We start from the raw sequence: 72,089 nt of genomic DNA, 5'->3' as shown, positions 1-72,089 counted from the left end.
ATGTGTCCTGAATATGACTATGGGAGATTTGTATTGCACTTTGACATAGCTTCCGTATATACTTTTTGGACTAGAGAATGAAACTCATGGAGAAAGATGTGGTTAATTTTTTTCAAATTTGTTTTTAGGTTGTGAGGTAATTAAAAAAATGAAAACTGCTTTGAGGATGTGAGGTAACAGAATGATAGTTGTTGTAAATTGATACTTGCTGTTAAACATACTTTCACCATGCGACCAACTTTTATCCGTCTAAGTGAGATATCTTGATTTCCTTCATCAGATTCTTGCCTCTTGAATCTTTATTTGAAGATGAAAATTAATTTTTTTTCTTAATAATGAGCTAAAATATATGTTTTCTGTTGCTTTAGGAAGATGGCGGGCTGAATCTGGATCACAAATGGTTTATTGCAAAATCTATTATATGCTTCAAACATGGTAAGAATTTGGTTCTTGATTTGCTTATATTTAATTTTAAGGTTGTGATTATTTGTTTTTTTGAACTCATGATATTTTGCTATATTTTAGTGCAATTTGGAACCTGGTGAATCCGCAAAATGAGTCTAGACAAAATTTATGCATTTGAAGATAGCAATATGTAAGGGTATGGTTTCCATTGTGATTAACACACAAAAGGGTAGTCAACTTTACGTGTTTTTTTGGCAATTAATATCATATAGTTTAACATACACTAAATTAAAATGGATATAATATTTTCTACTTTATAAAATATATTTTATTTGCGAAACAAACATAGAGTCAAGTTATATCTTGACTTTTATTTTAGATCTCGGGGTTGAAACCTGAGTGGTAGTTATTACATTCTTTTTCTTGCTCCTGTAAAGTTTATGGTGCATCGAAGCTGTCACTCAGAGTAGAGTGTTTCGACACCAAGTTGTAGTAAAGTATTTTGAATAATATGCTTTACTTATAGGGTCAAATATTGCATTTCTTCCGTTATGAATTGTGACTAAATTCTCGTGGAGGATACATGTTAACATCCTTCATACACGTCTTTCGATACATGTTAACATCCTTCATACACGTCTTTCCATTAACAGTTGTGTTTCAATATTTTGCATTAACAACATTATGATACTGACAAACTATTTAACAAGTTTTTGGTTAAACATACACATTTATTTTAAGAATTTCTTAAACATTGCCTAATTTGGAGTCATTGGTACTTTGATATCCTCATTTACGGTATATTAAGATGCTTAATCATTGGCTCATTGCTCTCAAAACGATTATTTGCTTATGACGACATAGTTATATCCATTTTTTATTACTATAGTTTTGTATGTGTCATTAGTTGCTCATCTCTTATCTATGTATGTTGGTACTTTGACAGTGAATTAGGCAAAAGCGGATTAGATTTGTATTTGCAACATACCGGATCTGGGCAAGGGTTTTTCAATTGGTTATTTGTCAGTGAATTTTGTATAATAATTGTTTATATATATATATATATATATATATATATATATATATATATATATATATATATATATATATATATATATATATACTTTTTCTTCTTTTGTTAACAAAATTTATTTGCTTTTGTAGTTTTAAACAATTATTTTTTTATGTGGCGAAAGTACATATTTCTCCAAAACAAAACATTGTATTACTCTCCTAAAAGAAAACACAGTATGTAAATGAATTGATTTAAGTTACTAAAAAGTTATCCACGGTTCCAAAAAATGACGTTTATAGAAATAAATTTGAATATTATAATTGATAAATAATTTTTAGAATTTTCTAAACATTTATTATAAAATATATTTTCAATCTTTTACCCGTGGTTTCCACGGGTTGTAACCTAATATATATATATATATATATATATATATATATATATATATATATATATATATATATATATATATATATATATATATATATATATATATATAAAGAACCATTATTAATCAAGGAACCAAGGAAACAATCCAAAACGTCGAAATTTAAAGCGATCAACGGTAAAAATGATGAGTTCTAGACTTTTACAATGGACGCACATGCACCGGATTATAACAAAACTCACTTCCTTTTTTTTGTTTAAAATTTTTTTTAGCCCATGTTTTTTATCGAAAAAAAAACCGAGTATACTGTTGTTCACGATTTTTCGTCCTCTTTCCAAAGAGATCCATGATGATATATAAAAAACGAACTTTTTTTTTTTTCGAAAAAAACTCACTTCATTTTCTTTGTTGAAAAATTAAAGTCTATTTTTTATAGAAAAAAAATTAATAAATATATCAAAATTCATGTTTTTTTGTACTTTTTAAACATAGATTCATATTCGTGTATTAAAAAAAACGATATTTCAGTTCAGATTCACATTGTGAACCTGTTCATATTCATATTTTGAACCTGTTTAGATTCACATTATGAACCTTCTCAGATTCATAGCGTGCATAATAGTAAGTCAGATCGAGCTTTTTCACATTGTGAATGTTAAAAATTGAAATATTTACAGTTTAAATTCACAGTGTGAATCTACACTAATCGATGTTTTTTTTTTTTTGTGAACTTTTTCATATTCATAGTGTGCATACTAGCAAGTCAGATTCACAATGTGAATCTGAACTGATCGAGCTTTTTCACATTGTGAATGTTAAAAATTGAAATATTTACAATTTAGATTCACAGTGTGAATCTACACTGATCGAGATTTTTTTTAGTCGGTGTTGATTTTTATTAATAGAGTACAAAAAATTAATATTTTTTGGTATAATTAGTTTTTTTTTTGATAAAAATAAACTTAAATATTGAAAAAACTAACAAAATGAAGTGGGTTTTTTTCGAAAAAAAAAGTTTGTTTTTTATATATATCATCATGGATCTGTATGGAAAGAGGACGAAAAATCGAGAGCAACGGTATATTCGGTTTTTTTTTCGATAAAAAATGTGGCCTAAAAAAATTTTAAACGAAAAAAAGAGGTGAGTTTTTTGGTAAGGAGGTGAATTTTTTTGTATAATTCGGTGTGTGTGCGTCCAATGTACAAGTGTACATCTATTTTCTTGGCCGTTGATCATTATGATTTCCGACGCTCACGATTGGTTCATTGGTTCCTTGTTAATTATGGTTATCTATTGAACCGCACCATATATATATATATATATATATATATATATATATATATATATATATATATATATATATATATATATATATATAACAGTATATAATAAATTATTAATTTCATTCGTTACAATATATATAGAGTATTTTGGTCATTGAATAAAGTAAATTACAAATAATGGTATGCTAGATGACATGTTTTGTATTAGATATGAAGGAAATTAATATACTAAATGTGTAGTTGTCTCATAAATTAGATATGAAAGATCTAGGAGCAATTAGATAGATATTTGGCATGAGTTAGTAAGAGATAGAGCCAAATGCACTTTAAAACTTCCACATGATAATACATTAGGAAAGCATATGTAAAAGGTAAAAGTTCACATTTGAGAAGTTAGCATAAGTTCTCAAAGAAACAATCACACAAATCGAAAAAGACAACAAAAAATGGCTAGAGTTACTTATAATTAAATAGACAAGAGGAAGCTTGATGCATGTTATAGTATGTACGAGGCTAAACATTGCTCATGTAGTGAGAGTTGTTAGCAATTTTTTGTCGAATGCAAGAAAGAGCTTTGGAAAGTAGTCAAGTGGTTGTTATGCTGCTTGAAACATAATTATGATGTTGCTTCGTGTTAAAGAAAATGGATTATCTTGGAAGGATTCACAAATGCAAATTTGGGTGGATGTTCATATTTAAGGAAGATCACTACATGTTACGTTTTCACTATTATGGGGACAATAATTAGTTGGATGTCCACATTTCAGAAGAATGTTACTCTTTCAACCATAGCTGCAGAATACATGGCCATTACAAAAGCCAACACTGAGCATATATGGTTGATGAAAAGGCGATAGACTAGAGAGAATGGGAGATTTTGCAGTGTTGGATTTTTGTAAGGTACATTCCTTGGATGGAAGTTCATTTGTTGATAAACTCCAAGCGAGAGATTGTTGAGTTATGCTGGCTGGTTGTTTTTGGTAGGGGCCAAGCGTCTCCGACATTGAAAATGGTTTTGATGAATGATACAAATAATAAACTATGGGAGATACTATGTTTTCTCCCACATTGTTAAGATATAGTTTTATATGTCTCTGTCTAACTCTAAATATAAAGTCTCAATGTAATTGTAAACATCTTCATGATACCCAAGCACTACTAATGATTTTTTGTGTTTCGCTCGATACAAATGAGTTAAAGCACTAAAAATAAACGAAAAAGAAACGTGAAAAACAAAGTACAACTAATAAATTTTGTAAGTTCTTGCTAAAAGGATTCTTGGGACTTAGATTGTGCTATTGTAACAACTAACAAAACCAATAGTATGTCAAAAAAAAAACTTAAGCTAAAGGTGTTATATGTTAGTCCAAAAAATGATATGTGGTCATTTTTGGAGTGTACATAAGCTAAAAGTATTTTATGTTGGCGAGAATTGGTTCAAGCATGCAAGACAACTAGCATGGTCATGTCTTCGAGGTTGATTAAAGAAGGTGTAGGGTGTGGAGAATTTCAAGGAAGAATATTAAGGATAAAGAAAAAGAAAACTGTTTTAAAAGCTATATGAGGAGATAATGAAGCATCCATATGCTCAATAATCATTTTAGAATGATATTACCATTAACATGTGATCATATAAGGTAACACCAATAACAAGTAGGCACACAATGAATATATATAAGAATATGATTCTTGATAAATATTAATAATTCTTGTAATTAATTGAAAAATAATATTTGTAACACCCTGTTTTGAGTCGTTTCTTAACTCGGGGTCGTGACCAGAAGATCAATTATCATAAGGCTTCGGGCTTTGAGGAAAGAGAGGTTTAGACCCATTTGGATGTGGGTAATGTAGATTATGTAACCTAAGAGTTTGGTTTGTGCTTTGGAGCCCAAGGGTATAATGGCAAAAGTGATGGTTCAGACCTTTTATTGAATTTAGGATTTAAGTTCGGATGATTTTAAGTTGAAGGAGATTATATGGGATTGTAGGGATTCTCATTACCTTTCAGAATGTATAAAGAACGCCGAAAACGGATTAGGGATGCAGAAGTTGTAACTGTTAGAAGTTACAAAAATTTTGGGTTAAGCCGAGTACGTTGGGTGTACAGGGCATATGTCGGGCGTACTTGGCAGGATTGATCGCGGAGGACAACCTGGTACGTTGGTCATACCAGGAGTACGCTAGGCGTACGCGACCCAGACTTAAACGCTAATTTTGGGTCTTGGACCCTATTTAAAGGCCTTAACTCATTTCCAGCCCTCCTTACCTTCAACCTCCATCCTCTTAAGTTGTTTCCTCAAAACCCTAGCCTCATTTGAATGATTATTGAGCCTTTGAGTGATTTTGGTGCATTTGGAAGAAGAAGAACTCATTGGAGAAGTGTTGGTTGTCTTGGAGCTTGTAGATCCAGGCCTTGTTCACCTTGATTTATCTTTTGGAGGTATAAAGTTTCAAACTTGATGGTTATTTGATGTAGATCTAGCCTTAGGTCATGATATGAGCATGTTTTGGCCCCATGGTTTGGATCTTATGAGTAGAAGTTACTCCAAAACCTTTGAGCCTATTTTTAGTTATTTTTTTGATGTCATTAAGCTATAAAGATCGGATCTTGATGAGTATAATCCTTCCATGCATGAGTTGGTGGTGTTTTGATGAAGTTAAAGATTTAGGGCTTTGGTTTGGACACCATTAAGCCATGAAAAGTCATAAAGTTAAGAGCTTTATGACTTAGGACGTCCCATATGAATCAGATTTGGAAGTTATGCATGTTGTCTTAAGGAATTAAGAGGTTTGGAGTTGATTTTGGGCTTCAGCGTCGTATGTTAGGTGTACCAGGTTGGTACGCGGGGCGCACCTGAATGGCTCTTGGGTCATTTTTGGGCCTTGAGTCATTTTAAGGTTTGGGCCTTGCTTTGTTGGGCCAAGTATAGGAATGGTAAAATAGTCTTTTACCCATTGGTATGATAGAATATGAATCGGACCTTGGACTATGGGAAATTGCCTTAATTATTTATTAAGGATAATTTGGATGTATTCAGTGTGAGGAACCCAATAGCAACAATGTGTGTGTGATTTGGTTATCTTTAGATTGAGGTGAGTTTCCTCACTATACTGTAGGATACTAGGGTTGTATGTGCTCGTTGTCTTTGTGACTCTTGTTGTATGCATGTTTGCTAGATGTATGTGGGGTGAAATAGACTCGGGGGTGCAGTAGACCCGTAGGGTTGAAAAATACCAATTGAGTTGAAATAGACCCAGGGGTGAAATAGACCTGGTATAGCCTTGAGCTAACACGCGAGTTAAAATAGACTCAGGGGTGAAATAGATCCGGTACAGCCTTGAGCTGACGTATATGTATGATATGCGGTATTTTGGGGAACTCACTAATATTTGTGCTTACGGTTTATGTTTATGGTTTCAGGTACTTCTGTTTTCAAATGAAGGCCCGACTTGATCACACTGCATCCCCTGGAGATTTATTTCGCATTGACTATTTATGATTTGACTCTGATGTTTTGAGAATACTTTATTTATGACCGACATATACGATAATGAATGAAAGGTTTTGAATTATTGAAAAATGAAATTTTTACTTGGTATTTTTGGGGAGTTATAAGTTGGTATCAGAGCCTTGATTTGAGGGATTCAGGAACATTCTTGGGTGTGTCTGAACTTAAATTGATGATTTCTAAAATCTTTTAAAAGAAAATGATTTTCTAAGAAGATTTTCCAAGAAAAAGGGGTGCGATACATGCAATCAGCCAAGCTCAAGTAATTTTTCCCAAAATACCCATACTTATGATATGCTTATTGTTTTGTTATGAGTATGTGAGAATTACATGCTAGATTAGGGCTAAGGATCTGCTCAGAATATCCATGATAGAATGTTAGGAGAGATGTCTTTATATGCCTGTTGATTGAGCTTTTGGAACTGCATGCTAGTATGGATTTTAGATTGTTTGATAGACTCGGTTGACTTAAGTGAGGCACTAATTTAGATTACTCGATGCTTGAATGTTGCTTGCTTTGTGCTTTTCGAGACATCCAATAATATCGGATAACTATTAAGTGAGTATGTTAGGTTACATCTTGTGGGGATTAGATAATTTTAGAGGGTTAGGTTTAACTCTATTGCGTAGCTCTTGTTTGAGTCCAACCTTTTTAGTATGAGACCTTGCAGTCGAAGAATTATCTAGTGCATGTGGCATGTAATTGTATATGTGAAGTAGTTAGAAGGTATTAGAGGGAGTCTCTTCTACAACTGATGGCGGTTTTAAGGGAATCCTAGGAAGGCCTGGGGAGAATGTTAGAATGTGCTTGTAAGAGCATTTTCGGAAGAGAGAGATCCAAGAATGAGAATCTAGGAAGATTAGAAATGTTGGTAGAAGTTCCTAACATCGAAGAAGCAAGTTAGAAATGTTGCTTGCTTTGTGCTTCGTGGGACCCATATTGATGGGGACTAACTATTAAGTGAATATGTTAAGTTACATGATGCAAAGGTAAAATAATTTTAGAATGATTGATTTGGCCCTATTGCGCATCTCTCGTTTGAGTCTAACCGTTGTAGGTTTGGGTCTTTTTTTCGAAATTTTATTTAAGTTTTGATGCATGTAATTGTATTCATGAAGTAGTTAGATTATATTAGTAGGCATTCTTCAGCAGCTAATGCTAGAGTGAGGTGGGAATCCTAAGAGAGCCTAGGAAGTGTCTTAGAGGAATTGGTGCGTTGTCTAGTTGTGTATATTCATTTGAGAGCGGGTATATGCGATTGAATCGGATGGTAATGGACATGAGTAGTTACTTAGAGTATTTGGAACGATTCTTGAGGAAAGTACGGATATGTGTGGAAGGTAATATTGGGCCCGTACTACTAAAAGTACAAGATTCATACTCGAATCGAGGAAACTTTCAGGGATTCTAGGGAGTTGATTGGGGGTAGATTGTATGGTTTGGCACCATGAATCATTGTAGTGTGTTTCCGTCCTTATTAGGTTATCAGCTATAGTCGTTCAGGTCGAGGATGGGTTATAGTCGTTCAGGTCGAGGATGGGTTAGTTGATTATGAGGTCTTGAGGGCCTTGCTCGAGGAAGTGTCATTTGATTCATGGGACTCAAGAAGGAAACGATTGTGATGACCAGTTTGAGTATTACAGCCAGAGGCTGAGTGATTGGCAGATGGATTGGGATGTCACTATCGTCGACATGGGTTATGTACTTCCAACTTTCCGCATTCAGAGGAAAGAAAGAGTAGACATGTGATTTTCAGAGTTGAGATGTAGACCCAAAATGAGTCTAGATGATTGTGGTTTTCTTTGTCGACAACTATGGCAGTGTAGGAATGCACAAGAGGATACTTGTGGTATGGTTGTCTTAAGATGAGGTCAAGGGACTGCTTTCTTCTAATATAGTTAGGTCAGGAACTAGTTCGTTGTTTCAGGTGAGCAGAGAAATGAATTGAGAACGACAATCTTTATTGTCTCTGATGTGTCCCAACTATAAGAATGATGCCTCTTGTATTATGGATGATCCTCACGATGAATCGATGGATGGGTAATTGTAGAAGAGGGTGTCATGGCTAACTTGTTTCTAGATAGAGAATCAGTGTTATGTATGGGTTATCAGAATTATTGTTTGTGCATCTGCATGGAATTCTTGAGGCTAGAGGTGGTTATGATTGGGAAGTTTCTGAGGTCTCCACCTAATATTTGGAATCTCTTCGAGTTTGCTTGGTCTTTATTTGGAAGATCATCTTGCATGGTGTTACACATTCCAAGAGTCAAGGATGGTATGTAACTGGTTGAGCTGATTCGAGATATGGTTTGTTTGCAATGTCAGTTGGTAGAAGTTTGAACCCTAAGTGGGGGGAGAATTGGGCATTCTGTTTGGAGGGTCAACAATCTATTAGGGTATATGGTTTCAAAATAATGGGTTACAAGGATTTATGGTTTGGATAGGAGAGACTTTGTCCCAAGATTTGGTCAAGACGAGGTGCAAGAAAGTTGTCATTAGATGTATGTGCTCAGAATGCATGAGTTTTCCTTGCAGAAGGAAGTTTTTAGACAAGGAGCTATTTGTAGTCAGTGGTTCCTTTCGGGATGCTGGTGAATAGATCAAGTGGTGTTGGGTCACTCAGGTTAAGTATCGGTTGTTAAGGGAAGTTGTCAACACGTTGTATAGATTGCTATCTATAGTCTAGGATGGGCAGTTGTTGATCAATCATTCAGCTTCAGAGTTTGATATGTTTAGTCCTCATGGGATTTGTTCAATATTGTATTTGATTATTGGATTACTTGTCAATGCATTCTCAATCATTGGTTATCTTGTTCATCATCAAGTTCTGTATGTTGTATATTTCGGATTCTAGAAACGTTTACCCTAAATCGCTGGTTGTAGAATTATTATTCATAGCAGGATCGAGTTTGGTAGATGTCCTTGGTTATTGGAAGTTCTGATGTCAGGGCAACGTTGTTTAGTTTTTCAGTTGTGGCTTTGGGTCTACGTAGAATCAAATTTTGGCATGTCGTTTCAACAGGGTTGGTATTTGGATTGATCCGACCATGGTTTTAACAATATTTCTGGCACTTAACGATTTGTCAATTTTACATTCATGTGAAATGCACTTGAAGTCATGAATGGCACTTAACGATTCATTTTGATGACCGTTAGAGTTGGGGATGAAGCTTTCAATGAAATCAAAAGTTAGAGACATGTCTATATAATAAGTGGAACAATTCTACTAAATTCATAAACTTTTACATTTTTTCAAAACATTTAATATACCATAGAGACCTTCTTTTACTTTACTCTGATAAATAATGGAAATAAGGACCATATATGTACATTACTTTAGTCTAATAAATACCCGAACAAATGCAAATGAATTCCTTCTATCCACCCATAGGAATGATAAGATTTATCTTGGAATCAAAAGAGTTTTCATAAAAATGAATCCTCTGCATTTGACAACGAAACAATGTTGGAAAATAACTCCTTAATATGACTTTAAGACTGTTTTGATAATGATATTATGTGGTGGGTAAATGATAAATTAACCACACATATATAAAGAGACATGTTTTAAAGAGACAACTCTTATTTTCATAGTCTCGAAACCCTATCTACAAACACCTGTATTACATGTATGTAATTTTGTAACACCGTAAATTTTCAGACAAGTACCTAAAACACATATATAACACGGTAAGCACGAAGCTTAGTGAGTTCCCCAAAATACCACACATAACTCATTAGCCTCTCATGGCTATACTCAGATAAGACCCTCCGGTCAATGTGTCTCAGTGGAACCCTTCGGTCTCACAACTCGGATGGACCCTCCGGTCCTAACCTAGTAAGCTCAGAATAATACACATCATAAATCACAAAGACATAATGCAGGATATCAAAACACTCAATATAAGCACATAAGACCCTCCGGTCACACAAAGGTTACCACTCTAGGTAAGTATAGTGAGAAGACTCACCTCGTAAGCAAGCAAGTAAATAATCTTGTACATGAATCTCGAACTACCTCCGCCTAATCACATAAGATAATTATCTCTAATTAACATTTTAGTCATGACTCTAAATAAACTAAGTTATTCACTCTCTCTCAAACTCTTGGAATGGGTAAAAGACCGTTTTACCCCTCCATGGTCCCCATAACCTCTGCCTCGACCAAAACCTAAAGTCAACAAAAGTCAACACTCGAGTCAACTGTTCATGTTGACCTGACTCGCCGAGTGCATCTATGTGACTCGCTGAGTCCCACTTGTTCCTTCAGAACATCGCGAAAACCCAACTTAACTCGTTGAGTTGTCTCATCAACTCGTCGAGTTACCCATGTCCAGACTCATCAGGGAAAACCCTAGCCGACTCGTCGAGTCAGCTCATTGACTCTTTGAGTCCCTTAATTCAAATTCTCATTCAGACGTTTTAAGGCAGAACCCTAGCCCCATACTCCAGATCTGACTTCCTAAGGCTCAATTATGATGTAAAGCTTCGATCTTTATGTTCATGCATGACATATTTGCTCCATAATGCCAATTCAAGCTCCAACAAGGGTTAGATGCATAAGATCTTATCTCTAGCTCAATAAAGTTCGGGTCTTTGGACTCACAAGACCTCCTAGACTCCAGATCTGAGGTTTCAACCTCAAATCATGCTCAAAGGACTCAAATGACACAAAAGGGATGGGAGAAAACCCTAGAAACTCCCTAAAACAATATCTCATAAGGAAATGATCAAGTTAGCATCTTTTTACCTCCAACTGAAGCAAAAATCTGATGAACCTCTAGATCCAAAGCCTCTTCTTGATCCAAGCTTTGATACTCTCCTCTTCTCCATCAAAAGTGCACTAATAACCACATGATTAGCTTCTCTCTCACTCTCTAGCTCAAGTGGAAGATTATGGGTTCTCTCGAGGGTATAATGTGACTGGTGAGGCGGAAATGAGGGCTTAAGGCCCCTTAAATAGGTCACAAAACCAGAGATTTAGGGTTTCCACACACAGCGTCAACTCGGCGAGTCGGCTCTTTGACTCGTCGAGTCGGTCATTAAACCCACGTGACCAATCCATCTCTACTCGACGATTCGGACACATAACTCGTCGAGTCACTCATTAAATCTCAAAATAAATATATAAATATAATACCTGAGAGTCGGGATGTTACAATTCTTCCCCACTAGAATCAGACTTCGCACTCGAAGTCAGCCTCTGAAAACAACTTGGGGTATTGCTCTCACATCGCGGACTCCGGCTACCAAGTCTACTCGGATCCTCTGCGGTGCTCCTACTGCACCTTAACTAGACGTACCTTCTTGTTCCTCAGGGTCTTTACTTTTCTATCCAAAATCGCTACCGGCCTCTTAATATAGTTCAGGCGGTCATCAACCTGAATATTCTCCAATGTCACCACTGCCGTCTCATGTCATACAACAATCTCTTTCCCAAGACACCCAACCCATACATGAACTCCCTTTCCCGCAACAGGACGGATTTGTCTGCCATTGCGGTTCCAGTTTTAACTCTTCAGACTTGGAAACTCTAGTAGTCTGACTCCCTGCACGACCGCACATGCAAGTTATCATCATGTCACTCGCTCATCGAATGACCGATCTCAAAATCATACCTCCAGCTCTAATTATCTTGATGCGACTGATGAAATCGGATCATTGACCATAACATCTTCCGAAGGCTCATACCTGACATATCAGTCGATCCAAATCGTTCTCCAAAGGAACGAAAAGGGTCACACCTCACCAGAGACCCATCAACTGCACTACTATCAGAACCCATCTTAATAAAACGAACCCCAATACTTTGTTCTCAACACAAGAAAATGATCGTGCCCGCTCAGAAGTATCCTCGGACCTCTATGAATATATAAGCCCCAACTTCCTCTCACATATCCCTTCCAACACTGAGCACCAGGTCGGCTCCCGACCTAGCAGTCTAACCTCCAAGGGTTACCCATTGCACTCCCAATAAAACGACTTTACAAGCTTCCTTCTCACAATAACTATCTCATCCCATCGTGACACACAAGTCACGAAGTTCTCTTTACCTCAAGCGAATACTACAACCCCATCTGACGTCGCCTCACCTCCGACCTCTGTCGTCTACTACTCCCTAGTTCAATGCGTCTCGCGGTTCTTCCCATACCAACGAACTAACCCACTCAGATCTAAGACATCAAATGGAAATCAATACCCCTCAAAATGAATCCCATCTATGAATCCGGAATCTCATCCTGTCTACTCAATACACAAATTGATCCAAACTCAAACTCGAGAGTCTGATTCAATAGCAAAATTGGAACCACTCATTTCCAATCTGATACTCAACCCATAACCCGAGATTCACGAATTCATGCACTCACCATCTTTCCAATTCCTTCCGATTGCGATAACCCCTACTCAACTCGGGATATAACGATTCTCGACCGTCACAGAGACCCCAGTCACACCCCTGGTCTGGCTACCCGGTTCCCGAAGACTCAATTGGTAAGGCTACCCAAGCCTAAGAACTCCTCTGCGTCATGCTCTGACTAGTGAATACTACAGCTCCCCGTAGTTACAATATTCTCTCTTATTGACTACTGAGTGCTACGGTTTCCCCGTAGTCTTAAGAAACTCCTTCATTGACTCATGAATGCTACGGCTCCCCGCAGACTTACGACACCCTCTCACTGACTTGTGAATGCTATGGCTCCCCGTAGTATCACAACACTCTCTCGCTAACCAGTGGATACTATGACTCCCCGCAATACCACGACGCTCTCTCGCCGACTAGTGAGTACTAGGGCTCCCCGTAGTATCACGACACTCTCTCGCTGGCTAGTGAGTACTATGACTCCCTGCAGTATCACGACACTCTCTTGCTGACTAGTGAGTACTACGGCTCCCCGCAGTATCACGACACTCTCTCGCTAAAAAGTGAATACTACGGCTCCCCGCAGTATCACGACACTCTCTCTTATCACTCCACCATCTCATCCTCAGGTCATTACTACACTGTGCTCACTAACTCATACCCCGCGACCAATATAGATAGGTGCACACACCTCCCCAGATTATGCACCACCACTCTTGATGTAAATTCTCGTAGACAAGGCACTTTTCTCAGCATAGTCACACCCTTGGACAATCCCCGTCCGACGACAATTAACAAGCGACCTCTTACTCAGAAATATAGTCACTAGATGTTCCACTTGCCGTCTGACAAACCCAAATCTCATAATGATCCAACAATCTAGGGCATAATACTCGGATACCCCGATACAACATTTCAGAATCTCATGATGTCTTGCCTCACCTATTGATCTTCCACTCACGACATCACACTCGGATACCGCGATACACCATCTCAGAATCTCACAACATCTTGATACGACCACTGATCTCCCTCTCGCACAACTCGTAACCTTGAAATACTCTAACCCACGATTTGAAACACGGAGGAGTCGCCAATGACTAAGAACACGTTGACGACAATCCAAAACTCATCCTCTACTACTGAAAACTCATGCGAGAATACTCATACTGACTCTGAAGTTGGTTGCCAAATCAATTGTTTCCCTTCCCGGAGTGCATATAACAATCCATGCATCAAATTAGAAATTCTCTACAGTCGAAACTGGACCTCACGAGCCAACCGCCTCGAACTCAACCACAACAAACTCGAAGAATTCCTAACCACAAAAAGGTCCCTAACCAACGGTTACACGCCGCGGTTGGACTTATCATTTCCTGAACACGTACAACATGCATCACCTCGCTATGCACCTTGCCTCATCCACCAATAACCCAAATCTCATGTGTCTGTACCGCAGACCTCCATAACCAGTTCTCTAACCGCACTTGAACAGACCGCAGATCTTTCTCAATTGAATACCCAGTTCTCCCCCACTCAGGGCTCTAATCATCACCAATTGGCATACCAACAGTCTACTCCAAAGACTGTTTCACTAGGTACATCACACTTGACTCTTGGAACGTACACCGTAACGCTCGATGTTCTTCCCGATAGAGACTAAACAACTCCAAATATTCCGATCCTCAGATGAAATTCTCGGAATCCTCCCCACGTGACTGTCTCTAGTCATCTCGGAATCTCATACCGACACATCGTCGGATATCCCAACTGTCCCGAATTAGTCACGACTCCCGATCTGGAAATAATGCACTATCACACACCTCGTCTCCGATCTCTCAACCAACATTCCATCGTGTGGATCATCATAGAAGCAAGAGGCCTCACTCTCTCGGTCGATACACAACACGACAATGAGGGCCACCGACCCGGTATAATCCTCATGATCACCTGGAACTGCTGCTAAAAAGTATGCCTTACTCATCTAAGGCATCTCCTTGTCATCATCCATCTTGGTTCTCACGGATGACTCTCTCACGAAATGGGAAATACCTTGCAGCGAACATACCACCATTAATCTAGTGAAAATATAGCAATTATGTGCTACCCCTCGGGGTTACATCCAAACTCAGGAACCAGAAACTCGTTATCTCGTTCGCTTCACACGAGAAGAGAAATAGTGTAATTTCTCGTCACAAAATGTGGCATCTCAACCATCGGTCCATCACTCAACTCAGTCTGCAATCCTCCTTAGCGTATCACCCCTACTTTTCCTCAAGTCCTGCGCCTCCAGCTGGTAGCCCACCAGTCAACTCCCCGGGATCTAAACTCAATCTCCTCACAAGGTACACTCTATCGAAGCTCAATCGACATGGCCCTCTGGCCCCATAGTTTACCATATCCATTCTCAGTCTGAACACCTATTGTCGAATAACTGGTAAAAATGGCAACACACTCTGCTACGAATCATGGTACTCGAACCATGTTATCTCCCTACTACCCGCTATATAGAACCTCTGTAATCCTCCCAGTTTCGAGTATGGGTCCTCTGCTTTCAATAGTACGAGCCCATAATACCTGCCACATCTACTCATACTTTCCACACGGATCGTCCCAGATTTCCTAAGTAGCTGCTCAACCTTATCGATCACCAATCCCATCACACATGATCGATCTCCAGCGAATACTCTCCTCTATCAGCGTACTCATCTGACTAAGGTATCTCCCTATGCTCTTCCTAGGTTCTCACACTTCTCTGCCATCAGCTGCTGAAGAACTCCTCATGATGCCAACCATCTACCTCCTGAATATCGTCATATTCACTTGGTAGTTGTCTCCCATCATCAAGAGTTCCACAAAGCACAAAGCAAGCAGCATTCGGGCATCAGATCACCTCCACTAACACATAAAACCCCTCTAGCACACGACTCCACTGGCTCTATCCGCGACTCAAAAAGGCATTACCGAACTCAGGCAACCCTACCTATCGTGGGTATCTCACTACTCTCTCAGTAGATTCCTCAAATGAACATCTAGGTATCTCTTCTGGATTACTCTTCTACTCAAGCTCTCTCTAAAAGATTCTTGCTAGGTACTCTTACTCAGCACATACACAGAGCATATAACAGATAATATCAATCAATAGCATTCCCTAGGCTAAGGCATCACAAATCAGGCAACTCTAGCCCTAAGATATGAAATACCTAGCCTATCCTCTAGCATGCATCCCTAATATCCCATGAATATCTCATAACACAAATAAGTAAGGGTATTTTGGGAAATCACCGTTCGGGCTCTGGTTGATTGTACACACTGCTCCAACTCATTTTTCTTTTAAAAGTCTTTCTCATTTTGAAAAAATCATTTCTTTTGAAATTTTTTCTCAAATCCTCAGTTTGAGTCCAGACACACCCGAAGGTACATCCGAATCCCTCAAACCAAGGCTCTGATACCAACTTGTAACACCGTAAATTTTCAGACAAAATTTTCATTTTAGAAATCACTTAATTCTCATAAACACATTTCACCAAATCCCAAGTGTCAAATCATCAAAACACAACTCCATAATTGTTTGATTAAAATCCAGGATCCTCATAACATAACACTTTCTCTCGTGTGTACAATCGAGCCGACGCCTTCCCGATATCCTGAAAAGTACCTGAAACACATATATAACACGGTAAGCACGAATCTTAGTGAGTTCCCCAAAATACCACACATATCTCATTAGCCTCTCATGGCTTACTCAGATAAGACCCTCCGGTCAATGTGTCTCAGTGGAACCCTTCGGTCTCACAACTCGGATGGACCCTCCGGTCCTAACTCAGTAAGCTCAGAATAATACACAGCATAAATCACAAAGACATAATGCAGGATATCACAATACTCGATATAAGCACATAAGACCCTCCGGTCACACAAATGTTACCACTCTAGGTAAGTATAGTGAGAAGACTCACCTCGTAAGCAAGCAAGTAAACAATCTCGTACACGAATCTCGAACTAGCCTCCGCCTAATCACATAAGATAATTATCTCTAATTAACATTTAAGTCACGACTCTAAATAAACTAAGTTATTCTCTCTCTCAAACTCTTGTAATGGGTAAAAGACCATTTTACCCCTCCATGCTCCCCATAACCCTTGCCTTGACCAAACCCTAAAGTCGACATAAGTCAACACTCGAGTCAACTGTTCATGTTGACCTGACTCGCCGAGTGCATCTATGTGACTCGTCGAGTCCCTCTTGTTTCTTCAGAACATCGCAAAAACCCAACTTAACTCGTCAAGTTGTCTCATCAACTCGCCAAGTTACCCATGTCTAGACTCATCGGGGAAAACCCTAGCCGACTCGTCGAGTCAGCTCATTGACTCGTCGAGTCCCTTAAGTCAAATTCTCATTCAGACGTTTTAAGGTAGAACACATGCCCCATACTCCAGATCTGACTTCCTAAGGCTCGATTATGACGTAAAGCTTCGATCTTTACGTTCATGCATGGCATATTTGCTCCATAATGCCAATTCAAGCTCCAACAAGGGTTAGATGCACAAGATCTTATCTCTAGCTCAATAAAGTTCGGGTCTTTGGACTCACAAGACCTCCTACACTCTAGATCTGAGGTTTCAACGTCAAATCATGCTCAAAGGACTCAAATGACACAAAAGGGATTAGAGAAAACCCTAGAAACTCCCTCCAACTGAAGCAAAACTCTGATGAACCTCTAGATCCAAAGCCTCCTCTTGATCCAAGCTTTGATACTCTCCTCTTCTCCTTCAAAAGTGCACTAATAACCACAAGATTAGCCCCTCTCTCACTCTCTAGCTCAAGTGGACGTTTAGGGTTTCTCTCAAGAGTGTAAGGTGATTGGTGATGTGTAGCACCTGGTTCTTGGTACGTATCCTTTCATTTAATCTTTTAATAATTTGCATTTTTTGGCCTTGAACTCGGCGAGTCGAAGGATTAACTCGCCGAGTAGAAGCGAGAAAGATCGCGGGTCTTAAGTGATGGACTCGCCGAGTCGGTTCCTGGACTCGGCGAGTAGACCCTGTTTGAACAAAAACCCTAATCCAGGGGTGTGCACCCTATTTAAACAACTTAACTCGGCCTCCTTCGTCCCATTTACTCCCAAAATACCCCCATAGCAAACCCTAGCCGTTATTGAGGAATTTTAAGGCATTTAGAGTGATCATGGTGATTTTGTGGTTCAAGGAAGAAGGAAAAGCTTGAAGGATCAAGAGGAGGCTAGAGGGATTCAGTGATGAGCATCATTTGCAGTCTTCAGAAGGTATAAAGTCTATACCTTGCTCTTTCATTTGTTAGATCCCTCTTTGGGAAGATCTAGGGCTTTTATGAGCCATTTTGGTAGCCAACCATGTTTGCAAACGTGGTGGGGGGTTTAAGCTTCTGAATCACATCATGAAAGGAGTCACTAGGCAGATTTGGGTTGCTTTTGCACCCATGAAAGGTTCCATGTGCCATATGAGCTTGTTTTATGTCCTTTTGAGCTCAAAGTCCCATGCAAGCACGTAAAGGTTGTAACTTTACGTGCTAGATCGATTGTAGAAGCTTGGATCTATCTTTTGATCAAAGGATGTACATCAGAAAGCAAAGATTTAGGGTATGGACGTGACCAAATCGGCGAGTCCATTATTGGACTCGGCGAGTCTAAGGGTTTTGCCCTTTCTGTTGAGGGTCAAAAGAACCCAGTTGAGTGTGGAAAGGTTTTAAGGGGGTCCCAGGGAGTGACCCAACGTTCTGGACTAAGCCATTGTGCTGGAAGTTCATGGGACTCGGCGAGTGCATGAACGGACTCGGCGAGTCTAAGGCAATCTCCTTAGAACTCGGCGAGTTGTTCATCAACTCGGCGAGTTGATGACAGATCTGGTTCATCAGATAAAGGACAACTCGACGAGTTGTTCATCAACTCGGCGAGTCGGATGAGTTTTCATGGGGCGTTCGAATGAGAGAAGAACTCGTCGAGTTGACGGCCCAACTCGACGAGTAGGGTCACGGATGAGGACGAGTAGAGAGTGAGGGACTCGGCGAGTTGACGGCCCAACTCGGCGAGTCGGGTCAACTGGAAGTTGACTTTGACTTTGACTTTGACTTGACTTGGTTGGGGGTAAATGGTCATTTTACCCTAAGTATAGAGATCAGTTTCTAACTGAGTGTTTATGGGGTTTGTAGCCGGAGGATTTCCGGAGCAGCAGCGGACGGAGGTTTCCCGCGCAGATTATCAGCAGCCACTTGTGCGAGGTGAGTTACCTTCCAGTAGCGGTGGGTCTACGGCCACAATGCCGGCCCACCAGTAGGGATCGTATGATAGATGTTTGTCTTTGTGATATTCATCTGTGTTACTACTACCTGTTATGTTATATGCTAGCGTGATATGATATGTGATAGTGATAGAGTTCGGTTGATAGGACCGAAGGGTAGGTTAGGCACCCCAGATATGCCTAACAGTATGTTATGATATGTTTAGCTGCTAGCATGATATGTTGTATGAGATAGAGGTAGTAGGAGGGGGAATAGTCCCCGAGATTCGGTTGTTAGGACAGAAGGGTAGGTCAGACGCCCCATATATGTCTGACAGTAGATTATGCTATGATATATGTGACAGTAGTAGTAGGGGGTGAAATAGTCCCCGAGGTTCGGTTGTTAGGACCGAAGGGTAGTCAGCACCCCAGAATGGCTCGACATGGGTAGGTCAGCACCCCAGAATGGCTTGACATGGGTAGGTTGGCACCCCAGAATGGCCGTACGGGTAGGTCGGCACCCAAGAATGGCCGTACCGGGTAGGTCGGGCACCCCAGAAATGCCTGGCAGTACGTATGTTATATGATTGTATGGTATGTGGACGATGGGGGAACTCACTAAGCTTTGTGCTTACGGTTTACAGTTTTGTTTTCAGGTACCTCTTCAGCGAAGGGGAAAGAGCTAGCGCGGTAGCGGCACATCATACACACACGCATTGGTTTTCCGCATTATGAGATGTTCTGGGATTGTACTCTGACGTTACTATTATTTTTATGATTTGGTTTTCAGACACGAGAAATGTTTTTATGAAATGATATGATCGGATGATGTTTATTCACAAATGTTTTCCAAAGTATTGATTTAAAAATGAAATTTTTGGCCTGTATTTTTGGGACGTTACATGATGCGGAAATGAGGGATTAAGACCCCTTAAATAGGTCACAAACCCGGGGATTTAGGGTTTCCCCACACAACGTCAACTCGGCGAGTCGGTCATTAAACCCACGTGACCAATCCATCTCTACTCGACGAGTCGGACACATAACTCGTCGAGTCACTCATTAAATCTCAAAATAAATATATAAATATAATACCTGAGAGTCGAGATGTTACAAATTTCATCCATAAGAATTGATAACTATGACACCATCACATAAAGGAAATGAAAGAATCATATAACATGAGATGTCATCTTCAACATTATTAAAGTTATCATTTTTCCCATGTAAGTGTTTTCTTTAGGGTTCTTCATATGTTTATGCATAAATCTATCTTGGATTATGCATTCAACAAATAAACTACAAAACACATTCTCAAATTCCATTTCGGTTAGACTTTCGGGTTGTTTCCTAACGCATCACCTTGGGTGCAAAAACATGTTGGACAACTATGCGGAGCTAGCTAAAGTTTCAAGTCAAAGTTTACAATTTTATGTACTAGTAAACTAAGTTTTAGATATTTAAAGGGATAATGACTTAAAAGGGTAACATATTATTCGATTTGTACACATTTGGTCACTGAGTTTTTTTTCGTCCACATTTACCCCTTAAATTTGTTAAACTGTACACATTCAGTCCTTATGACCTGTTACTCCAGGTTAGCCGGCAAAAATGACTTGATAGGGTAATATATTTTTCATTTTGTACACATTTAGTCCTTAATATTTTTGTACATATTTAGTCCTTAACATTTTTTTTGTTTCAAAATAAGTCCTTTTTTTGTACTCATTCAGTACTTATGAATGATTTCTTTAGGTTTTTTTCACGACATCTTACGTGAGACAATCATTGATGAGGTGTTTGGGGTTGTTGATGCTTATGTCCAATGCGATCTCGACTGCTTGGCTGCGTAAGTCTTGTGGTTTGGCTTAGGTCTTGTATTTTGAATATCGTAACTTCTTCATACGATATCAGATTTTAAGGATCTTTATCCATGTGTTCATTTTTTGAGTCTACTACAACTTTCTTTAAGATTACTCCCGTTAAAATGTAATATATTTTTACTAACGATTTTATAAAAAAAACATACATACATGCATTCATAAAAAACGTATGGACAAGGGAAGACGCAATAATACATAGTAGGTGTTGCCGATACATGAAAATAGGTATAAACGTAAAAAAAAAAGCAAAAATTTTTCCACTGCTAATAGAAAAAACAGGTGTTGTCGGTGCAACACCGAGACCATACTAAATCCGCCACCGCGTATGGATATAAAAATCGTAAGTAAAAATATATTATTTTTTAATGGGAGTAATCTAAATGAAAGTTGTAGTAGACTAAAATACGAACGCATGAATATAAAGATCGTTAAAATCCGAGATCATATGAAGAAGTTATGACGTTCAGAACACATGACCTACGCAACGAAGTAGTCGAGATCGCGATGGATATAAGCATCAAAAGCCCCATACACCTCATTAATGAATATCCCACGTAAAATTTCGTGAGAAAAAACTAAAAAATCATTCATAAGGGAGGAGGGAGTCGTTCCCTTCCAACCCACCGAACCCACTGCCGTATCAATTTTTCTCTTTTATTTTTCTTCATCTTTTCGAACCCACAACATACGGAATCCTATCTTTTTGAACCCACTCAACCCACTCAATTAAAAAAAATACAAAACAACTAAGGTACAAGTTTTAAAACACATGGTACAAGAGAAAATAAGAAAGATAAAGTAGAGAGAGATGATGAAGTGGGTTAGTGAAACCAATCAACCCACTCGTTGAAGCGGGAGTGGTACCACCGATAACTCTATTGCTTATTAAGATTTTACATTTGATTGTTTTGTATTTTTTTTAATTGAGTGGGTTGAGTGGGTTCAAAAAGATAGGATTTTCCTGTGTTGTGGGTTTGGAAAGATGAAGAAAAATAAAAGAGAAAAAATGATGTGGCAGTGGGTTCAGTGGGTTGGGAGGGAATGACTCCCTCCTCCCTAAGTATTGAATGAGTAAAAAAAAATGACTTATTTTGCAAAAAAAAAGGACTAAATGTACAAAAATATTAAGGACTAAATGTGTACAAAGTAAGAAATATATTACCCTATTAAGTCATTTTTACTGGGTAACCTGGAGTAGCCGGTCATAAGGACTGAATGTATACAGTTTAACAAGTTGAAGGGGTAAATGTGGACGAAAAAAAAACTCAGTGACCAAATATGTACAAATCAAAAAATATATTACCCTTTTAAGTCATTATCCCATATTTAAATGTTAAAAATCATTACAACGTAGCTTGTGTAGGACTATAACTTTATTAAACTTATCATAATTTTTCTACCAAATATTTGTTAGACTATAAATTTACTAGAACTAAAATGAGATAAATTGGGGTTGTAGAAGACGCGGTCAAACAAGTCAGATACTTGGGTATCTGTGTTGGTAAAGAAGGGAGGTGGATGATGAACAGTGGGAGCTTGACTGGTGGACGATCATGGCCATCACGGACATCTTTAACATCGTCGGGGAAGAGAATACAGAAGGAAATGGCAGAACTCAACACGGACCCACCTGCCGATTGTTCCGCTGGCCCCAAAGGCGATAACCTCTATCACTGGGTCGCTACTCTCTTCGGTCCCCAAGGTCAACCCTCCTCAACTCAACTCTTACCGTGTGTTTGAGTGTTTTTGTTAAATCTCTTACCTTTTTGTTCTAATTTCTTGATTCGGGCGTTCAATTGATTTGATTGAACCCAGTTAATAGCTTCTACGGTAGATGCATCCTTATGAATAAGGGATTTATGAACTCTGTAATGGTGTTTACCTAATTTCTAAAGCCTTAAAGAAACCTACCAACGATTTTGTGTGGAATTAGGAAAAGATGTTCGATCAAACGCTTTAGAGAAGAAATTCGTATGTTCATTAGCTTTTGCTTCATTTGATTTTAACCCAGTAATTAGCCTATATGGTAGACGAATCCCTCTGAATAAGGGAGTCATGAACCCTATAATTGTGTTCAGCCATGGTCTAAAGCCTTAAAGAAACCTGCTAACGATTTAACATGTGATGAGGGAAAGGTGTTCGATCAAATGCATAAGAGAACAACTTCAAATGTCTTGGAACTTTATCTTGATTTTGTTTGTTTGTTGTTCTTTTTTAATTTCTTGTAGGAACGCCTTATGATGGAGGCATATACTTTCTTGACATAACATTTCCTGCTAATTATCCTTTTAAGCCTCCAAAGGTATGTCCATATCTATGCTGAATATACTTTCTTGACCTAGGAACTTTCATACAAAAGATTCTGTTATAAATGCCAATCTACTTGCATATCACCTATCAAAAATCCCAATATCATTCTTTTTTAATCTTTTTTTGGCACTTTATTGATTTGTGGTATTAGGGTGCAGGTTGTTTTCAAAACACGAATATATCATTGCAATGTAGATTCAACAGGCAATGTTAGCTTGGATATCTTGGAAGAAAACAGTTGGAGTCCAGCTTTAACAATTTCAAAAGTTCTACTTGCTTTGAGATCAATCTTCAACAACCCTAACCCTTGTATGTATTTCATTCCTTTTGTTATAGTTTAATCCTAAAATTCCCTATCTGAATTTTTATATTATAATCTTTTAGCATCTTTAAAAATCTGAAATTTGGATAAAGTTGATAATTTTGTTTTTCAATTGTTGCAGATAAACCTCAAGTTCCAGGAATTGCTCATTTGTACTTGGTAGACAGAAGTAAACATGATGCATTAGCTGCAGAATGGACTCAACGATTTGCAAAGTAAAAATTGAGCATTTAGGAAACCAAATAGTCATGTGTGTTTTTAGTTCATATATTATGTAGGAATTATATATATTTCATGTATAAGTATCGGTTTTTCTTGTATATTACATTATAAAATGGCTTAGGAAGTGCATGCTTTTTAAATTCGGAAGATTTTCAAAATTTTAGACACTTTTTGGATATATGTGTGTGAAGTAACAAATATGCACATAACAATATGAATCTTGAGATGTTGAGTGCTACTATTACACTATTAGGTTCAATTGCCTAAGGTGTGTACATGTGATACATATACTATTAGTGTTTAATGCTTAGTGGCATGGAGAGATTAGTGCAACAGTTAGACTTAACAACAAAGAACTGACAGAAGGACCATTTTACCCTCACATCAGTTAGACTTAAAAGAAAAGAAGTTAGACTTAAAAGCAAAGAACTGACGGAAGGACCATCCATTAAAAGTTTTGAAACCATATGGACCAACGTTGATGAGCTAAAAAGTTAATGATTAAACTCGATTTTTTTGGAAACCATAGGGACCATTTTTAAAGATTTGTCAAAAATCTATAAAAAAAAAAAAGAAAAAAAAACTTTTACACGGCTATACTTTATAGGGACCATTTTTAAAGATTTGTCAAAAATCTATAAAAAAAAAAGAAAAAAAAACTTTTACACGGCTATACTTTATTTTCCAGTCGTAAGTCAAAATTGGAGTAAAATCGCATCCCAAGAAGAGGGAATCACAGTTAAACAAACAGTACGAAATCACATGTAAACCTAGCTATCTACGATTTCAATGACTATTTTTGAAAAAGACAAAATTCATTGGTTATTTTTAAAAAAATCATTAAAATATTATATTAAGTCTGTAATTTTCTAAGAAAACAATGAATTATAAAACCTAGCTATCTATGATTTCAATGACTATTCTAAAAAAACAATGAAGAATAAAAACTAGCTATCTACCTACTATTTCAATGACTATTTTCGAAAACACAGAATTCTTTGGTTATTTTTTAAAAAATCATTAAAATATTATATTAGATCTGTAATTTTCTAAAAAAACAACGAACGATCAAATCAGGAGGCTCATAGGGTATTACCGATAGAACCTGGCTTTCCAAACATAGTAACCATCACATGATGACATGATTGAATGTATGAGAAGTACTGAGCGCCCATTAATTGCTTCGTTTTTCACCTACACACGCTACTCATTCTCAATCACAGCATGAATCACCTACCCCTATTTCCTTATTTTAAGCCCTTCGTGTTTGGACATCATAGAAAATGGAAATTCAGATGGATAAAGCTAAACGTATCCACGAATTGGGGCTCCAAGAACTGCTGAACACTGGATTATCAGTACATGATGCGAAATCGCTGCAAATCGAGCTCAAAGAAGCCATTGATCACACCACTAGCTCCAGCCCAGTTGAGTTATGGCGCGACATTACTTCTCGAAGGTTGCTCAAACCATCTTTCCCTCATTCTCTGCATCGTCTCATCTACAACGCCGTTTATGCTGATTACGATGCCTCCATCCATGGCCCTCCTCTGTATTGGTTCCCTTCCGAGTAAGTTATAATGTTGCTTCTGCTTTAGGGATTTTCTTCTGGTGTTCTTATACTACAATTATAAAATCCGAATCATAACTAGTGTTTAGCTAATTATGAACTGATCAACTGAACTATCATCATTTGAACTTTCATCATTTGATCTTAGTGTAATGAATTTGCGTTTCTGTTTGTAAATTAGTGTTGATGCTAAACGGACGAACTTGGGGCGACTTATGGAAACTCATGGCTCAAAGCTTCTAGGAGCAGCTTACAAGGATCCTATCTCAAGCTTTAAACAATTTCAGAAATTCTCCGTTCATCATCCCGAGGCAAGTTCTTGTTCTTACAGTCGTATTTCCTCAAGGCCTCTTTTGGATCAACATATCTAATGTTTAATGAACTTTGTGATGTTTTGGTTTCAGGCATACTGGTCGATTGTTTTGGAAGAGCTTTCAATACGATTTCATCAACCTCCAAAGTGTATATTGGATACCTCTAACAAATCAAAACATAGCGGCTCATGGTTTCCTGATTCAGTTTTGAACATCGCCGAATGTTGCTTAAAATCAACTACCAAACAAGATGACGAGAACGAAAAGGTTGCAATCGTATGGAGGGATGAACGATTTGATAATTTTGAAGTAAACAAGATGACACTGAACGAACTGCGACACCAAGTAATGTATGATTTCCATATACAATTCGCCATTAATTTTATACTTCTTTATGAATCTTGTATCTATGTAACTAATTTTTTTGTATAGGTTGGTTGCAAATTCATTAAAGGGGTTGTTTTCAATTGGGGATCCGATTGCAATTGACATGCCAATGACAGTAACTGCAGTTGTTTTATACTTGGCAATCATATACTCTGGATTTGTGGTTGTATCCATAGCTGATAGCTTTGCATCAAAGGAAATTGCAACAAGATTACGCGTCTCTAAATCAAAGGCTATCTTTACTCAGGATTACATTGTTAGAGGTGGTCGAAGATTTCCTTTGTACAGGTAATAACTACAAATAGGATCACACATTCACACTGCAACTATTGAGATTCAAAAGTCAAACCCTTGACTTTTTCTACAAAGTATACCACTCTGAAACCAACTGTCATCATGATTTCTTTCTTTTTTGCAGCCGTGTTGTTGAAGCCACTGAATGTAGAGTGATTGTGATTCCTGCAATTGGAGAGAATCTTGACATTCAACTAAGAAAACAAGATATTTCATGGCAGGATTTTCTTTCAATTGCAAGACACCTTCCAAGGTACAAATTACCATAATAACCTTGTTTATACCCCATTCTAATAAGATCCTTCTCTTCCAATCTACATGTTATTTTTTATGGGGCTAAATGCATTAAGTAGCAACATAGTCTCACCTATTTGTGTATTAAGCATCCTACTTTAATTTCTCTCTCGTAAATCATTGTACTTTCAGTTTGTTTCTTAGTACATTATATCTTTAATAGTCTACCCAATTATTCTAGTAACAATTGCTATGTATATATGCAAGTAACATTTTATGTGAAGAAAAATGGAAAATATTGATTTAATGATTTTCAATTTATTAAATTTCAGCCCGGATTATTGCCCTCCAGTCTATCAGTCAATAGACACAATGACAAACATACTCTTCTCTTCAGGAACAACAGGTTGAAAGACATTATCTACAATCTCTTAAGCCTCTAAAAGTATACTTTTCTTTATTAATTAACTTATAAGTTTTCTTTTTTCTCTTTTTAAGGAGATCCAAAAGCTATACCATGGACTCAAATTGCTCCCATTCGATGTGCTGGTGATTCGTGGGCCCACATGAACATTCAGCCTGGAGATGTGTTTTGTTGGCCCACAAATTTGGGATGGGTGATGGGGCCCATTTTACTCTATTCATCTTTCCTATGTGGCGCTACACTAGCTCTTTATCATGGCTCCCCACTTGGTCATGGTTTTGGAAAATTTATTCAGGTTACTTCTTCAAACTTTTTTGGGAAAACCTTATTAAAACCCAACATATTTTCATGAAAATCTTAAAAAACCACTATATAATTTTTTTGTACATTAAAACCCTTATATTTTTTAAAATGTTAAAACCCTTATAAGTTTTCAAATTTATCATTTAAGGCGTTGGGCTCGGTAAATCCTAGATAGTTAAAAATATTATGTAAACGATTCACAACGTTTTGATTGTTACAACTCAATAGATTAAAAAATTTCAAAAAAATATGAGGGTTTAAATGCACTACAAAAAATTATATAATGGTTTTTTTAATCATTTCATGAAAATAGATTAGGTTTTTCTGAGATTTAAAAACCTTAAATAAGAATTTCAGAAAATATAAGGATTTTAGTGTACTAAAAAATAATATAGTGGTTTTTTTAACATTTGATGAAAATACTTTGGGTTTTTATGAGGTTTTCCCAACTTTTTTTATAAGTATTAAAGATTGACCAAATTGCCCCTAGGGTGTGGCATAGTTGGTTCTAGGATGGTATACTTGCACAAATATTAAAGTGTGAGAGTTTCAATTTTAATATGAATTGACTTTTTTGTGATTATTAGCAACACAACCCAACATTTTATTGGAAATCATTATCTATAATAATTTTTTTTATTGTATTTAAGACAATAAAAGATTATTTAAAGTATAGAAGAAATTAAACTATTCCTTTTAGGGTTAATCTCAAAAAATACCTTATATTTTGTGTTTTTTCTGGATTAAACCTCAAATTTATTTTTTCGCCTAAAATAGACCTTATATTTTTTCTGAAAAAGCCCTCAACTTTGTATTTTTTTTCCGAAAAAAATCCTTAACCTTCTAAATGCTTCCTAATAAACCCTCAACTTTTTTAGTTTTTCATGAAAAAAACCCTCACATTTTACAATTGTTTTTGGAAAAAATGACTAAAAGGGCCAAATCGGAAAAAATGAAAAAATACAAGGTTTTTTTCAGGAAAAAAATAAATTTGAGGTTTAATACGGAAAAAACACAAAATACAAGGTCTTTTTTGAGATTATCCCTTCCTTTTAAATATAAAAACAAGCTAACAAAATAAAATAGAAAACTGTGAAGTTTGGGGTTGTATATGAAAATCCACCAATATTAGTTTGTGCTTTTTTGGTGGTGGGGTTGCTGGAAGAATAACCTTTTACAAAAAGATTGAAAAAAAAAAAACATAAAATCTTTTAAATTTTTCAATATATCACTTAACATGGTTTAAAAAATCTTTCAGGATGCAGGAGTGACAACTTTGGGCACAGTTCCAAGCATAGTCAAGACATGGAAAAGTACAAGATGTATGGAAGGTTTAGATTGGACAAATATCAAGTAATTAATTAATTAATCCTCCTTTATTTAAAAAAAAGAAAAAAAATTATCATTAACGATGTTTTTGCAACATAATTTCCAAACAGGTTATTTGCATCTACAGGTGAAGCCTCAAATGTTGATGATGATCTTTGGCTTTCTTCAAGGGCTTATTACAAACCTATCATTGAATGTTGTGGAGGCACTGAGCTTGCTTCTTCTTACATTCAAGGGAATCTTCTTCAGCCACAAGCCTTTGGAGCTTTTAGCTCTGCTTCAATGACAACTGGCTTTCTCATTCTTGATGAACATGGAGTTCCCTATGTAAAATCTTTCTTTTTGACTTAATACACTTATATATCCATGTTTCTATTTTACTTAAATAGACAAAAAAAGGCCTTTATGTATAAAGTAGAAGGAAAGACCAACATCATTTATCAATTCAACATATTTTTTATTTATCATGTTTTTTTTTTCTTTAATTTAATTGATTGTGGTGAGTTTTATGTATATATGACAGCCAGATGATGAAGCATGTGTTGGTGAAGTTGGGTTGTTTTCTCTTTACATGGGAGCAACAGATAGACTACTTAATGCAGATAATGAAGAGATTTACTTCAAAGGAATGCCAATTTACAATGGAATGGTATCACAACTTTATAATTTTTAAAAATAAAAAATTTATAACATAATGTGATTGTTTGTTTATATAGAAACTGAGGAGACATGGAGACATAATCAAGAGAACAATCGGAGGCTATTTTGTTGTACAAGGGAGGGCTGATGATACCATGAATCTTGGTGGCATAAAGGTATTGTAGTTCATAATAAATTTTTATTTTTTATATTAAAAGAAAATGAATATGGGTTTTGTGTATGCAGACAAGTTCAATTGAAATCGAACGTGTTTGTGACAATGCTGATGTCAGCATCATGGAAACGGCTGCAGTCAGTGCTTCACCCGCAATTGGTGGTCCAGAACTTTTGGCTGTATTTGTGGTACTAAAAAAGGGGTTCACTGCTGAACCCGAGAATCTAAAGATGATATTCTCAAAGGCTATCCAAAGAAACCTTAATCCCTTGTTTAAGGTTTCCTCTAATCCACTCTTGTTTTTTTTTTTAAGGTTATTAAAAGAGTTAACTATGTGTTTATGATTTCGTTAATTAATGAACAGGTGAGTTTTGTTAAGATTGTTCCGGAGTTTCCTCGGACAGCATCTAATAAGTTGCTAAGAAGAGTTTTAAGGGATCAATTGAAAGAGGAGCTTCGCATTCGGAGTAGAATATAATCATGTTGTGAAATGTGAACTAAATTACAGTAATGGTCCTTGGGCTTAGTGAAAAGTTATGGATTCAGTCCAATAAGTTTGTACTTTTGCATTGACGGTTCTTAAATAAGTGTAGTGCTATAAACGAACCGTATGAATACAAATAAGAGATTGTTCATTTTCGTTCGTTTTAGTTTAACTGAATAAAGGAACAAACAAATTTTCTTGTCCGTGTTCATTCATTAGAAATTTATTTTGTTCACGTTCGTTTGTTTATGTTCATTAAGATGTTAAACGAATGTTAATGAACATAAACGCATGAGCATAAACAAACATATAACATGGACATAAAAGAATACAAATGAACAAAAAAAAGTCGTGAAGAGCTGTATGTAAATGAATATATGTAAAAAAAAAAGAATCACACGTCGCCATTCCTCAAACCTAATGGAAGACAACATGTATAACTATCACCGGTTTGCTATAAAAAAAAAACAAAGAAAACAAGTAATAAGAGTAACTTACTCAAATCCTCTTAGTGGTTTAGGGTCAATTGGGCATTTTGTTCATTTTTTTTCATTCGGACCGTCTTATAAGGCATTTTTTGTTATATTTTTTTATCCCTATCAAACATAATAAAAGTTATGTTACCTTTATCTAATTCTTTTTTAATGCACTTATTATTTGTTTATTATTAACCTATTACAAAACAATGTTATGAAGATTAATCTTACTATCGAAATCATTCCTTCTCTCAAAGTCTCTACCGGACTATTAGTGCTTTTCTTCATGAACTTGGACCAAATTTCTTGAAATATCTCGTTTGTTGGAACAACCATAAATCCAGATTTTGGGAAGATTTTGCTTATGGGTTTGATCTAATGTATGTTAGGGTTTTATTATTTTTTGAAGCTAGGTTGGATGTTTATGCTTTTGAATTTGATGAATTTGGTTTTAATAAGAAAATAGATATTTGTGCAATCCAATTCATTTTTACTATTAATTTGGATATTAGAAACCATCACTTTTGGATTTTGTATACAATAAATTTGGATCTTAGAAACCGTCAATTTAAATTTGTATCCTATCAATTTTTGAAGAATGGCATCAAAGATGGTGGTCAGAGCTCGTTAGATCGACGACGGCTGGGCGGCTTGAATGAAAGGAAGGAAGAGAATTTCTGAGGATTTTAGAAGTTGTGGGGACCAGGGGTTAGTGGGGTGGGTCATCTTATTTTTTAAAATTATAAACAATATATATTTTGAGAAAAAAATAGATTAAAGTAATATAGTCATTTCATGTCTAAGATAGATGAAAATCGTAACAAAAAAATATCATAAGCACTTACTAAGTGAAAAAAAAGAAGTTAAAATAAAAAACATACAATATACACCAAACCACAATAAGATTTTAATAAATTAATCAAGTAATGATTATTGCATAGAACAATATTAAAATAAAGGGTAAATTACACCAATCGTCCCTCGTGCACATGCCAAAAAGCATGTTCAGTCCCTATTTTCAAAAATTAACTCGGACCGTCACTCGTTTGCTTAAAACTTGCACACTTCATCCCTGATATGCTTTTTTCTTGCGAATGTAGTCCGTGCCTCATTTGAAATGACGATAATGCCCTTGGATATTTATTTTTTAGTTATTCTAATATTATTTATTATTTTTTTATCAATTAACAAAGAAAATAAAAAAAACAACTCTTTGTAATCTCTATCTCTCTCAGTTATAGTGGAAAATACCACTACCTCCTCCGATCGATCTCTCACTCTCTCTCCCCGTTCTTTTTCGATACCTGCTCTCATCTTTTCCAACCCATCCACCCCTTCACTTCCAAACCCTCACGCTATTGTTACTGATCGGAGATAAAAGAGTAACCCAAAACACACACACATGTGTGTTTTGATACGATATCGAGATAGAGGTCAAGTGAGATGGAGACATAGCACGATACCGAGAGAGAAATAGGTTGAGAGAGATAGACTTGATGAAAGCAAAATAGGAAATGGGTGAGATGGAGATGTAGCACGATAAGAGAGAGAAATACTTGATTTCGATTTTGATTTTGAGTTTCCTCCTTCTTCATCGTCATCAAATCCAGAAATTGAAACTGATGTAGGTTTTCATTTTGATTTTAAGGTTCGTTTCAGGTTTGGTTTGATTTTATTTCGATGGATTTGTCTTGGACTTGATTTCAATCGGTTATGTAACGCCCCGATTCTCAGGTATGAAATTAATATAAGAATTTTCTTGTTTTCGAGGTCTACTCGACGAGTTGGTTCGCGTGTTTTAGTGACCTACTCGCCGAGTCCAAAAAGGGACTCGACGAGTAGGAGTTGGCAGATGAAACCCTAAATTTTGGGGTATTGCACCCTATTTAAAGGATCATTGGCCTCCCCCAGCCTCCCCTTTACTGCTTCTTGTCCCTCTTAAACCCTAATTCGAGTGTGTGTGATCTTTTGGTGTGTTCAAGCTTGGAGGAGGGATTTTGGAGAAGGAAACACTTGGGGAAGCAAGGAAATCAAGGCTAGGAACTCGTGGGGAGCTAAGAGATTCTTCAGTTGTCACTCTCTGGAAGGTATTAAACTGCTTCTTTGGCTCATCTCTCTTTTAACCTCTTTTGGATGAGTTTTATGAAAGGCTTCTTATGCTTGAGCTAAGATCTGAAGTTGTAACTTCAGATCTGGACTCCCTTTGACCCCTAGATCCATAAAGTCATCAGCCTTGCCTAGTATGAGCCTTCCCTCAAGTGTGAGACTTCATTGCAAGCTTAGTTTTCTCATTTAAGGGCCTTAGAGCTTTGCATGCACGTAAAGTTTGCAACTTTACGTGATAAGCAGGCCTTGGAAGGTTGGATATGTAATCTGGAACCTTTGCATGGCTTAAAAAGCATATGTATGGTTGAAGGACTGAAGAGACTCGGCGAGTCGCAAGGTCGATTCGGCGAGTCATATGAAGATAGTCATGTACCCGACGAGTTGGATGAACAACTCAGCGAGTCATATGAAGATAGTCATGTACCCGACGAGTTGGATGAACAACTCGGCGAGTCAGATGAAGATTGCCTTGGACTCGGCGAGCCAGTCGAATGACTCGGCGAGTCAGTCGAATGACTCGGCGAGTCGGCTAGGGTTTCTCTCGAACCTTTGGACACGCGTGGGCTCGGCGAGTTGTAGGGAACTCGACGAGCCAACCAGGGATTTCACGACTTCTTGAGTTCAGGAAGGACTCGACGAGTCGGTGAATTACACTCGACGAGTCGGGTCAACATGGACTGTTGACTCTAACTGTGGACTTTGACTTTGACCAGGAGTTGACCAGTTAACTTCTGAGGGTATTTTGGTAATTTGGAAATTTATGAAAAAAGGTTTTGTGGTAACTATAGGTGGTGGAGTTCGTGTTGGTGATCCGGGAGTTGAGCCTTCTAGTTTCAGACGACAGTTACGAGGTGAGTTATCCTCACTATATCAATAGGGTCTACGGCGCCAAGGCCGGCCCTTTATGATTTATATCCTGGGTTAGGATGGTCGTTATGTTATTGCTATATTAGATTACATCCTGGTATAGGATGATTGCTATGTGATTGCTATGCTAGATTTCATCCTGGTTTAGGATGGTTGCTATGTTAGGATTCATCCTGGTTTAGGATGGTTGCTATGCTAGAGATCGGTTAGATCGGTATCCTGGTTATGGGATGGTTGCCATGTTAGTGATCTGTTACATCTGCATGTTTACTTGTTTATATATATGTGCACATGTTTGTTGACTTGGGGAAAGGGTTGAGGCAGGTCCTGCTGTGTGTAGTAGGCCAAGACACCCTGGGTGGACCGGGTAGACTATAGGCCCGGGCCGGGAAAATCTAGTCAGGCCGAAGGCCCAGCGAGCGGTACGGATAGGCTGAAGGCCCCGAGGAGGGCGGTCTAGACGTGCTGAGGGCTCGGAGAGCGGTCCAGATAGACTGAGGACCGGGAGTCGGTCCAGTCAGACTGATGGCTCATTATGCATACTGTATCTGCTTGCTTATATGTTACGATTATGATTGTATGGCGTTGGTATTTTGGGGGTAACTCACTAAGCCTTCGAGCTTACCTTTATCAATTATTGTTTCAGGTACTTCTGATGATCGCGGGAAGGCAAAGGCGTGATCGCACCGCTTTTCACATTTTATGTTTTTATGATTTGATTCTGAGATACTCTGACAATATACTATTTTGAAAAACAAGTTTGTATTAATCATGTGGTTTGAAACGTTTTAAAAAGTTTTAAATTGGCTCAAATTTTGTGGATGTTACAGGTTACTTGTTTCGATTTTGAAGATGAAGATAGGTTGGGACTTTGAATGTAGTGAGATGTCGTGAACTTGTGATTGTGATTGCTTATGGGTGTCATTTGTATTGATTAAATCTCGTCAGTATTTCAAGGTTTCGAAGATTGAATTATTGTTTCGATGGTGATGGTTATGGTTCAAAGAAATAACTTTCGATTAGAGCAGTGGATAGATCGATTTGATTATTGGGTTTCACCACGAAGCATATAGATTGAAATTGGTAGTTTCGATGGTCGTTGGTGTTCTTAAGGCAGAGGGAGAGAACGAAGATAAGGATGGTGGTTTGGGGTTTGATTTGGTACACTGATTTGGGGTTTTGGATGGTTAACGGGAATGGGTGAGAAGAGGGAGACGAAGGTAGAAGAAAATTGGGGAAAGGGAAGGGGAAGGTGTTGGCGGTGATAGGTTGTGGTGTCGGAGGTTGTGACGCTGATATGTGGTGGCACCGGAGGAGTCGGCGGTGATAGGTGGTGGTGGTGTCTTGTTGCAGAAATAGGGACTGAACGGGAGGGGGGGGGGGATATTTGTTTACCCTTATTTTATTATTATTATTATATATATATATATATATATATATATATATATATATATATATATATATATATATATATATATATAATTTAAACTGATAAATAAATAAAAAAAGGAAAAAGGATATAACTAAGGGTAAATTAGTCTTTTCATGTCAATAGGGATGATGCGTGTAAGTTTAAAACAAATAAGAGATCGATTTGATTATTGGGTTTCACCACGAAGCATATAGATTGAAATTGGTAGTTTCGATGGTCGTTGGTGTTCTTAAGGCAGAGGGAGAGAACGAAGATAAGGATGGTGGTTTGGGGTTTGATTTGGTACACTGATTTGGGGTTTTGGATGGTTAACGGGAATGGGTGAGAAGAGGGAGACGAAGGTAGAAGAAAATTGGGGAAAGGGAAGGGGAAGGTGTTGGCGGTGATAGGTTGTGGTGTCGGAGGTTGTGACGCTGATATGTGGTGGCACCGGAGGAGTCGGCGGTGATAGGTGGTGGTGGTGTCTTGTTGCAGAAATAGGGACTGAACGGGAGGGGGGGGGGGGGATATTTGTTTACCCTTATTTTATTATTATTATATATATATATATATATATATATATATATATATATATATATATATATATATATAATTTAAACTGATAAATAAATAAAAAAAGGAAAAAGGATATAACTAAGGGTAAATTAGTCTTTTCATGTCAATAGGGATGATGCGTGTAAGTTTAAAACAAATAAGAGACCGTCCGAGTTAATTTTTGAAAATAAGGACTGAATGTGCTTTTCGGCACCTGCATGAGGGACGATTGATGTAATTTACCCTAAAAAAAAAGTTATGTTGTTTTTCTTGTTTAAATAAATATAAACAAATGTTAAAGAACCAATGTACTTTAAAATTTAAACGAACATAAACAGAGAGTCACGAGTGTAGATTAACACACAATATCATTTTTGGTGATTGTTTAACTAAAGGAACTAAAAACCTTGTCCATTTCATTTGTTCATTAAATAAATAAATATAAATGAACTTTTCGTCGAACTGTCATAAACGTTACATTACATTCAGTTCATTAGCACTAATTAAAAGTAACGGTTCAATGGTTAAAACCATAAAAAAAAACCATTTTACCATTGTCTTTTTCAAATTTCTTTAATCCCTCATTTTCCTCTCTTCAACAAACCCAAAATTCAAACACACTTTGACCGGATCATATATTAAATCTGAAATTAAATAAAACTAATTCCAAACCCAATTGTTTCAAATAAATCAAAATCAAAATTTTGTTTATTGGTGGATAAGTATCAAATTATGTTAAATGCATTCATTGGTGTCTTGATCATCGTCGATCTCCCGTTTCAAATTTGTTGTGAAATTCAAGAGCGGGATTTGGTCAATGATCTATGTATTTTTTTTGTTTTTTTGGATTCGGATCGGATCTAGCAGCATGGGAATTATCTCTTTATTTTGACTTTGTTTTTATTTTAATTTTTTATGACGTGGTTAAATTGCGTGTGAATTTAGCCTTATTAAGAAGACAAGCGCAAAATTATAATTTTTATAGATTTTAGGTTGAGGATTACTAAAGACCAACAAACCAAAAAGAGTGATTTATGTATGACCAATGCAAAAGTACAATTAAACAATTGGGCTTCCATCCACAACTGTTCACTAAGCACAATGATGATATATGTAATTTAGTATAAAAATAAAATATAAACTCAAAAGGCAAAAGGCAACACATAGAATAACATCTACCATGCATCAAGGGATTATACAAGCTTGATCATCATACATTGCTTATGAAACACTCTTTTATTCTTTTTCTCCACAATTTAAAAGCTTTTGTATTACACAAAAACATTGAATTAAACTTATATCATTGCGAACTCAACCGTGGCCTTCCCATCGTGTGCTTTTCTGAAGAAATGTTTGACATAATCCGAGTACAAAATATCCTTATAAAGCACTTTCTCTCCATTCCCAACCACTTCAGGCAATGGTCCGATTACATCACTAGGCCTTGGGTTCACAAATATCGGGACTGAAATCCTGTTATTTGTTCCATTAGCAATGACACGATGTTCAATGCTTTTATACTTCCCGTTGCTCATAATTTGAAGTGCATCTCCAACGTTGATCACCAAAGATCCAGCAACCGGAGGGACATGAACCCATTTTGATGTCTCAGTGTTTCGTACGTAAAGCCCTCCGATATCGTCTTGAAGGAGTACAGTCAGTGTGGATACATCTGAATGACGGCCCACACCGATTGTGAGCTCGGGGGTAGGGCATGTGGGGTAGTAGTTGAGGTTAATCCGCTTTGAACCCATTAAAATCGCTTCTTTGGATTCATCAATCTCTTTTACGTTTAGTCCTTTCATTAGTATCTCAAGTAGCTTCTTGACGATGAATTCGGAACTCTTCATGTATTCCAATGCTTGATTCCTATTATAAGAGACAAAAATTTGAAGTTTTCGAATGCATGTGTGTGACATATCAGTTGTGGTTTTAGTTGTCATGTATTTTGGTCTTTCACTGTGAAGCTATCCCACATAGATGGTGTTTTTTAATGGTTCATAGGAATGAAAAATCGAATATTTTTTTATTGTTTGGTTGGAATTAAAATAAAATAAAATAATACCTAGTCTTTTAGACTTTTAGAGTTGGTGGATGAAAGAGTACTGTTGACGAAGAAAGTGAAATAGAAAGACAAGACTAGACGAACGTATTGTCCTAAATGATTTTTTTTTTTTTTTTTTCCACCGAAAAACGGGTCAATTTATGACCGAATTGAAACCGGTCCATAAGCAATTCTTCTCGAGTACAACACATTGTTTACCTGCACACAGGAGGCCAAAGTGAAGCAGCCTCATCATCGGAGACAAAAAACAGGCTGAGATAATCCTTCCACTCAAGAGCCTTCTCAGCTTCAGGAGTAAAACTCGTACCAAAACGAACATGATTTGAAACCGATCTTTCTTTAGAATACTTATTCTTTTCTTCTGCTGACAACGCATAAAACTTATGAGTTGCATCTTTGACATCTTCAAGAACATGAATAGGGACTCCATGGTTTACAATCTGAAAGAACCCCCATTTGCATGCAGCATCACATACTGCTTTAGCTACATTTGGGTCATCCCAGTTTGACATATCAATAACCGGGATGGAGTCTTTATTTTCTTCCTCATTGCTCGCATGATCAAACCGTTCTTGTGGGGGTTGAATGTATTGGGGAGGTAGGGTTTTGAGTCCTAATTCTGATAAACCTTTGACTCCATGGCCTTTGTTGACCACGAAATCGAGGATGTTGAGTGTGTTTGCTGAGTGGACTAGTGACATTGATGGAGCCATGGTTCGAATTGTTTTGTGTTATATATCAGAGGGCTAATTATACGATGTGTTACCTTCATTGAGTTTGTTTGATATATATAGGTAGGATAACGGAAGAAGTGTTAAAGTGGTAAAGTTGCATTGTTCATGCTTTAAGAGTAAGAGTTGCATATGCATGGCCAAGCACATTGCGGTTGGTTTCCGAAAGAAACAATTTCACGCCTTATAATAATACAAGAGGAATTTAATTACGTGTCTTATATATATATATATATATATATATATATATATATATATATATATATATATATATATATATACCTTAATAAGCATTATCCTCAAAATGCTGAATTTTAAGAGATACAACCCTTAAAGCATTATATACAACAAGTTTATGCATTGCAAAGTAAGTAATGTTACCCGGTCAACAGTGAAAAAGTCAAACTTTCTTTACAGCTCTTATCCCCGATCTCGCCTAAAATATGTCCGGTGCGCGTCACTTATATATGGCCTCGGTACCTCAATGTCTCTTGACTAGGTCCTCATTCCTTATCCCGCCCAACAACCTCTCCATTATATCACCCCTTCTTTCACCCGATGATGCTATACGCCTGTTCATCTTCTTCACCATTTATATAACCCTCCCCTTCTCTCATTCACCATTGACTATCTAACGCCTTCAACTAACTGCTTCCCTCACCACCTCCACCGTATTCTTTCTCTCAATCTCAAACCATACTCCTCTTTATCCCAAGGATTTATCGGTCTCGATCTTAGATTGGCTGGATCATACAAATGACAGTGCAACAGTGAGGCTCAAGTAAGCATCAATCATTGAACCCCCACCACAAGGCCAAGCGAAAAACATATCAGGGTTCCTCTGATTTGATGAAGATGGAAAAAATGGTCTATTCTCACAATCGAGCCCTAAATCAATATGGATTCAAGCTTATGTTTTTATTTTGTCATTTGCAGTTCCATCTCTCTTCAACTCTCACATAACAATGTCGATCATTAGGGTTTATATCACCTCCCTCCTAGATTACAACAAGGTACGTTATCCTTACAAATTCCCTTTTTTGGTACATTTTTATGTTATCACCGGTTATCTATTATTAGTTTTTGCCTTTCTTTGAGTCCCATGGTTTCTATGTATTACCTGACCATCATCATCTGTTTTCCGTACACTCGATATTGAACAGAATCAGGACCAAACAAGAATCAAGCAAGGCAAAAGTTGATTCAAAAGCCATTTACTCACTAAAGTTATGTTTCATTTCATATTCTAATCTATATGTTATGTATTTATTTGTTTTGTGTATTAGTTCTATTATTATTAGATTTTTAGATTTTGTAGGTTCTTCAAACTTTATGATTGATGGTGAAGTTTTTTGTTTTTTTTCAAGTTATGTCGAGTCTTATACAGCTTGCTTCAATCTTTTCCTCTAAAAAATGTGAAATCTGCAAGTTCATTGAATATCAGTTCCTTCTCTATCTTCATTTCACAAAAAAAAAAATCCAATGGGTTATTTATTTTGAGTGTTCAGCGGAACAGAATGGGTTATTCCATTGAAATGAAAAAAAAACATTTGTTTTTGAGTTTGTTTTCTTCTATAGGGTATGTTATTTGGGTTTTGTTCTCATATTATGAGGTTTGGGTGTTAACTTTCATATGGGTATCAAAATTACTATTTAGTTTTGATTTTATAATTGTTTTAAGGTTAATACAATTAAATGGGCTATCTAAGGACAAAGCGACTTTACTAAAGTAAGCTTTTACATAAGCTCTCTCTCTCTCTCTCTCTCTCTCTCTCTCTCTCTCTCTCTCTCTCTCGCATTATCTAAGGCCAAAGCAAATTTACTAAAGTGTAAGGAGCTTGCAGGAAAAGATAAAAGAAGATCCCCTTTCTAAGCCTAAAATCTACCATCTATTGGAAGCATAAAAAGCTGGTAAAATCTCTTTTTTTCTTTTATTTTTATATTTGCTTAAGTTCTTTGGTTTGTGTGTTCTATTATATGGTGGCAAAAGGAGTTCAAAAGTCTTGAACTACGGTTCCTAATTTTTCACAGTTTATGTGTTTTTTGTTTTTCTGCAATGTTTTTAGAAGATGTCATTGCACATTCAAGGTAAGCAACAATTTCTAGAGATTATTTGGTTATTGTGGTTGTAGAGATGACTGAGGGCCATGATTCATGGTTAAACTCATAAACACCTTCCCATCGATGTTAATTTCATCTTGATTTCTCATGCATTTGTGTTTTATATATCATATAGAGATTACTTTGGTTTATTATTTTAGGTTGCATAAATAAATGATTATGTTGTTTTGTCATTGTTTCTTTTGAAATGTAAAATGGTTTTGGTGATTTATTAATATGGTTGTGTTGGTTTGAATGTAGTAGGAAGTCATAACACTCCATCCAAATAGGGAAAATGGTAAATTATTACCTTTAATGCATTTTATTTGATAGCTTTTTATATCGTTTCTTCTTTCTATTATCCCTAGCCAACCATGAGTCTTGGTCTGTGCAATGATTTCACCAAATTAACATTACCAACAAGGGTACTTATGTTGTTTTTAGAACTGCATGTATATTATTAGTGAACAACTATCAAGAAACAAGTGGGCTTTTTTTTGTTAAGATTTTCATATTTTCAGAAAGTTAGTTAGGACATAATTCGTTGCCTTGGGGATTTTACTGTGATAGTTGCTGTTAGGAATTCCTTCTGTGATTTTGACCATTTTACCCCTAGTGGTTCTTGTTGCTTGGTTGTTGCCTTTATATTTTTTTGCCCCTGGTTATTTTTTGGACTCTCATTCAAGATGGTGGACATGATAGAGCTTATTGTTGTCAAAATTTTAGGGTATGTTTTAATTTGGTCAATTTTGCCCTTTTTTTGCTCTGGTTTTGAAGTTAAACATGAGAACCAATTGAACCAGAGCAATCTTGATTTTCATAGTAAATAATGGCTTTTCCACAATAAACTATTAGTATGACTTTAAGTTCTACTAATAAGTCCAAAATAGACTTCCAATTCCAAAAGGCCACCATGTTAGAAAGATAAAAAAAAGGTTAGAAAATGTAACGCCCGTGTTTCTGGGCCAGGCATTAATGATGATGTAATAGTCTAGGTTAACCTTTTCAACCCATTTTGAAATAATAAGAATGTATTATTTGAGTATTATGTGTTTTATGGTTAATTGCTTAATTGTGTGGCTTAAATGAATTAAGAATAAAAATAAGCGTGAAAATGAAATGTTAGATAAACCCAATATTGATACATGAAGACGTAGCGGTCGTGACGAGGTTTCCAAATATATAAAGAATGCCGAAATCCGAGTTATAACGAAGAAGTTATGACCTGTCGAAGTTTCGCGACAGAACCGACACGACGCCGAATGACGTACAATACGAATTTAAGATAGAGCGATATTTAGACTTAGTGATCTAAACGAAAGTCGTAGAATACGTTAAATCGAGAGCGTACATAAAGAGAATGTCTAAATCTGACTTCGTATGAGGAAATTATGATTTTTCTAAGTTTCGACTTAGCGGTATGCAGCCCGAAGTTCGGAAGATCCCGAGAAGTAAAGTTTCCGAGTCGAAACTCTGCCTGCGAGAAACCCGGTTTTTGTGAAGACCTCCCGGTTTCACCGAAGAAATACTACTCTTAGAGCCGTAGTGCTGTCCGATCATCTTCTTATCAAGTGAGTGTGTAGTTACTTTCTTCCAACACATAAATACGAAGTATTCTCTATAAAATACGTGCTGTGTGTTTATATGTTATGTGTTATTTGAAATGAGTATTGATTGAATGTTTTATACATGTTTTATGTTGTGTATATATATATATATATATATATATATATATATATATATATATATATATATATATATATATATATATATATATATATATATAGGGGATAGCTCAAATAAAAACAGTAAATAATGTGAGAACGTAAAAACACTATTTTTATATTATTATTCTACAATGAATTTTCTATCCACAGCTTTATGTCATTATTCAACAATGAATAAATGAATAATCGCATATTAAAACTAAAATTAGAATTTACTACAAAAATACACATACATAAATTTATAATAGAATAATAAGATTATAATGAATATATGAATAATCAAATGTTAATATTCATACTATAATTACTTCAACAATACACAAATACAACATTCATTACAGAATAATAACATAAACATAGTGTTTTTACGTTCTCACACTATTTACTATTTTTATTTTAACTTATATATATATATATATATATATATATATATATATATATATATATATATATATATATATATATATATATATATATATATATATATATATATATATATATATATATCTACAAAGATGTTGGGTAGAACATGGGTAGATAGTGGATGTGTGATGAAATAAAATGATGAGAGGCCTTGATGTTGTTGTTGATCTAGTCATCTAGCGGAGTATGGATGACGACCACAGACTCATTCTAGACAGTCCAGTGGAACGCTGGCAGGTTCATAACCTGTAGGTGTTGTGAACGATGTGTTCACCGGTGTACTCTATCCCCCTCATGGTTGCCTTTAAAACATCTATTGTTGAGGAAACCCCTTGCAGTAATGTCCGTCCCGATGAAAAATCCTAGATTAGGTCCCTTAAGATAGATGTTGTTTTAGGGACGTAAAGTGAGGATAACGGGAATGGGTAATCGGGTTATTGTTGGTTGGTGAAATTAAATATAATTATTTATTGTGGGTTGAAAACCCTATATGCTCACCAGGCTCCCAAGACTGACCCACTCAGTTTATTTGTATTACAGGTAGTGGCGCGAGGGCATAAGATGGATGAATCATCAAGTTATTTTGTTTATAAGCCTGTAGTTGTATATAACTGTTGTATGGCTTGTAATTTGTCGTTTATGCTTTTTGGTCTGTATCGGAACATGACATCCCGAGTTTTGATATCTAATGAAAATGCATTCCTTTATAAAATGGTTTGGTAAATATTATTTTATCATATTTTGTTTTTGGGAACAAATTCCGCAACTCTTTTAAATCAATGGATTTACTCTGAAATTATTTTAAAAACATATTTTAAAACGGTCTTTTTTGGCCGTGATTTTGGGGATGTCACAGTTGGTATCAGAGCATTAGTTTAAGCGAAGATTGTGAGATAAGTGTCTGTGATATTTTAGACACGAGCACTAGTTTATTTTAGGAAAGTTGCCTAAAATGCTTTTATGTGCTAAATGTTATATGTTTGCCATATATGATATTATTTGTTCGGATCTATGGTTTGATGCCAACCGGATCTGGAGACCTTATGTGTTTAGGATTCTAAGCGTAGGATTACGGTATTAGAACTAGCATGTAAATGTTTCGGAGTGATAAGGATGATTTAATTATCTATCATGGATGAGGATCTAATTTCACCTTGTTCGGTGTGTAGATCAAAAATGGTAAGAACCAGAAATGGCGTTGGAAACGCAGATGAAAACAGGAATCAACCACCAGTGATTGAGCAAGCACCTGTTGTAGCAGCAGCACCAGAGCCAATGACAATGGCTGGGGTGCAAGCCATGATTCGGGCTATGTTAGCCGAACAAAGGGAAGAAATGCGACAGATGTTGCATTAAAATAGGGACGAACCTATCATGCCCATTGAGCAACCCGAGCTGATTCCCGAGCAATCGGAGGAAGGGAACAATAGTCGCATTGTGAGTCAAGTTGGGACTCAAGGAGAACGAAGGAATGACCCGGAAAGGGGAAACAACAAGGATGGGCGAATGTATAAGAATTTCTTGGGCGCCAAGCGGCCAAGCCTTTCTAGAAGCCCAAAGTCTGTTGAGATTATGGATTGGATCTCCGAAATGGAGATGGTATTTGAAAGTTGTGATTGTAGCAACAAATATAAGACTGTCTTTGCAGTTAGACAACTGAAGACCGGAGTCTTGAGCTGGTGGAAGTTGTTGGCGGATACTATGCCATGAGGAGAAGCCCTGAAAATGTCATGGGAGGAGTTCTTGGAACAACTAAGGGTGCAGTACTGTTCAGAGATAGATCTGATTGATCTGAACAATGAGTTCCAAAACTTGAAGAAGGGGAGAATGAGCGTAGATGACTATGCTACTGCATTCACTGAGAAAATGAAGTTATTTCCGTACCTAGTGCCAACAGAACTCTCTAAGATCGAGAGGTTCGCTAATGGACTTCCTGCCGACTTTGGCCTGACAGTCAAGATGGCAACCACTCTGAAAACAGTTGTTCGAGCAGCTAAGAATGTGGAGGCCCAACAGAAGGAAAAGGGTCTGGAAAGGATAGAGGTTGGTGAAAAGAGGAAGTTCGATGGACCGTCAGGTTCCAACAAAAAAAACAAGTTCTCGAAGTCTAGTTCGAGAGGAGGAGGAGGCGAAGCGAAATGGTGCGACAAATGTAAGAAGAAGCATCACGGAAAATGTGACGCAGTGGCCACATGTTTTAAATGTGGAAAGCCAGGGCATTATACCAACGAATGCACCCTCACCAAGAAAGTTTGCTATGGTTGCGGTGAGGAGGGTCACATGTCGAGGGAATGTCCGAAGAAGAAGGAGGCAGCAAAACCCAACATTCCGCCAAAGCCGAAGGCGAGAGCCTTCCAAATGACACTGGAAGCTGCTAAAGATGAAGCTGATGTCGCTTCAAGTACCTTTCTCGTAAACGAATTGCTTGCCCAAATTTTATTTGATTCTGGAGCCAACTACTCCTTTATTTCGCATGAATTTGGTAGAAAACTAGCTTTGCATGTCGATAGACTAGATAATGCTTTATTAGTCGAAGTTGCTAGTGGCAAGTTTGTACCTGTTAGCCATCGTATGAAAAACATCTTAATTGACATGAATGGGAATAAGTTCCACGATGAATTATTGCCTATTGAGCTAAATGGTTTCGACATCGTGCTGGGGATGGATTGACTTAGCGCCAATGATGCCGAAATACTGTGCAAGAAGAAAATAGTAAAAGTAAACCCGCCAGGGAAAAAGTCATTTATGGTGTATGGGGACAAACGCAGAGTAAATTCTGGAATCATTTCGCTAATGAAAGCCAGAAAGTGTTTGGCCAAATGATGTACATCATATTTGGCATTCGTGATCGATGCTAAGAAGGAGAAAAAGGAGATGCAGAGCATTCCTGTGGTGTGTGATTATCCGGAAGTATTTCCCGAAGATCTTCCTGGATTACCGCCTGATAGATAAGTGGAGTTCAGAATAGACGTGTTACCAGGGACGACGCCAATAGCAAAAGCACCTTACAGACTAGCACCGACGGAGATGAAGGAGCTAATGATGCAACTTCAGGAGTTATTGGACAAAGGTTTCATAAGACCTAGTTCATCACCCTGGGGAGCTCCGGTGTTATTCGTAAAGAAAAAAGGACGGAAGTATGAGAATGTGCATCGATTACAGAGAGTTGAACAAGGCAACAATAAAGAATAGATATCCGTTGCCGAGGATTGATGACCTGTTCGATCAACTACAAGGCTCAAGTTATTTTTCAAAGATCGACCTGAGGTCAGGATATCATCAGCTGAAGGTGAAAGAGCAGGATATCGAGAAGACTGCATTCAGAACACGATATGGACACTACGAGTTTTTGGTTATGTCGTTTGGACTAACCAATGCTCCAGCAGCATTCATGGATTTAATGAACAGAGTTTGTAATCCGTTCCTTGATAAATATGTGATGGTGTTCATAGATGACATTCTGATTTACTCGAAAAGCCAAGAGGAGCATGGCAGACACTTGCGAGAAGTGTTGGAAGTCTTGAAGAAGGAGAAGTTGTATGCAAAGTTCTCCAAATGTGATTTTTGGATTCGAGAAGTCCAATTTTTGGGTCACGTGGTCAACCAAGAAGGGATAATGGTTGATCCAGCGAAGATTAAAGCTGTGATGAAGTGGGAACAACCGAAGAGTCTCACGGAGATCCGAAGCTTTTTGGGATTAGCCGGATATTACCGAAGGTTTATCCAAGGATTTTCTTCGATCGCTAGTCCATTAACAACTTTGACCCACAAAGGAGCTGCTTATGCTTGGAGTGATAAGCATAGAGAAGCATTCGAGTTGCTAAAGAAGAAGCTATGTGAGGCACCGATTCTTTCTCTACCCGATGGAATCGAAGACTTCGCTGTCTATTAGCGATGCGTCTGGGGTTGGATTGGGTTGTGTTTTGACCCAAAGAGAAAAGGTGATAGCATATGCGTCTCGGCAGCTGAAAGAGCATGAAAAGAACTACCCCACTCATGATTTGGAGTTGGCAGCGGTAGTATTTGCTCTGAAAATATGGAGGCATTACCTCTATGGCTCGAAGTGCAAACTTTTCACTGATCATAAGAGTCTCCAATATCTCTTTAATCAGAAAGAATTGAATATGAGGCAACGACGCTGGCTAGAGTTACTTACGGACTACGACTGTAAGATACTTTACCACCCCGGTAAAGCAAATGTTGTCGTTGATGCGCTCAGTCGGAAAGTCAATCTTGAGAGAAAAAGGCCAAGAGTGTTGAGAAGAGAAGTTGTCTCGACAATTGTGGAGAGTATAAAGAAAGCTCAAGAAGAAGCTTCTGAGAAGAATGACCGAAAGGGAGAACGTTTGGGAAAAACGTTAGTGTTCGGTGTAAACAGTTATGGACTGAAGGTATTCCAAGATCGTATTTGGGTACCTAAGTCAGGAGGTATAAGAGATCTTCTGATGGAAGAAGCTCGCAAAACCATGTACTCGATTCACCCCGGTAGCACTAAAATGTATAGGGACCTGAAACCCTATTACTGGTGGCCGACGATGAAGCTTGATATTGCAAAGTACGTGGCGGAGTGTGTGACATGTGCACGGGTCAAGGCACAACATCAGAAACCATACGGGAGTTTAGAACCGTTACCTGTGCCTATGGGTAAATGGGAAGACATTGCTATGGATTTTGTCACTAAACTGCCCAGAACAAAGAATGGTCACGACATGATTTGGGTAGTCGTTGATCGCTTCACTAAGAGTGCGCATTTCATAGCAGCCAATGAGAAATGGTCTATGGATTAGCTTGTGAATTCTTACGTGAAGGAAATTATGAGGCTTCACGGTATTCCGTTAACGATTGTGTCAGATCGTGACAGCCTTTTCACCTCACGATTTTGGAAAAGTCTACAAGAGGAATTGGGTACCAAGTTGTGTTTGAGTACAGCTTACCATCCACAGACTGATGGTCAGAGCGAACGAACGATACAAACGCTTGAAGATATGCTGAGAGCATGTACCCTGGAATTCCAAGGTAACTGGGATGAACGTTTACCTTTGGTAGAATTTTCCTACAATAATAGTTTCCAGTCGAGCATAAAGATGGCACCTTATCAAGCTATGTACGGACAGAAATGTCGTACGCCGTCTTGTTGGCTTGAGGCTGGGGAAAAGCAGTTTATGGGACCGAAGATAGTCCATCAAACTGCTGAAAAGTTGAAAATAATTAGGAAGAGAATGTTAGCAGCTCAGGATCGTCAAAAGAGTTATGCTGACAACAAGCGAAGACCGATGACTTTTGAAGTTGGAGATTCGGTTTTGCTTAAAGTCTCACCGTGGAAGGGACTTATAAGATTTGGTCAAAGGGGAAAGTTGAGTCCAAGGTTTATTGGACCGTTTAAAGTTCTTTAGAGGGTTGGGAACCAAACTTACAAGCTTGAATTACCCGAAGAACTGAATGGAATTCATAACACTTTATATGTGTGTTATTTGAGGAAGTTCATAGGAGAAGTTCCCGATATAATTCCAATTTCTGAATTAAGAATTGATTAGAACAAAAGGTTGATTGAAGAACCAGAGGCAATCGTTGACCGAAAGACTAAGAAGTTGCGACGCAAGATGGTCGAATTAGTGCTTGTCCGATGGAAACATACTAATGGGCCAAATCTCACCTGGGAGACGGAGAGTGACATGATGAGTCGCTACCCGCATTTGTTTGATGATGTGTGATTCTGGGGACGGAATCATTCTAAGGTGGAGAGAATTGTAACGCCCGTGTTTCTGGACCAGGCATTAATGATGATGTAATAGTCTAGGTTAACCTTTTCAACCCATTTTGAAATAATAACAATGTATTATTTGAGTATTATGTGTTTTATGCTTAATTGCTTAATTGTGTGGCTTAAATGAATTAAGAATAAAAATAAGCGTGAAAATGAAATGTTAGATAAACCCAATATTGATACATGAAGACGTAGTGGTCGTGACGGGGTTTCCGAATATATAAAGAATGGCGAAATCCGAGTTATAACGAAGAAGTTATGACCTGTCGAAGTTTCGCGACAGAACCGACACGACGCTAAATGACGTAAAATACGAATTTAATATAGAGCGATATTTAGACTTAGTGATCTAAACGAAAGTCGTAGAATACGTTAAACCGAGAGCGTGCATAAAGAGAACGTCTAAATCTGACTTCGTATGAGGAAATTATGATTTTTCTAAGTTTCGACTTAGCGGTATGCAGCCCGAAGTTCGGATTTGAGATCGAGGGATTTCTAGCCGAAACAATCTAAACGAGAATCGAATATCTCGTCGATAGTAGTCCAACGGTAAAAAGACAGATGAAAACGGATGTTCGATGAAGAAGATACAAATTTCTAACGGAGTTTTCCTGTCCCAGCCTACTAAAAATAATATAATAAAAATAAAAGTCAAAATTAGCTGACGGAGTCTAAACGAAGGTTGTAGAGCATAATCTCACCTACGCGTGCATATAAAGAACGTCGAAAATGGAGATCGTATGCGAAAGTTATGAATTTCTGAAGTTCGACGCACGCATCCCAAAGTGGGAACGCCCTGCGTTCAGTGCTTGGCTCCGGATTGGCCACGTCGATGCTGACTCAACAGATAAGGGATAGGATCGGAACCCTGCTCCTACGCACATCGTTCGAAGGGAACGCACTGCGTTCGTTTGGGGAACGCACTATGTTCGCGGCTGACTCCAACCCTATAAATAGAACACAAAGGGCAGCCGTTTCTGGTTGCCAAATCTCTTTTCTCTCACCATTATTTCATCGATCTACGTGCAAATTATACCCCCGAAGCCCCGGTATCATCCCGAGACCCGAAGCGAGTCCCGAAGCCCCGAAGATCCCGAGAAGTAAAGTTTCCGAGCCGAAACTCTACCCGTGAGAAACCCGGTTTTTGTGAAGACCTCCCGGTTTCACCGAAGAAATACTACTCCTAGAGCCGTAGTGCTGTCCGATCATCTTTTTATCAAGTGAGTGTGTAGTTACTTTCTTCTAACACATAAATACGAAGTATTCTCTATAAAATACGTGCTGTGTGTTTATATGTTATGTGTTATTTGAAATGAGTATTGATTGAATGTTTTATACATGTTTTATGTTGTGTGTGTGTGTGTATATATATATATATATATATATATATATATATATATTATCTACAAAGATGTTGGGTAGAACATGGGTAGATAGTGGATGTGTGATAAAATAAAATGATGAGAGACGTCGATGTTGTTGTTGATCTAGTCATCTAGCGGAGTATGGATGACGACCACAGACTCATTCTAGACAGTCCATTGGAATGCTGGCAGGTTCATAACCTATAGGTGTTGTGAACGATGTGTTCACCGGTGTACTCTATCCCCCTCATGGTTGCCTTTAGGACATCTATTGTTGAGGAAACCCATTGCAGTAATGTCCGTCCCGATGAAAAATCCTAGATTAGGTCCCTTGAGATAGATGTTGTTTTAGGGACGTAAAGTGAGGATAACGGGAATGGGTAATCGGGTTATTGTTGGTTGGTGAAATTAAATATAATTATTTATTGTGGGTTGAAGACCCTATATGCTCACCAGGCTCCTAAGCCAGACCCACTCAGCTTATTTGTATTACAGGTAGTGGCGCGAGGGCATAAGATGGATGAATCATCAAGTTATTTTGTTTATAAGCTTGTAGTTGTATATAACTGTTGTATGACTTGTAATTTGTCGTTTATGCTTTTTGGTCTGTATCGGAACATGACATCCCGAGTTTTGATATCTAATGAAAATGCATTCCTTTATGAAATGGTTTGGTAAATATTATTTTATCATATTTTTTTTTGGGAACAAATTCCGCAACTCTTTTAAATCAATGGATTTACTCTGAAATTATTTTAAAAGCATAAATTAAAACGGTTTTTTCTGGCCGTGATTTTGGGGATGTCACAGAAAACTTTATATGTGACAAATGTACATTGTTGGTTGACTTTTAGAGAAATGATCACAACAAAAACACAATAGAATTTTGAATTTTTGAGAGCTTGACAATCACCTTTCTTACCAGAGACTTCCACATTGTTTCTAGTAGGTTGTTGTACTCGAATCCGAAGCTGGTTTACTCTAAATAGGAAACATATCAAAGCTTGTATTTTCTCATGAGATACTTCTCTTAAGTCACTCTTTTCCTACCTAGCAATCAAGAATATTTGGGCTTCGGAAGTTATAGCTTTTAGGTTTTATGTGCAACAAATACATAGCAAAAAGAAAAATAATGAGTTTTGTTTTTTTTTGCTAACTATTTAGAACTTAACCGTGTGTGTGTTTGTTTAACCTTTGGGTTTTAACGGTTGTTGTAATCTTCATAATCTAGAATTTTGTGTCAACATTTTCAATTTTACTACTACGGTCTTTCAAGTATCGATCACTTGATAATTTTAGAGACACAGATATAGGTATTAACGATTGAAAATTTTAAAATTCTTTATATATAGAAAAACAAAACCAAATAAATGGTCAAATAACATTATTTAAAATTGGTTTGACCGGTTTTCAAACCCATAATAAATTGATATATATATATATATATATATATATATATATATATATATATATATAATAAATATTGTTTTCATTAATCATTTCTTCAGTTTGTTGTTTATACAAAGTTTGAGAGGTTTCCGAACACCAATTTTCACCCCTTGTAGTATCTCAGATACCCGAAAAATACTTTTCCAGATATTAAAAGTTAAAAAATATCGTTTTGAATTCCCTAGCTTATGGTGTATCCATGAGTTTTACTTATTTACCCACCTATTGTACGAATATAAACCTAGCTAGAAGCTGTCCGACACAAAACAGTCTGTCAAAAGGCCACAAGGAAGTAGGTCACGCCTAAAGGAAACTAATCGCATCTAGAAACCAATTTATGAAAAAACTATTCGCACCCATCACTTGGCGCGCGTAAACAGCTACTATATATATATATATATATATATATATATATATATATATATATAGCTAGGTTCAAATGTGGATTGACATTTATTGTGTGGACGTGTGGATAATGCTATTCTGTGAGAATTATAAAGAAAATATGTTGTTTGATAATATGAATACGTTCAATCTTATATAATTATTTTAATTATTAAGCATTTTCACTAATTAAATCGTCTATAAGGTTATTATACACTTTTTTTAATTATTCTCATTCTGTCAGAATGTTATCATGATGTTTATTGAGTCGTATTCTGTAAGAATTAAAATAAATAAAAAACGATGAATGAGAACAAAAATGAATTAGAATTGGTGAGAATCCATTAAAATAACAATAGTTCTGTGAGATTGAACGTATTCACATTACTAAACAACATATTCTCTTAGTAATTTTCATAAAATAGCATTATCCACACGTCCACACAATAGTTGTTCATCCACATTATAACCTAGCCCTATATATATATATATATATATATATATATATATATATATATATATATATATATATATATATATATATATATATATACTAGCTTATAACCCGTAGAAACCACAGTTACAAAATTAATTAAATTTTAATAGGGAGAACTCAAAATTATTAATTAATTATTTTAAATAAATTATTAATTAAGTGATATTTTTTTAGTTCTACAAAATTATAATCGTTAATTTAAATAAATATGTGAAATTATGTCGCCGTATAATTTGTATTAATTTTATTCTAATGTTATTAATTTAATGTAATTAGAGTGGAAAATTTAAAATTTGAAATTTGAAATTGAGAATTAATAGGTTGACAAATGACATGCATTAATTAGGAGACCTAATAGGATGACACATGTCAAAAGGAGATTAAAATTATTCTTTTATTAGAATAGGGAGATATATATATATATATATATATATATATATATATATATATATATATATATATATATATATATATATATATATATATATATATATATAGAGAGAGAGAGAGAGAGAGAGAGAGAGAGAAAGAGAGAGAGGGTTCAATTGAGAAAAAAAGGTTGAGAATGAAAAAATTATTCTCAACCACACATTTGTTTTGTCGCAAAACACTTAGGCGTACCAATACATTTGTTTTGACGCAAAACACTTAGGCGTACCAACGGAAATGGATAATGGATACACATGTGTTTTCCAACGGAACATGTTTCTTTAAACTATTCTAATATATATATATATATATATATATATATATATATATATATATATATATATATATATATATATATATGTTCAAATGAGAACATTTCATATATTGAGACCAAATGAGAACATTTCATATATTGAGAACAAATGAGAACAAATTTCAGCTACTCATTCTATAATAAGAGAAATATGACACCCGACTGTATTACTTTATCTCTTTCCATAATATTATGTCTCATCTTAAGTTGCTCCACCAAGACCTACCGGACCGTCGCTGCCATCGATCGCAGCCGTCCGTCGGACCACCGCGGATCGATCGAGCCGTCGTCAGAATGTTGTTTCTTTGCGCTCTACGAATCTACTTCACTTCCTATTCTCCTCTGAACCGCCTCCCATGTCTAAGTTCACCAGATCTGTGAAAAGTTTTGTGATCTAAAATTCAGAAGATATCAACAATTGCATCCATTGGTGTCTCCTGTCGATGAAGACATAAACGAATTTTTTGAAGAGGCTGGAGTGACATCAAAATTGATGGTGTTGGTAGGAACATCCTTCCTATCAAAGGATCTCGATTTCACAAGATGGATTTGGGGAAACCGATGTTGAATCGGTGCTATAGAAGAACTTACATTCTCCTTCATCGCTATAACAACCTGATAGTATTCCTGACTGTTATTTCCCATCGTCATATTGAAAGCCGTCGGAGTAAATAGATCTAAAAAGGTCCACATCGGAATCGGGTGTGACCGGTGGAAGTTCGATCGAGAAGAGAGATGAATATCTTAAACTAGTGACAGCGACAACTATATAATCGATGGTTGAAGAAGCATCACTAGTTCTGGGGAAGTACAACTGTTCATTGCGGGAATGGGATGAAAGTACTCCGATTATATTCTGAAGGCTTTTAAGGCCATTGATATCAACTTCACGAACTGTGATTCTTCCATTTTCCATTGAAATTATTGATTCTAATGGAATTTATGATCTCAATAGCGATATCAAATCAAAAAAATTTATCAAAACAAGAGACAATGGCTTCGATTTCTATGGAGATAAGATATTTTTAATTAGGGATGTAGAAAGGGGAGATGGGGATGGAGGAAAGTGAAAGAGATGATGCATAGGTTCTATCACCATTTCCTTTTACATCTATACACAATCAAAAGCTAAAACAAGTATTGACATTATTAAAGGTAATACTATATTTACTTTTAATATTAATAAAGGTAATGTTATATTTACTTTTTTTCTCTATTACATATATAATTATATTTTCATTATACTAACCTTATTTTATTTTCCACTATAGTCTATTTAATGTAAAATGACAAGTAATAATTTGATAGAATTTATTTCAATTCATTTTATTTGTATAAGATGTATGATTTGTACTATTTTATAGGTTATTTAGTATTTAATTTTTAAAAATAAATATAATTTTTAAAAAGTCCTAAGAATTAAAAGTTACAAATTATAAGACTTAAATACGAACCTCCGCATAAAAAAAACTAATCATCATTAATATACATATTTAAAGGGTAACACTTTTATGTGTATCTAATCACATATGATTTATGTGGTTAAGGTTCTTTTCGCGTTCTCGATTCAATAATCGTTTTTTTTCCACTTTAATCATATGTGATTAAATACATTTAATCAGATTTGATTATATGTTTCTAATCACATATGATTTTATTTGGAAAAAATCAAATCTTGTCTATTTAAATCATATGTGATTAGATACATACAATCACATGTAATTATATAGAACACGAAAAAAAATCTTTATCCAAATTAATCATATGTGATTAAATACATATAATCACATGTGATTATATGAATCTAATCATATATGATTTATGTGGACATAATTCATTTTTGCTTTGTCGATTCAATAGTTGTTCTTGTGTATTTTATCACATGTGATTATATGTATAATCGTATGTGATTAAGTACATGAGCATAACTATTTAATCGAGAAGGAAAAAATAAATCTTGTCCACCTCAAATCATATGTGATTATATACATATAATCACATGTGATTAATTACACAAAAGCAATTATTCAGTCGAAACTGCAAGAATAAATATTGTCTACATAAATCATATTTGATTAAATACATATAATCACATGTGATTATATGTATCCAATCATATATGATTTATATGGATGAGATTCATTGTCACATTCTTGATTCAATAACTGTTCTTTGTCCACTGTAATCATATGTGATTAAATACATATAATCATATATGATTATATGTATCTAGTCACATATGATTTATACGGACAAAAAATAATGATGTCTATATAAATCATATGTGATTAGATACATATAATCACATATGATTATACACAAAAGAACAACTATTGAATCGAGAACACAAAGATAAATATTGTCCACATATATCATATGTGATTAAATGCATATAATCACATGTGATTATATGTATCTAATCACATAGAATTTATGTGGAAAATATTTGTTTTCGCGTTCTCGATTCAGTTGTTGTTCTTGTGTGCTTAATTACATGAGATTATATGTATCTAATTAGATATGATTTATATGGAGAATATTCATTTTCACATTCTTGTTCAATAGTTTTTCTTGTACATTTAGTCACATATGATTTATGTACACAAGATTCATTTTCGCGTTTTTGATTAAATAGTTTTTCTTTTTCCACATTAATCATATGTGATTAATACACAAAATCACATATGATTAAATACATAAGAAAAAATATTGAATCATGAATATTATCAATAAAAATCATATACGATTTGATACATATAATCAGATGTGATTAAGTACATGAGTACAACTATTGAATTGAGAAAGAAATAGTGAATTTTTTCCACAAAAATCATATGTGATTAAATACATATAATCACATGTGATTAAATATATTAGAACAATTATTGAATCGACGCAAGAATAAATATTTTCCATACGAATCATATGTGATTAAATAAATATAATCCCATGTGATTAAATACACAAGAACAACTATTGAATCAACACGTGAAAACAAATATTGTCCATGTAAATCATATGTGATTAAATACATATAATTACACGTGACTATATGTATCCAATCATATATGATTTATGTGGATGAGATTCATTGTCACATTCTCGATTCAATAATTGTTCTTTGTCCACTGTAATCATATGTGATTAAATACATATAATCATATATGATTATATGTATCTAGTCACATATGATTTATACGGACAAAAAATAATGATGTGTATATAAATCATATGTTATTAGATAGATAATCACATATGATTATATACACAAGAACAACTATTGAATCGAGAACACAAAGATAAATATTGTCCACATATATCATATGTGATTAAATACATATAATCACATGTGATTATATGTATCTAATCAAATAGAATTTATGTGGAAAATATTTCTTTTCGCGTTCTCGATTCAGTTGTTGTTCTTGTGTGCTTAATTACATGAGATTATATGTATCTGATTAGATATGATTTATATGGACAATATTCATTTTCACATTCTTGTTCAATAGTTGTTCTTGTACATTTAGTCACATATGATTTCTGTACACAAGATTCATTTTCGCGTTTTTGATTAAATAGTTTTTCTTTTTCCACATTAATCATATGTGATTAATACATAAAATCACATATGATTAAATACATAAGAAAAAATATTGAATCATGAATATTATTAACAAAAATCATATGTGATTTGATACATATAATCACATGTAATTAAGTACATGAGTACAACTATTGAATTGAGAAAGAAATAATGAATCTTGTCCACATAAATCATATGTGATTAAATACATATAATCATATGTGAATAAATATATTAGAACAATTATTGAATCGACGCAAGAATAAATATTTTCCATACGAATCATATGTGATTAAATAAATATAATCACATGTGATTAAATACACAAGAACAACTATTGAATCAACACGTGAAAAGAAATATTGTCCATGTAAATCATATGTGATTAAATACATATAATCACATATGAATTGATACACGATGCCAATTATTAAATCGAAAACACGAAAATAAATACGACCCACGTAAATAATACTTTATTAAATACATATAATCACGTGTAATTATATGTATATAATCACATATGATTTACGTTGACAATATTCATTTTTGCATTCTCGATTCACTAGTTTTTCACGTGTATTTAATCACATGTGATTATATGTATTTAATAACATATAAATCATATATGATTCGATACATATAATCACATGTGACTCGATACATATAATCACATGTGATTATATACACGAGAAAAACTAATGAATCAAAAACACAATAACAAATCTTTGTAGGTGGGGGTGGGGGTGGTGGCGGCGGGTGGTGGAGGCGGGGTGGTGGTGATAGGTGGTGGTGGTGTGTGGTGATGGGTAGTGGTGGGTGGTTGCAAGTGGTGGTGATAGTGATGGGTGGGTATGGATGGTGGTGGCGTTTGGTGCTGGGTGGGTGGTGATGCTGGTAGGTGGTGTGACATCCCCATTTTTCACGGCCAGAAAAGACCGATTTTGTTTATGCTTTATAAAAATCAGAGTACCTCTTTTAATAAAAATGTTGCGGAATTTGTTCCCAGAAAAACATGATAAATACGTTATCAAAGCATTTCCAAAGAAATGTATTTTTATCCATTTTAAAACATTTGGGACGCAATCGTGAATACAGAAACATAAGCATAAACAGAACTTACATTTATTTACACTAGTGATCTACATCTCTTTTAATCCCTCAGTGTAAAGTAGCTTCATATCGACACCTGTGATACAAATAAGCTTGAGTGGGTCAGGTTGGGAAACCTGGTGAGTACATAGGGTTTTCAACCCACAATAATTTAATTATTATGTTTAAACATCAAACAATCAACCCAATTACCCATCCCCATTATCTTCCTTACTCTTAAGGTCTACCCTAAGATTCATCTATCCTGCCTTCGTTCATTCCAAAGTCCATTACTTCCAGGGTTTATATGACAGGCACTAAGTCCATAGCTGCCAATGCTCGTTCGTAAAGCACTAATTCCATAGCTGCTAAAGTTAATTCATCGGGTCCTAAATCCATAGCTACCAGTGTTTATCTAATAGGTACTAAGTCCATAGCTACCAACGTTTATCTAATAGGTACTAAGTCCATAGCTACCATCGTTTATCCAATAGGCACTAAGTCCATAGTTGCCGATGTTATTTATTAGGCACTAAGTCTATAGCTGCCAATGTTCACTCATTTCATCTCTCATCATTCATCTACCCATGTTTTACCCAACATATTCGTAGATATAAAATACATATACAGTTTAAATTATTTAAAACATGTATAAAATCGTTCATCCAGCATAGATAGCAAGTATACAGGTTATATGCACACATAGCACGTAATTTATATAAAATACTTCATATCTATGTGTAAGATGAAAGTAACTATGCACTCACCTGCAATGGTGGTGACCCGGTACTCGGACAACACTTCGTTTACTTTAAAACAAATTTCCGTTGACAAAACCTAGTATCATTTTCACTAGAGTTTAGTCTAATGTTCAACGAGACTAATTAATAGTCTCGCTATTATTACTATTATATAAGCGTTAAACAATACTCTTCACCCACTATGTACAGACAGGGGCCAGACATGAAACACCGGAGGGCAGGATCATTTTGGCATATAGCACTTCTAAAATCCAACAACCCAGGCGGCCCTTCAAACCGGATTCCCCGTACCACGAGTGGTTAAAAAGATATTATAATTACACTTATATAACCCATAATAATAGCTTAAATAATTATTATAAGGTCCTAATAACGTTACTATATTTAAATAAAAGTTATATTAAAAATTAGGTAGGCGTATCTTACCTACGAGTGAGTTTGGCTAGAAGTCGTGCTCTGCAGGGGCAGAACTTCCGAGCCGAAAGCTCTTCTTCTCGGAGCCGTCGAGCGCTCCGGGGCTTTCTTCTAGCGCTAGGGGAGTTTTTGGGAGGTTTAGAGAGAGTGTAGAGAGAAGAAAGAATGGGAAAGGTGTGAAAAAAATGAAGGTGAGAGAGGTTCTATTTATAGGGTGAAATATGGCTGTACTTGGTGCCCCATGTCACCATCTGGTGGCAAGACTTGGGGAGAAAGCAATGGCCAAGATTGTGCCACGTCACCCATTTTCGCACAGCACACTTCCGACTTCTAAAATCCGTAACGTTCGCATAAGAGCTCCTTTTTGACGTTCTTTATATCCACGTGTAGGTAAAAATAATATCTACAACTTTCCTTTTGACTCCGTCGGCTAATTCTTGACCGATCTTAAATTTAATAGTAGAAGGTGACTACACTGTTAAATGTTCGCGCAAAATTCATAACTTCTGCATACAGACTCCGTTTTCGTCTGTCTTTTTGTCGTTGAGTTCCTATTAATGAGATCTTCAATTCTCATTTAGTTCGTGTTGGCCAAAAACCACTCGATCTAGAATTCGAGTTTCGGGCCGTGTACTGCTAGACCAAATCTTAGAAAAATCATAACTTCCTCATACGAAGTCAGATTTGGGCGTTATTTTTATGCACGCTCTCAGTTTAACGTATACTACAACTTTTGTTTAGATCAATAAGGCCAAAAAGTCCTCTATCGTAAATTCACTATTTACGTCTTCCGGTGTCGTGCCGGTTTTGCCGTAAAATTTCGACGGGCCATAACTTCTTCGTTATAACTCGGATTCGGCATTCTTTATATGTACGGAACCCTTGTAACATATACTACCACTTGGTTAAGATTAATCCTTATAAATAATATTCCATCAATAACTCATTTTTGATGCTTATTGTCTCTAAATTGACTAGCCCGAATGTGCGGGCGTTACAGGTGGTGGTGGTGGTGGTGGTCGGTGGTGGTGGTGGCGGGTGGTGGTGGTGGGTGGGTGGGTGGTGGGTGGTGGGTACTGATGGGTGGTGGGTAGTGGTTGGTGGTGGTAGGTAGTTATGGGTGGTGGTGATGGGTGGAAGGTAGTGGTTGTTGGTGGTGGTGATGGGCGGTGGTGGTCGTGGTAGGTGGGTGGTGGGTGGTGGGTAGTGGTTGGTGGTGGTGGGTAGTTATGTGTGGTGGTGATGGGTGGTAGGTAGTGGTTGTTGGTGGTGGTGGCGGGCGGTGATGGTGGAGGTAGGTGGTGGCGACGAGTGGTGGTGGTGGTGACGAGTGGTGGTGGTTGATGGTGGTGGTGGTGTTGGGTGATAGGTAATGATCGGTGGTGGGTGGTGGTGGTGGTGGTGGTGGGTAGTGATGGGTAGTGGTGGTAGGTGGTGATGGCGGGTGATGGTGATGGGTGGTAGGTGGTGGTGGCAGGCAGCGGTGATTGGTAGTGGAGGTGGGTGGTGGTACCAGGTGGTGGTGGTTGGGTGGTGATGGTGGTGGCAGGTGGTGGTTGGTGGTGGTGGTGGTGGTGGGTAGTGATGGGTGGTGGGTGGTGGCTGGTGGTGTTGGTTAGGTGGTAAGTGGTGTTAGTTAGTGGGTTTTTTAATTGTTTGTAACTATTTTTTGATTTATATGAATATTATTTTATAATTTTAATTACAAAAATTGTGTGGTCCAACTTTGTTCTCAAATGTTCTCGCAATAAAAATGTTCTTGATTGAACGCTCTCATATATATATATATATATATATATATATATATATATATATATATATATATATATATATATATATATATATATATATATATACACACACACACTAGCCGTTTACACGCGCCAAGCGACGGGTGCGAATATTTGTTTCGGCAAATAGTTTTAATGTGACTATTAGTTTCCTTTAGGTGCGAAATAGTTTCGTGCGACCTTTTGGCGGACTATTTTGTGTCAGATAGTTCATTTCAACGGGTAGTTTCTAGTTAGGTGTTCGGATCATTTTATGTTGGAGAATGTGGTGGTTAGTAAGTTTATCTATATTTTGAATTATGTTAGCTTAATATATTTAAATTTGTTTTTTGCTTCATACCTAATGATTACTTTTGACTAATTAAGTCAAAAAAAAGTTTATATGACCCGTTAAACTGACAATAGAGGGTTAAATAATGTATAAAGGCAAAACATAACTATTTTTTCATAACGTTTGCAAACAATATCATGTTGATGACAACTATTTGTTTGGTCCTTATGGTTTCATTTGTGGCATGGTTGATCTTTCAAACATTAATTCTTTTTTAAATGACTAATATGCCCTTAGGTTAAATCTATAAAATATGATATATCTCTAATGACCATTTCTGCAATATCCCTCATCTATTATAACTATTTTTAATGATGTGAAAATACTTCTCCTCAAACAAAGTACAATAGATATTTTATTGTAAGCTAAAAAATGAAATATTAAACAATATATAAATTACACATTTTCTTACTTATTTGATGAAAATCACATTTTTTGAAAAATAAATAGATTTTGTCTAGAAGTTATTGTGGATTCATTTTGCAACGTTGTTAATTATATTTAACTACTTTTATGTTTATTTTAAAATCATTTCTTTTTTCAAAAATTGAACTACACTCACTCACACCGTCTCTAAATACCAACATAAAACAAATAAAATTTTAAAATATCAGGAATCATGATGTTACCAATATGTTTTTTTAATAACACTTATATTAAAGTTTTCTGTTATAATTCCTGTTATAATTTTTCCAATGTAAACAAAGGTTTGAGCTTTTTACAGTAGCGTCGTTCTTCGTTTAAACCAACAAACTTTTTTTTTCCAATATTAATACATTGTTTTGAACCCCTATAAAATGAAGTTTCAAGCCACCAGAACACCATTTATTCTCTATCATTGATTGCCTCTCTTCTTATTGACTCATTGCGATGGGCATCCATGTTGCGTCGTTGCACAGAAAGAGGTAAGTTTTGGAAGGATGAACTATGGAGGGTAAAATAGTCAAATAAGAGGAAAATTGAACTTACTTCACAATCACATCATTTAATCCTGTAATAGAGGGGTCGTAAAGAATAAAATGGTCATAAATGACTGAACTTACTTGGTCATCAACAACTTGGAAAGTAAATGACACCCAAATTTAATCATTTTTTTTATAGATTACTCAGTTTTAAATACAGACTTGTACTAAAACAATATTAGCATGCATGAGAGAGATAAATGGTAGAAAAAATGCACATAAAGTACCAAAAATATACATCATTACCTTAGACCTTGGATCTGCAACTCATTTCAGCATACCCAGACCATGGATCTACATCTCAACATAATCCCCGGAAGTAGGTCAAACTTTCTTGCCAGTATGGAGGGTTATAGACTTCCCAATTCCATGTGTGTCAAGGATACTTTGAGGGTTATAGACTTCCCAATTCCATATTAGGTTTCAATTTTCATGCCAGAACTTTGAGGGTTATAGACTTCCCAATTCCATGTGTGTCAACGATACCAAGAACTTGTCCAAGCCTTGGGACAGGCCACATGCCATTAGAGGTTTATCAAGTCAGTTTCCAATGTAAACAACAACACAAGTGTAAAGAAGCAGAGTAGCTTGTTGACCTGTGTAATTTAAAGGTGTTAACCCCATAACGATGAGTTGTATCTTTATCCAGATCTTTTGGTAAATTAATGATCTCAATTCCATCAAATGGACATTTCTACATTAACAAAGCAAAGGATATCAACTTCGAGTTGCAACTTCCTGTTGGTATGAAAAAAATCCAAGCAAAGTGTATCAGAATGTACACATACTTTAACACATATACCACACCCTATGCAAAGCTCCTTGAAGATATTGATGGGCTATGAGCACTACATCAATCCTATGGTGTACATGAAAACCCTAAAGCTTTGGATGTAGTTTGTCTAATGAACATGCAACAATCATCCAAAGCTCATAAACCCTATATCTAACATACAATAATCGATATTATCATAATAAAATGGTTTAGATCTTACCTTGATTGTTATGTAGTAATAACAATCTCAATTCCTCTTGATCTTGACCTTTGAAAGCTTAGTGCCTCAAATGTTGCACCTCTAATGGAGTCACAAACACCATGAGCGACAAGATGAACAATGAGAGAGGGAGGAGGCACCAAAAATGTCCTAGGGTTTCTCTTAGAAGGTTAGGGACGTTTTTGGCTTGCCAAGGGTTCCTTTTATACTTAGGCTATTAGGGTTTTCAACCAGGAAACCCTAATCTGACTGCTTAGGCCCTAAGCAGCCCATGAAGTCCCTCTAGAAAGCCCTTGGACGAAATCCATATGGGCTTCCCATAGGTTTCGTCCAATCCCCTTTCCATTAGGAATCCATAGCCAAATTGCAACTATCATATAATTGCAATATCAACCCTCTTTATTTAATTAATCTCTTTTAGCCACAAAATTCATTCTTATTAATTCTTGACTAATATTAATTAAACAATATGATTTCTCTTTTAATATATTATTCATATAATATATTAATAAATCATAATTAATCCTCTTTCTCCTTAAATCATCCTATCAGTTGCTATGGTGAAGGCAACCCAAAAGGACCATGCTCACAATCGGATCAAGTACATACCAAAATAGTTATGGACTTAGACACCTAATCCAATAGTCTCCCACTTGGATAAGTCTAATAACTATATTGCATATGACTTCAGAACCTGATCAGCAATCGTAGCTTTCAAAAGCCGCTGTCAACTCTGATCTTATCAGTAACGTGTCCTTTAGATAAGGGATCATATATTCCTCCATTCTAGATATCGTATGAACTGAGACATGGATTTTAATCATACTCTTTGTTCATGTGTTTTTCCCGATTTTCGATTTATGACGTCTGACAACAGACTACAATTGAACACATCAACTTAGTCCCGGCTTGGCCAAGCGCTTAGGGTGTCATCACTAAATCATCGAGGGGCCCACATATATCGCTTTTATCCCACTTTGGGTAAAAGGAACGGATAAACTTCGACTCAAAAGCTCGGTTGTATCTACTCATCAAATCACACACAACAATATGTTTTATAACACCAAGTTATTGGTGCGTTTACATATTATCAATGTGCAACCGACTTGCAGAATACAACTCACACGTCTCGGTTTCAAGAATATAAGATATTATCGTCTCACTAGTCACCCGTGATAAAATCCATGAAGTGATTCAAGTGAGCGTGGGTTTAATCCAATGCTCAAATCTTATTCATAAGCACTCATGAATGTTGCAGCAAACTTTTGCTATGTCTAATACACTTTAGACAATCTAAAAACCAATTCATGACAATCTTCTTTCATACCTACTCCCAAAGTATGAGCGACTGTGGAACGTTCGAATAATCTTATTATTCAGGAAGTCAAAACATGCAAAGTGAAACACAAGAATAATCGAATCCAATATGGCCCCAAACTTTTGAGTATAAATAAAACTCCTTTTATTTAGTCACCATATTGATTACACATTATTTATTTCATAATGTTTCGGATAATCAACTTATTACTTGAATTATAACAGCAGTTGTCCCATGCACCAAGCATGCACACTCTGTTTTCCTATGGTCCATACTTTGTGAAATAGATCAATTGAAAAACATTTACATTGATGATCATTTCACAATATCCCTAATCCTTATCGTTAGTGTAAGAACACAAAATTCTTGCCACTATTAGAATATGTTAGATTCTAACATTTTATGCAATCATCCTTTTTGTAATCTTATTGCACAAAAGTCACCAAGACTTTGCCAATGAAATTACAAAGTGCTCTATTGGGAATTGTTACAAGACAATTCCATAGATGTGAAGTCTCACATTCAAAGTACATTCCTTTGAACATCCTTCTTGCATAAAAGTTTCTAATATAGACATAAATTCTTACGTGCAACTCCCAATATGGAAACATTTCCATATCTGCCATATGACAACTCATTCTAAATAGATTCCTATCTATTCATAATAATGCCAATATGGTCCATCCATTACTATACTCCCAACTGCTCACAAGCAACCAATCTTTGGCGAACCTTAGATTGTCCTTGACGGTTGTTTAATTAATTTAGTCAAATCCGGTTCTAGTCCCTTTTCCCTCTTAATGCCCTAGGCATTTGGAAAAATTTTAGAACGGTCGAATATTACAGTATATGCAATCGATCCTATACCCGAAGCGTATGGGGCACGATTCATCTTGAAAAACGTGATACTTTACCAGTTTCTTGCTATAATACTGCCATATATAGAATGCCCCTATGGTAAACCTTTTCAACATAAGATTCATATATGTCTTTTGACTAAATTCAATTAAAATTTCTCGATCCAAGCTTTTGGATTTCGAAACGAAGTATAATATTCTCTCCCTTAATTATAGCAAACAACTATTCAACCTCTGCAACTTTGCAAAGTGAAACTTTTGTTTTCTATAATTAATATTGCTAACTTGCAACACTTTAAATGTGACATCCCCAAAATCACGGCCAGAAAAGACCGGTTTCATTTATGCTTTTAAAATAATTTCAGAGTAAATCCTTTGATTTAAAAGAGTTGCGGAATTTGTTCCCAAAAACAAAATATGATAAAATAAAGTTTATCAAAGTATTTCATAAAGAAATGTATTTTCATTATATAATCAAAACTCGGGATGTCATGTTCCGATACAGACACAAAAGCATAAACCACAAAAGATAGACCATACAACAGTTACATATAACAACTGGTCTAATAAACAAAATAACTTGATGATTCATCCATCTTATGCCCTCGCGCCACTACCTGTAATAGGGTTTTCAACCCGCAATAAATAATTATATTTACTTTTACCAACCAACAATAACCCGATTACCCATTCCCGTTATCCTCACTTTACGTCCCTAAAACAACATCTATCTCAAGGGACCTAATCTAGGATTTTCATCGGGACGGACATTACTGCTAAGGGGTTTCCTCAACAATAGATGTCCTAAAGGCAACCATGAGGGGGATAGAGTACACCGGTGAACACATCGTTCACAACACCTACAGGTTATGAGCCTGCTAGCGTTCCACAGGACTATCTAGAAAGAGTCTGTGGTCGTTATCCATACTCCGCTGAATAACTAGATCAACAACAACAACATCGAGGCCTCTCATCTGTTTATCACACATCAACTATCTACCCATGTTCTACCCAACATATTAGTAGATAAAAATATATATTTTTATACATAGTTTAAAACCTGTATAGCATTCTCATTCAATACATATTCCAAACAACAGATGAGACACGTACACATAACACGTATTTCATAGAGAATAAATCAAATCTATGAGATAGAAGAAAGTGAATATACATTCACACATATAACAACAAAATATACACATAACACGTATTTCGTATAAAGTACTCATAATTATGCGTTAGAAGAAGGTAACTACACACTCACTTGATCAGAAGATGATCGGACAGCACTACGACTTGTAGAAGTAGTATTCTTCGATAGATCTGGAAGATCTTCACAAAAATTGGCTTCTCGCGGGCAGAGCTTCGGCTCGGGAATTGCACTTCTCGGGATCTTCGGGGCTTCGGAACTTGCTTCGGGGCTCGGGATTAACACCGGGGCTTCGGGATATTTCTGGCACGCAAAACGATGCAAAACGGGAGAGAGAGAAGAGAAAAGGAGCAAAAAGGTCGGCTGCCCTCGCATGCCTTTTATAGAGGCTGAAGCCTCGCATTACGCTGGGCGTAATGCTCTACGCGGGGCGTAGTGCCAAAAACGTCATCGCTTACGTATGCGAGGCACTCGAGTCCGAGGCGGTTCATGCACCGAGGTACGCTGGGCGTACACAACTACGCTGGGCGTAGTTCGGATAAGATCAGTGACTCCTTCGGATATTATCCGGAAATAAAGATTAAATAATAAATATTAATTATTTAAAAACTTCGGAAATTCATATCTTCTTCATACGAACTCCGTTTTCGACGTTCTTTATATCCACGCGTAGGTGAGACTAAGCTCTACAACTTTCGTTTAGACTCTATCGGATAATTTTGACTTTATTTTTATTGTATTATTTTTAGTAGGCCTGGACTGGAAAACTCCGTTATAAATTCATAACTTCTTCATCTGACGTCCGTTTTCGTCTGTCTTTTCATTGTTGCATTACTAATAACGAGATCTTTGATTCTCGTTTAGATTTTTTCGACCAACAATCATTCGATCTCAAATTCGAGTTTCGGGTTGCATACTGCTAAGCTGAAACTTAGAAAAATCATAACTTCCTCATACGAAGTCAGATTTGGGCATTCTTTTTATGCACGCTCTCGGTTTAACGAACTCTAAGACTTTCATTTAGATCGCTAAGGCTAAATATCGCTCTAACGTGAATTTCACTTTTTACGTCATTCAGCGTTGCCGGTTCTGTCGCAAAACTTCGACAGGTCATAACTTCTTCGTTATAACTCAGATTTCGGCATTCTTTATATATTCGGAAACCTCGCTTCAACTACTACAACATTATCCATAGATATCGGCTTTATCTATCATTTCATTTTGACGCTCATTTTTATTCTTAATTAAATTAAGACACACAATTAAGCACATAACACATAATACTCAAATAATACACTTCTATTATTTCAAAACGGGTTACAAAGGTTAACCTAGACTACTATATCAACATTAATGACAAGCCCAGAAACACAGGCGTTACATTAAATAATAATCATGCTCCTACTAACATGATGATTATATCCATACCAGCATAACATTTATGCTCCCACTAGCTTTGAAACGTATTCAGAAAACAGTTGGACTTCTAGAAAACAATACTTATTGACTTCCTAAGTTCATATTTCTAATACTATATTCTTCGATAAGCCTTTATCTAAGCTTCTCAAACGTATACACCTTTCCTTAGAAAGCTCATATGTGTGTCCAAACCATTTGAGAACTTATAGTAATAAGTCTTAAATGTTCAAACTAATTGCCAAATCTCACAATTCGAACTATGAACAGGGATGCTGTAATCATAATCGAATTTGAGAATGCAATTTACACAATCGCTATCTCCTTAAAATCTCTCTTAGTGAAAGCGTTTCCTCACAATCATTTTCATAAAGGAGAGAAACCTTATGACACTTAGATTTTATGGTGTATGTGTTCCTATCCATATGAATTTGTCATAACCATAATCATAAGATAATGTTTGCGACAAATCCAAACTCTTATGGATAGAACTTGTTCATTCTTAATTTCTTGCCATCAAGGGTCCCACCATTGCTTCCAAGTTATTTAGCAGTTGACCTATACTAGTCAATGTACTTTCATTGAACAAGGTGCTTGTCTTTATGTAGTCTATTGAGAACTCATAGAACTTATATGCATAGTTGACCAAACTAGAATGGCACAGAAACAAGAATATGTCAACACGATAGGTTACAAATCTTAAGTCGTGTGCTAGTGTTTAACTAGGTCTATTCTTGATTTGTTCTTGAACCTTTTCAAGATCATTTAGACTCCCACTGACCCCTTGACATATATGATTCTCTTGTCAAGAAACATTTCTTGACAAACGAATATTCAAGAGTTAGTGCGGGTTCTTATCAAGACAAACACTACACATAATTGGTCTTAGTTGGTCTTTGTCTTGTCCAAGACATCACAACTTACCAATTTCAAACATCCAAGAGTAAGAAAACATTTTTCTACTCCACATTTGATGAGTATGTTAGAACTTATTAAGATGTGTCACTCACGTCACAATCTTGGAGTATGAATCTAAGACTTGATTTTGGAACGAAGTATGACTCATCCTTTTTATTTAACCATTTCAACAATTTCTGATTCCTCTTCTTAGCCATACTAGTGCACTAAGGTGTCCTTAGAGGATAAATTGTGATATGGTTTCATAATCAACAAGACGATCATAAAACATGATACTAAAGTACTCTCCCATCTTTTCAGATTGGAGAAACTTTTATCTTTCTGCCTATTTGATTCTTATTATTCGTTCTGCCGTTCATTGAAACTTTTCAATGATTCAGAATTATACTTAATCTTGTAAGCATAACCACATTTACTAGACTTTTAGTAAATCATGACTAATAATCTTATTGCTCTTTGTGGTGGACTTGACTAGTGCACAACCTTGTGTACCAGTTCTCCTAGTCCTTCACTTGACTCTTTGTCAAGGAATAAGTCCTAATTTTCCAAATATGAAGGTTCTCATTCATCATACAATACAAGTTGTATGATTCCAAGTTTCTGTCCAATTGAAACTTGGGCGACAAGAATCTTTCCTTATTTGGTAAATTATCAATATTACCGCAAATAACATAAATAAGAATCACATCCATTTCAACATTGCTAATAATAGAAATATACGAACATCAATTTTTATACATGCCATTGCAAGGAAATATAAATAAGACAAAAACTAAAATTTATTTTATTCATAAAAGGCGCGGAAAAACTTGTCCTTACAATGCAATTCAAATGAAAACTATGCTATTACATATTCCTAAGTAATTTATCATAACTCTATGTAACGCCCGTAGATTAGGGCTTGTTAATTTAGAGACGATAAGCGTCAAAAACGACTTTTGATAGAAGTTTGTTTAGAATGAATAATCTTAACCAAGTTGAAGTATATGTCACAAGGTTTCCGAAAATATAAAGAATGCCGAAATCCGAGTTATAACGAAAAAGTTATGACCTATCGAAGTTTCGCGACAGAACCGGCACGACGCTGAATGACGTAAAAAGTGAATTTACGTTAAAGCGATATTTAGCCTTAGCGATCTAAACGAAAGTCTTAGAGTTCGTTAAACCGTGAGCCTGCATAAAAAGAACGTCCAAATCTGACTTCGTATGAGGAAGTTATGATTTTTCTAAGTTTCGACTTAGCGGTATGCAGCCCGAATACTCGATTTGAGATCGAGCGGTTTTTAGCCGAAACAATCTAAATGAGAATCGAATATCTTGTTGATAGTAGTGCAACGGTAAAAAGACAGACGAAAACGGACGTCAGATGAAAAAGTTATGATTTTATAACGAAGTTTTCCTGTCCCGGCCTACTAAAAATAATATAATAAAAATAAAATCAAAATTAGCCGACAGAGTCTAAATGAAAGTTGTAGAGCATAGTCTCACCTACGCGTGGATATAAAGAACGTTGAAAACGGAGCTCGTATGCAAAAGTTATGAATTTTTGAAGATCGTGGCACGCACACCAAAGCTTATCCGAAGAGTACGCCCAGCGTACCAAGATTTATGCCCAACGTAATCCCAGATTCAGCACCCTATAAATAGAATGCGAGGCTGCCTTATTTCTTTGCTCATTTTCTCTTCTCTCTCTCCCGTTTTGCCTCGATTTTCGTGCAAGAGATACCCCGAAGCCCCGGTATCATTCCCGAGCCCCGAAGCAAGTCCCGAAGCCCCGAAGACCCCGAGAAGCAAAGTTTCCGAGCCGAGACTCTGCCCGCGTAAAGCCCGGTTTTGGAGAAAACGTCCCGGTTTTATCGGAAAAGATTATTTTAAGAGACGAGGTGCTGTCCGATCATCGTGTTATCATGTGAGTGTATAGTCACTTTCTTCTAACACATAAATATGAAGTATTTGCTATGAATTACGTACTATGTGTTAATAAATTGTTTGTTTATCTGAGATGGTGTTGAATGCAATGTTTGGTGCAGGTTTTTAAATGAGTTAAACTGTATATGTATTTTATATCTACTAATATGTTGGGTAGAACATGGGTAGATGAGATAGTTGGTATGTGATAAAATGATGAGGTAAATGATGAGCTATGTAAGATGATTAAGAATAATATTGGTAGATGCACCAATTAGAGAATGTCATAATACTAGCAGATGCGCTTAAGAATAATATTGGTAGACGCACCAATTAGAGAATGTCATAATACTAGCAGATGCGCTTAAGAATAATATTGGTAGATGCACCAAATAGTGAATGTCGTAATCCTGGCAGATGCGCTTAAAGGATAATGTTGGCAGATGCGCCTAATAGTGAATGTCGTAATCCTGGCAGAGGCGCTTAAAGGATAAAGTTGGCAGAGGCGCCTTACGCAGCAATGGATTTTGTGCCAATTCCTTAGGTCAATCCTTAGGAATGAATGAATGAAGGATAGTTGACTCTTAGGGTAAAACCTTAAGAAATAAAGAAGATAATGGGGATGAGTAATTGGGTTGATTGTTTGATGATTGAAATTAATAATAATTATATTATTGTGGGTTGAAAACCCTATATGCTCACCAGGCTCCCAAGCCTGACCCACTCAGTTTTCTTTGCATTACAGGTAAAGGCACAAGAGCAAAAGTTGGTTGACATGACGAGAGATAATGGATTATAGGCCAGTAGTTATAAATGACTGTTGTAAGGTCTATTTTGATCTGTTTATGCTTTTGGTCTGTATCGGAACATGACATCCCGAGATTTTATTATTTAATGAAAAGTACATTCTCTTTGAGAAATGTTTTGATAAATTTTTATCATATTTTTCTGGGAACAAATTCCGCAAGATTTTTTATTAAAAGAAGTACTCTGATTTTTATAAAGCATAAACAAAAATCGGTCTTTTCTAACCGAGAAATTTGGGGATGTCACAGTTGGTATCAGAGCATTAGTTTAAGCGAACTAGGAATTTGTAGGAAATTTCTAGACTTAAACTTAGAATGCTAAGTGATGATCGTGAGATGAGTGTCTACCATATTTTAGGCACGAGCACTAGTATATTTTAGGAAAGATGCCTAAAATGCTTTTATGTGCTAAATGTTATATGATTGCCATATGTGATATTATTTGTTCGGATCTATGGTCTGTTGCCGACCGGATCTGGAAATTTTATGTGCTCAGGTTTCTAAACGTTTAATTACGATATTAGAACTGGCATATAACTTTTCGGAGTAATAAGGAGGATTACACGTCTAAACCTTCCTCTATCTATATTCTCGTCTCGATACACCGAACGTCTGCTTTGGTGTATAGAACGTTATGGTGAAGGCTCGTAGAGAATTGAGTAAATGGAGGAAATGAAAGGCCTATGATAGTGAATGACACCTATCAGAAGATATTGTAAGAGTGGTATCTTGCCTTTAGAATATGTCTGATAAAATAACGGAACGTTTTGAGGAGTACGGTACGTCTGAAGTACACCTTCGATTGGCAGGATGATGGAACGATTGGTGTAGTTCTTGAAGTTTTCCCATTGTCTAGAATTTCCATCACCAACCGAGTTGAAGTAGAATTGATGATTGAAGATACGCATGGAAGAAGTCCTAGTAGAGTCTAGGAAAATTTTTATGATTAATTGGACACATTCGTACGTGTTAAATTGTTTTGTGATTTTAGGACTTGGGGACTGCGAGACAA

General features: G+C 36.3%; 3 protein-coding genes and 2 long non-coding RNA genes across 10 annotated transcripts in view; 4 read left to right on the top strand and 1 right to left on the bottom strand.

The window, feature by feature from the left end:
• The window catches only part of LOC145119267 (uncharacterized), a 2,010-nt gene extending 1,408 nt beyond the window's left edge, over nt 1–602 (top strand). For both annotated transcript variants that reach the window (XR_013713762.1, XR_013713761.1), the window contains exons 3-4: nt 369–435; nt 526–602. This is a non-coding gene — a long non-coding RNA (uncharacterized LOC145119267). The remainder of the gene's footprint in view (nt 1–368; nt 436–525) is intronic.
• A 21,926-nt stretch (nt 603–22,528) lies between these two features.
• FUS9 (Ubiquitin-conjugating enzyme family protein) lies at nt 22,529–24,097 on the top strand. Its single transcript, XM_079054893.1, has 4 exons — nt 22,529–22,805; nt 23,332–23,405; nt 23,572–23,722; nt 23,857–24,097. The coding sequence occupies exons 1-4, from the start codon at nt 22,622–22,624 to the stop codon at nt 23,952–23,954; spliced, it is 507 nt and encodes a 168-aa protein (XP_078911019.1). The 5' UTR covers nt 22,529–22,621; the 3' UTR covers nt 23,955–24,097.
• A 973-nt stretch (nt 24,098–25,070) lies between these two features.
• On the top strand, nt 25,071–30,261 carry AAE18 (acyl-activating enzyme 18). The gene is made up of 13 exons (XM_079055905.1): nt 25,071–25,527; nt 25,709–25,838; nt 25,932–26,191; nt 26,274–26,516; nt 26,647–26,775; nt 27,089–27,162; nt 27,255–27,475; nt 28,742–28,836; nt 28,923–29,139; nt 29,336–29,461; nt 29,529–29,627; nt 29,698–29,904; nt 29,991–30,261. The coding sequence occupies exons 1-13, from the start codon at nt 25,241–25,243 to the stop codon at nt 30,102–30,104; spliced, it is 2,202 nt and encodes a 733-aa protein (XP_078912031.1). The 5' UTR covers nt 25,071–25,240; the 3' UTR covers nt 30,105–30,261.
• A 6,412-nt stretch (nt 30,262–36,673) lies between these two features.
• Nucleotides 36,674–38,364, bottom strand: LOC145120057 (feruloyl CoA ortho-hydroxylase F6H1-3-like). Its single transcript, XM_079055843.1, has 2 exons — nt 37,789–38,364; nt 36,674–37,394 (listed from the first exon to the last, which is right to left on the bottom strand). Exons 1-2 carry the CDS (start codon nt 38,301–38,303, stop codon nt 36,821–36,823), a joined length of 1,089 nt encoding a protein of 362 aa, XP_078911969.1. The 5' UTR covers nt 38,304–38,364; the 3' UTR covers nt 36,674–36,820.
• Nucleotides 38,365–38,810: 446 nt separating this feature from the next.
• LOC145121390 (uncharacterized) lies at nt 38,811–43,262 on the top strand. Of its 5 annotated transcripts, XR_013714589.1 has the most exons (5): nt 38,811–39,188; nt 39,258–39,334; nt 39,485–40,232; nt 41,548–41,992; nt 43,112–43,262. It is a non-coding gene; the product is annotated as an uncharacterized LOC145121390 (long non-coding RNA). The 5 variants fall into 5 exon arrangements; XR_013714587.1 differs by lacking the exon at nt 41,548–41,992; XR_013714586.1 differs by lacking the exons at nt 41,548–41,992; nt 43,112–43,262 and having other exon boundaries at nt 39,485–40,050; nt 40,166–40,677.
• The last annotated feature ends 28,827 nt before the right edge of the window (nt 43,263–72,089 follow it).

This window comes from Lactuca virosa, chromosome 6 (genome assembly GCF_052849685.1).
Source record: "Lactuca virosa cultivar CGN04683 chromosome 6, Lactuca_virosa_CGN04683_v6, whole genome shotgun sequence".
NCBI lineage: Eukaryota > Viridiplantae > Streptophyta > Magnoliopsida > Asterales > Asteraceae > Lactuca > Lactuca virosa.
This window is presented reverse-complemented; position numbering and strand designations above follow the sequence as displayed.

Excerpts from the sequence above, each read along its gene's own strand:
- LOC145120057 (XM_079055843.1), bottom strand. The coding sequence starts at position 38,303 with ATGGCTCCATCAATGTCACTAGTCCACTCAGCAAACACACTCAACATC. Across the intron at positions 37,395-37,788 it reads CTTTGGCCTCCTGTGTGCAG|GAATCAAGCATTGGAATACA; the intron begins GTAAACAATGTG and ends CTCTTATAATAG.
- FUS9 (XM_079054893.1), top strand. The coding sequence starts at position 22,622 with ATGATGAACAGTGGGAGCTTGACTGGTGGACGATCATGGCCATCACGG. Across the intron at positions 22,806-23,331 it reads TACTCTCTTCGGTCCCCAAG|GAACGCCTTATGATGGAGGC; the intron begins GTCAACCCTCCT and ends AATTTCTTGTAG. Across the intron at positions 23,723-23,856 it reads CTTCAACAACCCTAACCCTT|ATAAACCTCAAGTTCCAGGA; the intron begins GTATGTATTTCA and ends CAATTGTTGCAG.
- AAE18 (XM_079055905.1), top strand. The coding sequence starts at position 25,241 with ATGGAAATTCAGATGGATAAAGCTAAACGTATCCACGAATTGGGGCTC. Across the intron at positions 26,517-26,646 it reads CGAAGATTTCCTTTGTACAG|CCGTGTTGTTGAAGCCACTG; the intron begins GTAATAACTACA and ends TCTTTTTTGCAG. Across the intron at positions 28,837-28,922 it reads TTAGATTGGACAAATATCAA|GTTATTTGCATCTACAGGTG; the intron begins GTAATTAATTAA and ends ATTTCCAAACAG.